This window comes from Lepus europaeus, unplaced genomic scaffold, assembly GCF_033115175.1.
Source record: "Lepus europaeus isolate LE1 unplaced genomic scaffold, mLepTim1.pri SCAFFOLD_29, whole genome shotgun sequence".
Classification (NCBI taxonomy): domain Eukaryota; kingdom Metazoa; phylum Chordata; class Mammalia; order Lagomorpha; family Leporidae; genus Lepus; species Lepus europaeus.
Window position 1 is genome coordinate 8,372,158 of NW_026909167.1, and position 72,089 is coordinate 8,444,246.

Genomic DNA, 72,089 nt, shown 5'->3' on the forward strand with positions numbered 1-72,089 from the left:
AGAAAACTTTATGGAGTGGGCTTTCCAAAGTGAAATGGAATTCTGGCCTGGACATCCTTGAGATCATGATCAGCAGAGTGGGGAAATTCTTAGCTATGTCCATTCACATGCTTTCCTTTTTGTTCAATGTATTCCTCCCTTACATAGTGCTCCGTGCTCTCCTTCTGTTGCACAACACAAGGAGCGTCTGTGATTGAGGCTGTTTGTGTACCGCTGCAGTATCTGGAGTTGCCTTTGTCTCCATCTCTAACCAGAAACTCAGATGCAGAATGAGGAGGGGACTGCCAGCCTGCCACACAGGGTTTGGGCCCCTTGCTCCTTTACTTTTCTTCAGTGCAGGAGCAGCCTTAAACAGAGCTGTACTGGGTAGTATTATTTCTTTTAGATTTGAGTGCTCGGATAGCAAAAGAAATACCTATTTTTTTTTTCTTATAGAATGGATTGAAGAGGCACTACATAAAGTCAGCAGCAACGTTCTTGGCTCTTGTTACATGTCAAGATGAGTCAGAATATATAGGGACATTTGTTAAATTTTTTTAAAAATTAAAAATATTTATTTATTTGAAAGGCAGAGTTACAAAGAGAGACATAAATCATTTATCCACTGGTTCACACCCCTATTGGCCACAACAGCTGCAGTTGGACTGGATTAAAGTCAGGAGCCAGTATCTTCCACATTTCCCATGTGGGAGTAGGAGCACAAGCACCATCTTTTTTAGCTTTCCTAGGCACATGAAGGAGCTGGATCAGAAGTAGACAGCTGGGACATAAACTCATGCACAATATGGAATACCAGCATCACAGGCAATGGCTTTCCCAGTATGCTCTACTGTCTTTTTTATTATTATTATTATTTTTATTTGAAAGGCAGAGTTAGAGAAGCAGAGGCAGAGACAGAGAGAGAGAGGGAGAAAGGCCTTCCATCTTCTGGTTTACTCCCAGATGGCTGCAAAGGCTGGAGCTACCCTGAACTGAAGCCAAGAGCCGGGAGCCTCTTCCAATTATCCCACATGGGCACAGGGGCCCAAGACTTGGGCCATCTTCTGCTGCTTCCTCAGACCTTAGAAGAGAGCTGGATCAGAAATGGAGCATCCGAGACTCAAAGCAGCGCCCACATGGGATGCCGGCAGTGCAGGCAGCAGCTTTCCCTGCTGGGACACAGTACCAGTCCCTCTACCATCTATTTTATGAAAATATATATTTAAGGGACATTAGAAGGCCATTCAGGCCCTTCCTACAAAACATTTTGAAATAATGATTGACAGTCTACAAGACTGCTTCCAAAGGGAGAGAGCTGCAGGAACAGAGAGGGCAGTGATATTGAAAGGGTATGAGGAACAAGGGAAGGTAAGAAGGCCAGAAGAAATCTTGAAAAGTATTCCAAAGGATAAAGTAATAGGACACAGGTCATTTGTGAGGATTTCTATTATAGGGTTTTCCTTTTTTTTTTAATTAAAGATAATTTCTAACATAATTTGTGATATACTTGACTCACTTTTCAGTTTTCTTCTTACAGATAAGATATGCTTATAAGATGTAGAGGGGCTGGTACTGTGGCTTTGTAGTTTAATCCTCTGCCTGTGGCACTGGCATCCTATATGGGCACCGGTTCTAGTCCCAGCTGCTCCTCTTCTGGTCCAGCTCTCAGCTATGACTATGACCTGGGAAAACAGTAGAAGATGGCTCAAGTGCTTAGGCCCCTGTACCCAAGGAGGGGACAGAGAAGAAACTCCTGGCTCCTGGCTTCAGATCAGTGCAGCTCCATCTGTTATAGCCATTTGGGGAGTGAACCAGCAGATGGAAGACCTTTATCTCTGTCTCTTCCTCTCACTGTCTATAATTCATCCTCTCAAATAAATAAAATCTTAAAAAATAAGATGTAGAGAAGTACTGGAATTAAATGCAATAGTACACTCCTAAATATGCAGTTAGCATTAAATTTTTGTTAAGAAAGGGATGAGCTTGGCTTTATGTGTCTTGCTTAGAGCAGAATTTTTATGACTGAATTTGAGATAATTAAAAATCAGTTTCATAATTGAAACATTGACCATTTTTACTACTGCAGCCTCCCCCTCACTCTGTATTCCTATGCAGATAGTCCACATGAGGGTACAACAGAAAGAGAGGCCTGCATATCTGGAGTAATGCAAATATGCCCTTTGATTAAACCAGGGGATTGATTGACTGGAGTTCTTTGTGATTCAGTTTGTGTTTTTCTGTAGAGTGAAATATAGTGATTTGGGTAAAGTATCTTGTCTTCTAGTTGATGATTCCAATTGGCTTTCTTATCCATCTACCTGGTATCACAGGTGATTCCCAAGACAGGTGTTGGACTCTATGGAAAAAAAAAAAAAGTAGCCTCTTCAGAGTTGATGTATTTCTCCTGGAAAATTGGAGAAATATTTTGTCAGAAGCAGTTCATGGAGGATGTATACTTCCCTAGAAATGAAACTGAAGTGATTCTCTTTAATTGCCCCTCCCTGAGCTAGTTCCTGAGGCTCATTGATCAGGGTAAGAATGCTAATATTTATAGGCCAATTATGAATGATCCATGTTTGTCTTACACATGAGATGTCTACAGATCTGTTTCTCAAGGCCTTTAAGATAAAATAAGAAAATTTTGTAACAAAAGAGAAGGTTGGCATTGCCTGTTGCCTTGGTCTAGGATCTGTGCATTTATTACCCACTTAGTACTCTGACTCCTATTGTGCGCATCTCCTGATGGTTCTTTTTTGGCCATTCCTGTGTCCAGATTCCTTAATGGGTGACAATCTTTGTCCAGATTTCCAGTCTGATAACTCAGCCCAAATTGAGTTGGACTAGTTTGTGTACCCACTTCAGGATTAAGGTGGTCCAAAACTGCCAGTGCCCAATGACTTGGCTGCCTTTATGCTCACTCAAGAGATAAGACTCTGGGCACAGGTTCCAAGTGGCTTTGCTTGGTCCTTTTCCCTTGATCTCCCTGGTGACCAGGCTGATTCTCAGGTAGGCAGGGAACTTGTTGGCTCACAGGAGTCTCCAGATTTCTGCTTTGCACTCATCTGCAAAATATTTGAGTTTTCTCTTGGATCTCAAAAGTCCTGAGTAGGGAGTTTTATTTTGTATTGAGATGTGTCTTTATAAAGACAGGTGTCACTGAAGACTGTGTGTCCTCATAATTAATTGAACTCACCCAGGCCTTCATGGAATTCTGGGATCCTGGCTTCAGGCTGAACATTGCCTGCTGTTAAAAAGTGCAAGAATTAAAAATTGCTATTATTTTATGCTCTTATAAAGCTGCAAAAGCATTAACATTGTGCATTTCTGGGTGATTTGAAAATTCTAAATTTGAAATCAATTGTGTTGACTGGCTTTGCAGAGTAGGAAGAAAATAATTGGTTTATTAATTATTTATAAAGAGACACTATGAAAGAAGCTATTCATTGGTACCAATTGTCTAAGCTTTAGTATTTATGAAACTATGATTTATTTATTTATTTATTTATTTGTTTATTTATGTTTGACAGGTAGAGTTATAGACATTGAGAGAGATACAGAGAGAAAGGTCTTCCTTCCATTGGTTCACTCCTCTAATGGCCGCTATGGCCAGTGCTCTGCCGATCTGAAGCCTGGAGCAGAGTACTTCCTCCAGGTATCCCATGCAGGTGCAGAGACCCAAGCACTTGGGCCATCCTCCACTGCCCTCCTGGGCCCAGAAGAGAGCTGGATTGGAAGGGGAACAAATGGGACTAGTACCCGGCACCCCAACTGGGACTAGAACCCAGGGTGCTGGTGCCACAGGCAGAGGATTAGCCAAGTGAGCCATGGCATCAGCCTATGATTTATTTTATTTTATGAGCTATGTCCACTTGAAGTTGTGAAAGAAAACATACAATGGTGGTTGTAATTCACTTTAACAGACTTTTTGAAAGATTTTATTTATTTCTTTGAGAGGCAGAGTTACAGACAGTGAGAGGTAGAGACAGAGAGAAAGGTCTTCCAACCATTGGTTCACTCCCAAAATGGCCACAACAGCCGGAGCTACTTGATCCAAAGCCAGGAGCCAGGTGCCTCTTTCCAGTTGCCCATGGGTGCAGGGGACCAAGCACTTGGGCCATATTTTACTGCTTTCCCAGGCCATAGCAGAGAGCTGTAGTGAAAGAGGAGTAGCTGGGACTAGAACCAGTGCCCATATGGGATGCCAGTGCCACATGTGGAAGATTAACCTACTGCGCCATGGCACCGGCCCCACAATTCTCTTGAAAACAGAAACATTTATTCCTGAGTCTTTTGATGAGTTAGGCCAATGAAGTCCTGACAGGGCACATATGTCTCTAGAATTAGAGGAGTGCTCATCATTCTCATACTGTGTTCTGTTGCTGTTCAGCCTGTGACAGTGAGACATATAAATAAAAAAACAGATATTCAGCATGTGGTTACCCCACAAGGAGGCTTATCTTGTCTGCATCTGAATAATTTTGATAGCCAGGTGTTTTTAAGTTGCTAAATATTCTCCTAATTTGTGTTTATTTAAAGACTATTAACTTAGTACCACAATTTTTGTTATAATAATTTGATTGCTAATAAGGAATTTACAAAATCATACCTTGACTAGAAGTTTTACTTTGTAACAATCACAGACTAGCAGAAGTCATAAACTATTAACCCTCATTTTTCTAAAATAAGAGGTTGTAATTAATATGAATATATAAAGAATATATTTTTTGGCCGGCGCTGTGGCTTAACAGGCTAATCCTCTGCCTTGCGGCGCTGGCACACCGGGTTCTAGTCCCGGTTGGGGTGCCAGATTCTATTCCGGTTGCCCCTCTTCCAGGCCAGCTCTCTGCTATGGCCCAAGTCCTTGGGCCCTGCACCCGCATGGGAGACCAGGAGAAGCACCTGGCTCCTGGCTTCAGATCAGCGAGATTCGCTGGCCACAGCGGCCATTGGAGGGTGAACCAACGGCAAAAAGAAAGACCTTTCTCTCTGTCTCTCTCTCACTATCCACTCTGCCTGTCAAAAAAAAAAAGAATATATTTTTTAAGATTTTATTTATTTATTTGAGAGGTAGAATTACAGACAGAGGGAGAGACAGAGAGAAAGGTCTTCCTTCCATTGGTTCACTCCCCAGGTGGCTGCAATGGCCAGAGCTGCACAGATCTAAAGCCAGGAGCCAGCTGCTTCTTCCTGGTCTCCCATGCGGGTGCAGGGGCCCAAGCACTTGGGCCATCTTCCACTGCTTTTCCAGGCCATAGCAGAGAACTGGACTGGAAGAGGGGCAACTGGGACTAGAACTGGCACCCATAAAGGATGCTAGCACCTCAGGCAGAGGATTAGCCTTTGCACCACATCACCAGCCCCAAGTACATGAAGAATTTAGAACAAAAAATCTACCAACCTCATGGAGTTTATCTCCCTTTCAAAACTTTTAATAACCTTTGGGATGGAGAATACTAATTTAAGGTACTGTAATTAAATTCACACAAACAAAAGATGTTTTAGGATGTTTTACTTCATTATTTAAGTTAGATACTATTAGGAAATTCTAGATTATTTTGTGGATAAATTGTAATTTCTTTTCACAAGTGTATTTGAGTAGAAACACAAGCTTTTATAATCAATTATTTATGTTTAAAACATATGCTTATGTATGTTTTGTATTAAAATAACAGCATTTTATGAAGTTTAGATACATCTTGTTCAATACAAGCCTATACTTTTTTTAAGTTTTATTTAAAAAGAATCTTTGTATTTATTTTTTTAACACAGCAAATTTGGGTGACACAGTAAGTCCATAATTTACAACAAAATTCATAAACTTAACAACTGAGTATCTTAAGTCTTATAAATCTTCTGAATCATCCATAGTTATGCACTCAATGGAATGAACTCCTCAGCAGTTGAGAAGAATCTTAACTTAAAAGCACCAACTCTTCAGGCATCTCTACAGGCCTCTATTTTTCATTCTCTAAGACATGCAGTCAGACTGCTGATGCAGCAAATACCAAGTTACCTTAAGCTTAATGGATAAGAAAAAGCATTTGGGAAACCAACATTATTAATACTAAGTCTGAAAGCATTTCTACCTCTTTACTGAATAACTTTCCTTTCTGTCAATGTTAAACTCTAATGAATAAAAATTGTGTTTTGAACATAATTTTTTCAGGTTAATCTAGCACTTTAGGACATTTGTATTTGTTTTATAAGCCTTAAGGAAAACAAAAAGATAATCTCTAATCTAGACAATTCTGGAATCTTTCATTAGATTTAGAATTTTAAAGCAAAGTAATATGATCTGTTTGTCCAAATAGTATGCCTTTTAAAAAATTCTCTTCATGTATGTAAATTAATAAAGCTTATTTCCAATATATATTTTCTGTGTTTTCATTTGCTGGAGCAGGGTTCAAAGGGTGTTTTTAGGATCTTGCCAACATCAGCCCTCTGTACCCATAAATTACCAAAGCCATTAAATGGACAATAAAAACTGGTTGAGGCTACTGATGAATGCTTCAAAAGGAATCTGATACACACAGATTTTATTGTCATATTCAACTCAACTGAAGTCTTTCTTGAAACTGTACTCTTGATAGGCTGAAGATAGTAATGGAGTTAATTCTTTATGCCAAAGAGACATGGATCTGTTGTACAAAGGCTTCATTCTCTGTCAGTCATCAGTAACTTGAGGTCTTTCTGTATATTCTGAATGGCAGTGTTTACATCTTCATATTGTAAAGCACTGCTAGCATATTTGCAGTATTTCTGAGCTCTCACAAAGTCCTCAGGTTTGAGGTGGATATGGCCTTGGGAAACCATACTGAAAAGTGCAGGATCAATGGCTGCAATAGTCTATAGAGTAGGTTGGATAGTATTCTTTGTTACACCCATGCTATGGGGCACTTTTGCTGGTGTATTGGCTGGGGCATGTGCACCCAGAGGACTCTGTATTAAATTATAGCTGTTTGATGGCATGCTGCCTGGGTCAAATGCTGAAGATGATAATGGCAGAGGTGTGTTGAATGGGCAGAGATGCTACTACAGCATCTTCATTTTCTTCACCATCAGTATCTTCCTCAATTGCAATAGGGCCTGCTTGAGTAGTCTCCTCATTCTTTAAGCAATTATGGATATATGTTGCCTTCCACCTTGCATACTTTGTGTGTTTCACATTTTCATCAGTGTTATGTCAAGCAAAGTTATGACATCTGTTAAAAGACTTGCAGTATAGAAGAACATGATCAGGTTTTTTGTGAAATCTCCAGCACAATGTTCATTGTCTGCATATATAAACATTTTCCAAGAATAATTCCCCAAATGGGCATAACCAACTACTCCTTGGGTAATAGCTTCATTATCACCCCCACTGTTTCTTTTTGTTGTTTTTGTGAAGAATCTGAGCCTGGATCAAGGCACAGCTATTTTAGGCTAGGCCTCCATCTTGTAACTCAGGCCTGACCAGACCCTGAACCCTTTGGCAAAATCTCCCGAAAGAAGAAAAATAAACTCCCCTTGTGATAAACTCCCCTAGCAACAGCCAATCAGCAGATAGCAGGGAAATACCTGCTATCCAGCTGTCTTTTCCAGGTGTCTATTTAGGCCATTAAGGTGATTGATAACATCCCCAAACCCTGCAGTTTGGAATATACACCCTCATGGCTTGGACCCTACACTTTAGCCAATCATTTTAAAAAGCATCAACCCCAAAGCCATCTAACCACCTTTACTAGGTCTATTCCCACCACTGGATTTACTAATCAATTTTAAGAGATGTTCTTTAAATTCTCACAGCATGAGATGATTTGCTGAATGGTGCTATAATGTATAGAATGTCTCTGAAAACCCTATATAAACCTCACAAAGGAAATGGGATGGGTCCTCATCAGATGACCGTTGTGATGATTGGAGGAGTGGACCCTAGATTGAGCTAGAACAATAAACCTCTTTGCTTTTGCATCATTGAAGTCTCTCATTGGGATAATTGAGTCCCATCCAAGTCTGGTCTAACAGTTGTTGTTAAGATTTATTTATTTATTATTATGGCAGAATTACAGAAAGACAGAGAGAAAGAGAGTCAGCCTCTGCCATCCACTCCCCAAATGGCCGCAATGGCCAGAGCTGTGCTGATCTGAAGCCAGGAGCCAGGAAATTCTTCCAGGTCTCCCACATGTGTGCAGGGGCCCAAGGACTTGGGCCATCTTTCTACTTCTTTCCCAGGCCAGAGCAGAGAGCTGAGTCAGAAGTGGAGCAGCTGGGACTTGAACTGGAGCACATATGGGATGCCAGCACTGTAGGCCAGGGTTTTAACCTGCTGTACCAGTGTCAACCCCCCAACTCTTTATTAAGAGCTCCTAACTGACCTGTTAATTTTGATAAAAATTTATGACACTCAGGAGTTTTATTATCAATCTTCATTCTAGTTTGCATGGCATATAAATGACCCCCTTGGTGAAATACATAATGATCAAACGATGGCTGCCAACAAACACCCCTCAGATCATTTCTTGAGCAACTATTCAGTAATAGGCCACCACAGGGTCCTACTTGTCATGCTCCTGAACCATCAGGTGATGCTGTATGTTCTTTTATTTTTTAGTTTTTTATTTTATTTTTTTTTTATTTTGACAGGTAGAGTTATAGACAGTGAGAGAATGAGAGAAGGTCTTCCTTCCGAATGTTCTTGGTATTTTGATTGAGATCACATTGAATCTGTGAATTGCTTTTGAGGGGCTGGCACTGTGGAATAGTAATTTGAGTCTCTGTGGCATTGGCATCTGATATGGATGCCAGTTTGGGTCCCAGCTGGTACTCTGATCCAGCTCTCTGCTTATGGCCTAGGAAGGCAGTGGAAGATGGCCCAAGTGCTTGGGCTCCTGTATCCACATAGGAGATGAGGAGGAAGCTCCTAGCTCATGGGTTCAGATCAGCCCAGCACCAGCCATTACAGCTATTTGGAGAATTAACCAACAGTTAGAAGGCATCGGTTTTTTTCTCTCTGTCTCTCTATAACTTCCTCTCAAATAAATAAATGATTGTGAAAGTAAAATTAAAAATAATTTTTATTGGTAGAATGGGAATTTTGATGATATTAGTTCTTCCAATTTATGAATATCAAAGATTTTTCCTTTTTTTGTGTTTTCTTTTTTTTCTTTAATGTTTTGTAATTTTTCTTATAGAGATCTTTCACACCCTTGACTAAATTTATTCCAAGGTAATAAAAAATTTTATGGTTATTGAGAATGGCACTGATCTGATAAGTTATTTTTCAGCTATGGCATTTTTGTGTATATAATGGTTATTGATTTTTGTGTGTTGATTTCATATTTTACAACTTTACCAAACTTTCTTGTGAGTTTCAATAATCTCTTGGTGGAGTCTTTTGGTTTTCCAATAATTAGAATCATGATACCTGCAAACAGGTTATTAGGCTTTCTCCTTTCTAATTTGTTTTCCTTTGATTTCTTTTTCTTGCATTATTGCCATGGCTAAAACTGTCAGTAGTGTATTGAACAGCAGTAGTGATGGAGAGCAACTTTGGTTTCAGATCTTAGTGGAAATGCTTCCACGATTTCCCATTCAATATGATGTTGGTTGAAGATTTGTCATATATTGCCTTGATTGTGATAAGGAATGTTCCTTCTATTCCCAACTTGCTTAAGGTTTTTATAATGAAAGGTTGCTTTTTATCAAATACTTTCTCTTCATTTATTGATCATCATGTGGTTTTTATTCTTTAGTTTGCTAGTGTCACATATCACATTTATTGATTTGCATATGTTGAACTATCCCTGCATACCATAGGTACATTCCACTTGGTCCAGGTAAATTATCTTTATGATCTGTTGTTGGATTTTATTAGCTAGTATTTTGTTGAAAATTTTTGGGATCTGTGGTTATCAGAGATATTGTTCTTTAATTCTCTTTCTCTATTGTATCATTTTCTGGTTTAGAAAATAAGGTGACACTGGCCAAATAGGAGTTTGGGAATACTCTTCTCTTTCAATTGCTTTGAATAGTTTAAGAAGAATTGGAATTAGTTCTATTTTTAAAAGTCTGGTAGACTTTAGCAGTGAAGCTTTCTGGTCTTGGGCTTTTCTTTGGAGGGCTTTTGTTACTGATTCAATATCTGTCTTGGTTTTTGGTTTGTTTAGGTTTTCTATATGTCTTCATGGCTCAATGTTTTTACCTAGCATGTGTCTTGATTTCTTCCAGGTTTTCGAATTTGTTGATCATTGCATGTGGTGCCTACATTCTATATTGCAGTGCTAATCTAAGTCTTCAGTGTTTCACTTCCAAACTAGTTTCCTGCTTAATATCTCTGGGAAACATGAGGTAGGGGCTCAAATTCTTCAGTTCCTTTCACCTAAGTGCAAGATCTACTACTTATTAGGGGATGTGAGAGCCTGGTACAGCCACAGCTGTTGCAGACATTTAGAGAGTGAACCAACATATTGAAGACCTCTCTTCCTCTCTCTCTTCACCCACTTTCTGTGTGTTTCTCTGCCCTTTCTAAAATCATTTTAAAAGTTATTTATTTCTTTATTTGAAAGTCACAGTTACAGAGAGAGAAAGAGAGACAGAGAGATCTTCCATCATCTGTTTCATGCCCCTGGTGTCTCCAATGGCCAGTGTAGGGCCAGGTTGAAACCAGGAGCTTTTTTTGAGTCACCCATGGGGGTGGCAGGAGCCCGAGTACTTGGGCCATCATCCACTCTATCAGGCCATTAGCATGAAGCTAAATCAGAAGTGGAACAAGTGTGACTTGAACTGGTGCCTATATGGGATGCCAGTATAACAGATGGCAGCTTTGCATACTGCAGCACACCAGCCCCCTCTCTGCCTTTCATATAAACAAATCTTTAAAAAAGAAATGAAAATGTCCTTAAGATAGTAAAAGTCATCATGATTGAGCACTGAAGAATCTATTGAAATTATTACATTTAAAAGATTTATTTATATATTTGAAAGGCAGTGTTAGAGTGAGAAAGGGAGAGACTGATCTTCCTTCTGGTTTGTTCTCCAAAATGGCTGCAATGACTGGGGCTAGACCAGGCTGATCTCATGAGATAGGAGCTTCTTCCAGATATCACATGGGTTCAGGGGCCCAAGCATTTGGACAATCATTTGCTACTTTCCCAGACACATAAGCAGGGAGATGGATAAGTTTGGAGCATCAATATCTGTGACATCATCCTTGCAGTACAAGGATATAGAGCCCATCTGGCACAATTAACATCCTATTTATGGGTGGGCCAAGTATAACAGCTTTCAACTCTCAAGGTTTGGACTAGATGGGTTCTAAGGAATTGTGTTATAACAGAGATAAATCCATAACTCTTGGTTTAAGCTTTTGTTAGCAGATAATGGCTGTGACTAATTTGGGTCTCTGGATTGTCACCAGTGAAGGCATCCAGATTAACAGGAATGAGATCAACAGTCAGCAGAATGGTGTCCAGCTGAACTTAAATGGTTTTTCTTTTTTATTGTTAGAATAGTGACCTCCTGCAGTACCCTGGCATCTGGGCATAGACAGTAGACATTGGAAGCCATCCCCTTTGCCAAATGGAGTATGCCAAGTTTGGGTCCATCATTTATTAAGGAGGCCTTAGTAGCCATTCTCACATTTTACTGTTATATATCCATGGCCAAAGTCCTACTAGACATCAAGGTTTGTAGAATCACAGGCTCAAGGTGTGTAGGTGACTGTTTTTCCAGTATAGAACAGTTAATAGCCATCTAATTTAATTTTACTGGCACATAGCAAGGTTCCAAGAGAGGTTATTTCTTGCATCACACCCTTGAGAAGTAATGGATATCGTAGATGATGCAAAGAATTTAGAAGGTGTATGAGCTCCACAAGTGAAGAAGTCACTGAGAGCACTAATGATAGTGCCTACAGAATTTAATTTGACTGAATTTTAGCACTTTTCATTGGAAGGGGGGCCATTTAAGCTGGGCTGATTTGTAGCACCCATGACAATTAATTTTTTAAATGAGGCATGCATTGCACTAAAACCCAGGAAGGACTAAAACGTATTAGCGTTGTATGTTCTTTGCAAGTATGTCAAATAGTCTCATTCAGGGAGGAAGTCATCAATGTGATGTATTCTTGTGCTCCTGATAAAAGGTGAGTACAGTTAAATTCTTTGCAAAAATTGTGTTTGATGGCAAAGTCAATGAGATGCTCATGTATACCCTAGAAGTGTCTTTTCAAAGTGAAGGCAAACTAGACTAAGGGGCTGTTGGAAAAGCTTTGAGCAAAACACATTTGCCACTTTTGTAGTAGTTAAGATGGGTCATTTATCTATAAGAGGCATCAAATATGTTAATATTAGATATAAAGTATGATGAACATAATTGATTGCATATAGCATTAAGATTTTAGTAATCTACCATGAGATGGCATTTACTTTTTTCCAGATTCAACAGATAAAATTGGGCTGCCAAGTGGGAAAGAGCTGGAATAATCACCTTTTTGTTAATTAAGTCTAATGTAATAAATTTTAATGCATGAAGACATTGAGTTTCCTTTTATTATGTCATCTTAATTATTTTAGTTTGGGACCTGTGGATTGTTATTTTCCCTAGTTAAGTTGTAGCTTAAAATTTTTATTTTAATAATTACTTGCTGTATTAGGCCATCTCTCCCACCTGTGGGATTTTTTTTGAGTACATCTGACTATTGGAAACTTAGGTAATACTATAATTAAAATGAGATGTACCAAATAAATTATTTTTTTCTTCTGATACATATTTTGGAACTTTTCTAAAATGGTATTGAGTACCCTGTTTAAATTTCGGATCCCCTGGGTAAGACTTATTTGAGCCACATTACTGATTACACCTAAGAAACTCTGTGAATAAGTGCATCTAGAACCTGGAAAAGTTGATATCTTATGCTGAAGAGACATAAGAATCAATGTCTCTTTATCTTTTAATTATATAATTTACAAATAAATTTTAGATGTTGAAAAGGATGAAATTATGTACTTTTCAGAAATTTATACCTATGTATAACTGTAATTTATACATTTTACATTTTCCTCCTTTAGGTTTTTAATAGGATTTATTAGGGCTGGCACTGTGGTGTGGGTAGAGGCCCACACATTTGGGCCATCTTTTGCTGCTATTTTCCCAGGTTCAATAACAGGGGGCTGGATCAGGAGTGGAGAGATTGGGACACAAACTGGCACAAATATGGGATGCCATTCCCATCTAGTAAAACTTGGTCAGATAACACTGGTTGTTTCTATTAGTGACATTTCTATTAGTGATAAGTAGCTCAAGCTTGACCTCAAATTTAGTCCTTGTAGGATGCTGAATTAGTTTCACTCTGTGATCATCACTCTTTTTATATCTTAGGGACTATATTTTTCATTATTGATTCAGTAAAATCAAGTGTTAGAGCTCCTATTTCTAAGTGCTTGAAATTATAAATGCTGGTCATTACTCAGAAGCTGTATGTAGGGCTTGATGCCGTGGCTCACTTGGTTAATCCTCCACCTGTGGCACTGGCATCCCATATGGACACCAGGTTCTTTTTTTTTTTTTCTTATTAAACTTTTATTTAATGAATATACATTTCCAAAGTACAGCTTATGGGTTACAATGGCTTCCCCCTCCCAAAACTTCCCTCCCACCCACAACCCTCCCCTTTCCCGCTCCCTCTCCCCTTCCAATCACATCATGATTCATTTTCAATTCTCTTTATATACAGAAGATCAGTTTAGTATATATTATGTAAAGATTTCAACAATTTGCCCCCATATAGCAACACAAAGTGAAAAAAAAATGCTGTTGGAGTACTAGTTATAGCATTAAATAACAGTGTACAGCACATTAAAGACAGAGATCCTACATAATTTTTAAAAAAAATAATTAATTTTCTATGCCATTGCCAATTTGACACCAGGTTTTTTTTTTTTTTCATTTCCAATTATATTTATATACAGAAGATCGATTCGGTATATAATTAGTAAAGATCTCATCAGTTTGTACCCACGCAGAAACACAAAGTGTAAAAATACTGCTTCAGTACTAGTTATAGCATCACTGCACATTAGACAACACATTAAGGACAGATCCCACATGGGATGTAAGTACACAGTGACTCCTGCTGCTGACTTAACAATTTGACACTCCTGTTCATGGCGTCAGTAATCTCCCTAGGCTCTAGTCATGAGTTGCCAGGGTTATGGAAGCCTTTAGAGTTCGCTGACTTTGATCTTATTCCGATAGGGTCATAATCAAAGTGGAAGTTCTCTCCTCCCTTCAGAGAAAGGTACCTCCTTCTTTGATGGCCCCGTTCTTTCCACTGGGATCTCACTCACAGAGATCTTTCATTTAGGTCTTCTTCTTCTTTTTTTTTTCTTTTCTTTTCCATGGTGTCTTGGCTTTCCATGCCTACAATACTCTCATGGGCTCTTCAGCCAGATCCGAATGCCTTAAGGGCTGATTCTGAGGCCAGAGTGTTGTTTAGGACGTCTGCCATTCTATGAGTCTGCTGTGTATCCCGCTTCCCATGTTGGATCCTTCTCTCCCTTTTTGATTCTATCAGTTAGTATTAGCAGACACTTGTCTTGTTTGTGTGATCCCTTTGACTCTTAGACCTATCAGAGCCATCAATTGTGAACTGAGATTGATCACTTGGACTAGTGAGATGGCATTGGTACATGCCACCTTGATGGGATTGTATTGGAATCCCCTGGCACATTTCTAACTCTGTCATTTGGGGCAAGTCCGATTGAGCATGTCCCCAATTGTACATCTCCTCCCTCTCTTTTTCCACTCTTAAATTTAACAGGGATCACTTTTCAGTTAAAATTAAACACCTAAGAATAATTGTGTGTTAATTACAGAGTTCAACCACTAGTACTAGAACAACAACAGCAACAACAACAGATACTAAAAAGGATAAAGTATTACATTCTACATCTAGAGTCAGGACAAGAGCTGATCAGGTCATTGTTTCTTATAGTGGACACCAGGTTCTTTTTTTTTTAATTTTTTTTTAACTTTTTTTTTTTGAAAGGTAGAATGGATAGTGAGAGAGAGAGAGAGAGAGACAGAAAGGTCTTCCCTTTTGCCGTTGGTTCACCCTCCAATGGCCGCTGCGGTCGGCACATCTTGCCGATCCGAAGCCAGAAGCCAGGTGCTTCTCCTGGTCTCCCATGCGGGTGCAGGGCCCAAGCACTTGGGCAATCCTCCACTGCACTCCTGGGCCATAGCAGAGAGCTGGCCTTGAAGAGGAGCAACCAGGATAGAATCCGGCACCCAAACCAGGACTAGAACCCGGTGTGCCGGCGCCACAAGGGGGAGGATTAGCCTGTTAAGCCACGGTGCCAGCCAGAAACCAGGTTCTTATCCCGGGTGCCCCTCTTGCAGTCCAGTTCTCTGCTGTGGCCAGGGAGGGCAGTGGAGGATGGCCCAAGTGCTTGGGTCCCTGCATCCACATGGGAGACCAGAAAGAAGCGACTGGCTCCTGGCTTCAGATCGGCACAGTGCCATCCATAGTGGCCATTTTGGGAGTGAACCAACAGAAGAAAGACCTTTCTCTCTGTCTCTCTCATTGTCTATTACTCTGCCTGTTAAATAATAATAATAGGCCGGCGCCATGGCTCAACAGGCTAATCCTCCTCCTTGCCGCGCCGGCACACCGGGTTGTAGTCCCGGTTGGGGCACCGATCCTGTCCCAGTTGCCCCTCTTCCAGGCCAGCTCTCTGCTGTGGCCAGGGAGTGCAGTGGAGGATGGCCCAAGTGTTTGGGCTCTGCACCCCATGGGAGACCAGGATAAGCACCTGGCTCCTGCCATCAGAACAGCGCGGTGCGCCGGCCACAGCGCGCTACCGCGGCGGCCATTAGAGGGTGAACCAACGGCAAAGGAAGACCTTTCTCTCTGTCTCTCTCTCTCTCTCACTGTCCACTCTGCCTGTCAAAAATAAAAAATAATAATAATAATAATAAAAAGATGTATTTAAAACCAGTGAGAGGAAATGAGTTGTAGAAGATCAATCAACAACAATTGAGTGTTGCCTGCTGCCTGTCCACTTTCTTCTCAGGAATCCCCACAGAATTTACAACCGTAATTCCAAAATCATCAACTCCTGCTGTCAGAAGTGTGTGGCTACCACTATAGGGAGCAATAATTTTTAGAAAGGGCAAGGCAATCCACTATATCATGATACTATTCTTGTTTGATGCCTAAAACTTCATTTTCTGTTTGCAGTGTATGATGCTGGGAACTAAATAATAATTTTCTTCTGGATCTGAGATGAAGTTATTGAAGATAGAAGTTCAAAACTGACATCCGTCAATTTGTAGAATGAAGTCACTGAAAGGCACTTACCAGATCAGTGATGATAGAGGCATTTGAATAGCACAATTCATACACATCCATAGAACAAATGACTAATAGCTGTGGGCCAACAGTCAATGGCTCATGAGACCATCACTCAAATCCTCAAGAGTTTGACTATAATTTCACGCCAATTCTCATTTAGACAAGAAGAGGAGTAAAAGCAGGAGCTCCATGATACCTTAATATTTGTCTCTTGCCTAATTTTTTGGCAGAAACCTCAACTTAAGTGCAGTTTTTTTTTATATGTAGCTTTGTTAAAAATATACAGATAACTGGTTTGATGGACAGATGAATTTCAGGAAGTTTTGGGTAAAGAATTACTAGATAGTTTTTTTTTTACTGCTTTATAGTATTCTATAGAGTACATGTCCCATAATTTCTTTATCCAGTCTACTGTGGATGGGCATTTAGGTTGATTCCATGTTGTAGCTATTGTGAATTGAGCTTCAATAAACATTAAGGTTCAGACAGCTTTATTATGTACCAATTTAATTTCCTTTGGGTAAATTCCAAGGAGTGGAATGGCTGGGTTGTATGGTAGGGTTATATTCAGGTTTCTGAGGAATCTCCAGACTGACTTCCATAGTGGCTTTACCAGTTTGCTTTCCCACCAACAGGGGTTGGTGTCCCTTTTTCCCCACATCCTCACCAGCATCTGTTGTTGGTAGATTTTTGTATGTGAGCCATTCTAACCTTGGTGAGGTGAAACCTCATTGTGGCTTTGATTTGCATTTCCTTGATTGCTAGTGATCCTGAACATTTTTTCATGTGTCTTGGCCATTTGGATTTCCTCTTTTGAAAAATGTCTATTGAGGTCCTTGGCCCATCTCTTAAGTGGGTTGTTTTGTTGTTTTGGGGTTTCATGATCTCTTTGCAGATTCTGGTTATTAGCCCTTTATCTGTTGCATAGTTTGCAAATATTTTTTCCCATTCTGTCAGTTGCCTCTTCACTTTGCTGACTGATTATTTTGCAGTACAGAAACTTCTCAATTTGATGCAATCCCAATTGTTAATTTTGGCTTTGATTGCCTGTGCCTCTGGAGTCTTTTCCAAGAAGTCCTTGTCTATGCTTATATCTTGCATGGTTTCTCCAATGTTCTCAGAATTTGATGGTCATAGATTTAAGTCTTTAATCCATGTTGAGTGGATTTTTGTGTAAGGTGTAAAGTAGGGGCCTTTCTTCATGCTTCTGCAAGTAAAAGTCCAGTTTTCCTAGCACCATTTATTGAATAGACTGTTCTTACTCCAGGAATTGGTTTTAGATCCTTGATCAAATATAAGTTGGCTGTAGATGTTTGGATTGATTTCTGGTGTTTCTATTCTGTTCCATTGGTCTACCCATCTGTTTCTGTACCAGTACCATGCTGTTTTGATTATAACTGCCCTGTAGTATGTCCTGAAAAATCTGGTATTGTGATGTCTCCGGCTTTGTTTTTGTTGTACAAGATTGATTTAGCTATTTGAGGTCTCCTGTGTCTTCATATGAATTTCAGCATCATTTTTTGCAGATCTGAGAAGAATGTCTTTGGTATTTTGATTGATATTGCAATGAACCTATAAATTGCTTTTGCGAGAATGGACATTTTGATGATGTTGATTCTTCCAATCCATGAGAATGGAAGATTTTTCCATTTTTTGGTATCCTCTTCTATTTCTTTCTTTAAGATTCTGTAATTTTCATTGTAGAGATCTTTACCATCCTTGGTTAAGTTTATTCCAAGGTATTTGATTATTTTTGTAGCTATTGTGAAGGGGATTGATCTTAACAGTTCTTTCTCAGCCATGGCATTGCCTGTGTATACAAATGCTATTGATTTTTGTGCATTGATTTTATATTGTGCTACTTTGCCAAACTCCTCTATGCGTTCCAATAGTCTCTTAGTAGAGTCCTTTGGATTCCCTAAATAAAGAATCATATTGTCTGCAAAGATGGAAAGTTTGACTTCTTCCTTCCCAATGTGTGTTCCTTACTTTCTTTTTCTTGCCTAATGGCTCTGGCTAAAACTTCGAGAACTATATTGAATAGCAGTGGTGAGAGTGGGCAGCCCTATCTGGTACCTGATCTCAGTGGAAATGCTTCCAACATTTCCCATTCAATAGGATGCTGGTCATGGGTTTTTCATTAATTGCTTTGATTGTATTGAGGAATGTTCCTTCTATACCCAGTTTGCTTAGAGTTTTCATCATGAAAGGGTGTTGTATTTTATCAAATGCTTTGTCTGCATCTATTGAGATAATCATGGTTTTTCCTCTGCAGTTTGTTAATGTGGTGTATCACATTAATTGATTTGCAAACATTGAACCATCCCTGCATACCAGGGATAAATCCCACTTGGTCTGGGTGGATGATTTTTCTGATGTGTTGTTGCATTCTATTAGCCAGAATTTTATTGAGGATTTTTGCGTCTGCCCATCAGGGATATTGGTCTGTAATTTTCTTTCAATGATGCATGTTGTTCAATCTCCATGTGTTTGCATATGCTTTAGGGATTCCTGAGTTGCTAATTTTCCACTTCATTCCACTGTGGTCTGAGAAGCTGCATGGTATGATTCTAATTCTTTTGAATTTGCTGAGACTTGTTGTATGGCCTAGCATGTGGTCAATCCTGGAGCAGGTTCCATGTACTGCTGAGAAGAATGTAAATTCTTCATGTGTAGGATGAAAAGTTCTGTAGATATCTGTTAGATCCATTTCAGCTATAGTGTTGATTAAATCTGCTGTTTCCTTGTTGATCTTCTGTCTGGTTGATCTTTCTATTTCTGAGAGTGGAGTATTGAAGTCCCCCACTACTATTGTATTGGAGTCTATGTCTCCCTTTTAAGTCCCTTAACATACATTTTAAATAAACCAGTGCCCTTTAATTCGGTGCATAAACATTTATAATAGTTACATCTTCCTGTTGAATTGATCCCTTAATCATTATATAGTGCCCCTCTTTGTCTCTCCTAACAGTTTTTGTGTTAAAGTTTATTTTGTCTGATATTAAGATGGCTACACCAGCTCTTTTTTCATTTCTGTTGGCATGGTATATCTTTTTCCAGCCTTTCACTTTCAGTCTGCATGCATCTTTGTTGGAAAGATGTGTTTCTTGTAAGCAGCAAATAGATGGGTTTTTTTTTGTTAATCCATTCAGCCAGTCTGTGTCTTTTAACTGGAGAGGTGTGGCCCTTAACATTCAATGTGACTGTCGATAAGTAGTAACTTTGCCCTGCCATTTTCCCAAAGATATTTCTAATATATGCTTTGAAATTCGTGTGATCTTTTACTGTGAGGTTTCCTTCCTTTACCTTCTTTCATATTGATGGCTGTGTTTCTATGTGTAACACATCTTTAAGCATCTTTTGCAGGGCTGGATGAGTGGAGACAAATTCTTTCAATTTCTGTTTGCTATGAAAGGTCTCTATTTCACCTTCATTCACAAATGAGAGCTTTGCAGGATATAATATTCTGGGCTGTCAGTTTTTCTCTCTTAGTACCTGGGCTATATCTCGCCATTCCTTCCTAGCCTGTAGGGTTTCTGATGAGAAGTTTGCTGTGAGTCTAATTGGAGATCCTCTGAGAGTAATCTGGCATTTCTCCCTTGCACATTTTAGGATCTTTTCTTCGTGTTTCAGTGTAGTGAGTTTGATTACAACATGTCGTGGTGAGGATTTCTTTTGGTCATGTTTATTAGGGGTTCCATGAGCTTCCTGTACTTGGATGTCTCTGTCCTTCTCCAAACCTGGGAAGTTTTCTTCTAGTATCTCACTAAAAAGGCCTTCTAATCCTTTCTTCCTCTCCATGCCTTCAGGAACTCCTATTACCTGAATGTGGGTTTTTTTAATAATATCCTGTAGATTCCCAACAATATTTTTTGGATTTCTAATTTCCTCTTCATTTCTTTGGTTTGACTGTATACTTTCCTGTGCTCTGTCTTCTAAGTCCGATATTCTCTCTTCTGCTTCACTGATTCTTTTTTTAAGGCTCTCAAATGCATTTGTCATTTGATCTATTGAATTCTTCATTTCATTTTGATTTCTCTTCACTATCACAATTTCATGTTATACTAATTGCTTCACTTTATTTTGATTTCTCCTTAAGATTTCATTTTCATGAGAGAGATTTTCTACCCTGCCCAGTAAGGATTTCTGTAGTTCAAGAATTTGTTTTTGAGAACTTCTAAGTGTTCTTATCATAAATTTTTTGAGATCTGCTTCTTGCATTTCTTCTATCTCATCACCTTTATAATCTTGAATTGGGGTGTCTTATTCATTTGGGGGCATCATAATGTCTTGTTCTTGTTTCCTCAGTTTCTGCATTTGTTGCTTGGCATTGTGGAGATATTCTTTGGTTTCTTTCTTTTTTTTTTTTTTTTTGATGTGGTGGTTTTTCTCGTGATACTATGACTCGATTAAGTGGACTGTCTGCTTTTGATGGATCCTTAGAGGCTTGTGATGGGTGTGGCCAGAGAGCTCTGTTTGGTTCTTCAGGGTTAAGGGTGAAACACCCAGGTAAGGCATGGTAAATTTTCTCTCTTTCTCTCTCTCTCTCTCTTTTTTTTTTTATTCAGAAGGGATTAATTCTGCCCAGCTGAGCAGAATTGAAGGCAGTCAGTGTCTGTGCTCTGCCCCCTGTGGGTATTATATTCATCTGCTCTACCCCAAGGACAACACAAATGATCTGTACAGTCCTCAGTGTAAGCTCAGTTTCTACTGAAATCTCCCACCAGCTTGCTAAGGTTATCAAGTTTGTGGCATTTCCTGAGAGTACTCACTCTCAGGCACTCCATGAATTCTCTCACACACCTTCAGGTTTTTTTTTTTTTTTTTCAGTCACAGTTCATAAGCTCCACTTTTCACTAGGTCCTAACCTCCTGTTATTTCTCCCCACCAGAGTCAGGTTTTTTTGCTTAGCTGAGGGCGGGTGCAGCCCTGAGGTGGTGCAGCTTTTACATATGTCCAAAATGGTGCCTGCTCGCTTGCCTTTGTAAGGTGAGTGGAGAGAGAGAATCGTATCCATATGAGTCCCTTTTATTTTTTATTCTATTCTATTCTATTCTATTCTATTCTATTCTATTCTATTCCCTCTTCTAGTTAGCCCATTGGACTTTTCCCCACAGGGCTTCAAACCTCATTCCCTGTAGGCTCTTACTGCCACTTCCCTGCCTTTGTCTTGGGCTGCTGAGGCTTTGCCTCACCTCCCTTTCCAGCGCTGCTGTGTGGACTCAGCAGCTGGGGTCCTGATATGTGAGCACCCGTACCCTCCACATAGGTCCACCATGTCCCACTAGTTCCAGAAGAGTTTCCTCTGCAGTTTTTTTCCCTAACTCTTCCCTGAAACTACAGTATTTCCACTTTTATTAAACTGTCTTTTCCCAGACTATCAGTGTGCTCCCTTCCTATTCCACCATCTTGGAGGACTCCTGCCCCCTGTATTCTAATAGTCCTTCCTGGTAGCTCAAGGAAGTTTTGCCAGTATCTCTGTAAAAAAGATGAAACAAATTGTTTTTCAGGAGAAAAGTGCTTTGTGTAGTGTCACATGATTTGTAAATACCTGGCACCCTAACTTCTGTCTAATGTTCTCTATCTTGCCACACTTAATTAAAAAACATTTATTTTTCAGATCCATTTCAGAAATTGTCACCAGTTCAAATAGTACTGCTTTAGAAAACTCATGAGCATGTCTTCCCTTTTGCTACTAATGCTATGTTTGGAGTGTGTGACTTCAAAAAGCATATCATGAGGCTGGTGCTGTGGCACAGTGGATTAATGCCCTGGCCTGAAGTGCCCACATCCCATATTGGCTCGGGTTCAAGACTTGGCTGCTCCACTTCTGATCCAGCTCTCTGCTATGGCCTGGGAAAGCAGTAGAAGATGGTCAAAGTCCTTGGGTCCCTGCACCCATGTGGGAGACCTGGAAGAAGCTCCTGGGCCCTGGCTTCAGTTGGTGCAGCTCTGGCCATTGCAGTCATTTGCAGAGTGAGCCATCAGATGGAAGACCTCTCTCTCTCTGTCTCTCTCTCTCTCTCTCTGCCTCTCCTCTCTCTGTGTAACTTTGACTTTCAAATAAATAAATCTTTAAGAAAAACAAAAAGCATATCATAAAAATTTTCCCCCTTTCAGTCATTCTTCTTGAACAATATGCAATATACATGCAGCTACAAAAAAATTACTGTAAACCTTTATCCTGCTTTCTGAGATAGTAAAATTATATTAAATTAGATTTTATGTGATAATAAGCTTCTAAAATATAAAACAAAAGAACACAATGACCATATATAAGCCAAAATGTGAAGAGCAATCTTATGGTCTCCAGGTAATTTATTTGTGTGAATCTCAGGACTTTTTTTTTTTTTGTATTAGCAGCTTTTCTAAGGTCCAATTGATAGGCAAAGATTGTGTTTATAGGAGCTTTTTTTCTAAGTTTTTAAAAGTTTATTTGAAAATATTGTATATAGAGGAGAGACCCAGAGAGATCTTCCTTCTGCTTGTTCACATCACAGATGGCTGCATGGAGCAGGGCCGGGACAGAATGAGGCCAGGAACCAAGATCTTCATCTGGGTCTCTCACATTGGTAGCATTTGCCCAAGTATTTGGATCATCTTTCATTGCTTTTCTCAGGCCATCAGCAGGAAGCTGGATCAAAAGCAGAACAGCCAGAACATGAACCAGCGCTCATATGGGGTGCTTGTATTGCAGATGGCAGATTTAATTGCTATGTGACAATGCTGACCCTGTTTTATGGGAACTTCTAAATTTAGAAATTTTGAAGTTGTATGCATTGTAGTTTGCATGTAATTCAACTTTTTGCCATACTTACTGATATATATCAGCATTTGATGTAGGACAAATCAGAAAACACAGTGGATTAACAAATAGCCATTTGATTTGCATTTCTGACTCTGAGTTATAGGCTGCACTCAGCTGGGCAGTTCCTATGATCAGTCCAGGAGCAGAAATGAGAGTTTAGTCATTTGAGGAACTGATTGAGGCTTCACTTAAGTGTCTGGGGTTTGTGGTGAATCTTGGCTACATATTCTCTCTTTTTTTTTTTTTTTTGACAGGCAGAGTTAGTGAGAGAGAGAGACAGACAGAGAGAAAGGTCTTCCTTCCATTGGTTTACCCCCCAAGTGGCCGCTAAGGCTGGCATGCTGTGCCGATCCAAAGCTAGGAGCCAGGTGCTTTCTCCTGGTCTCCCATGTGGGTGCAGGACCCAAGCACTTGGGCCATCCTCCACTGCCTTCTCAGGCCACAGCCGAGAGCTGGACTGGAAAAGGAGCAACTGGGACAGAACCAGTGCCCCAACCTGGAGTACCAGTGTTGCAGGTGGAGGATTAGCCTAGTGAGCTGCGGCACCAGCCTACATACTATCTCTTCAACACGCAGGCCTCAGGGTTTTTCAGAAGATAACTGTCAGAAAAAGAAAATCTGAGAAGGCAAATACTTTACAAATTATCTATTTCTGGCTGATTCTGTGGCATAGCAGGTAAAGCCACCACCTACAGTGCCAGCATCTCATATGGGTGTCAGTTTGAGACTCGGATGCTCCACTTCTGATCTAGCTCTTTGCTATGGCCTGGGAAAACAGTAGAAGATGGCCCAAGTCCTTTGGTCCCTGCTCCCTTGTGGGAGACCTGGAAGAAGCTCCTGGCTAATACCTTTGGATCTACACAGCTCCAGCCATTGCAGCCATCTGGAGAGTGAACCTGCAGTTCAAAGACCTCTCTTTCTCCTTTCCTCCCTCCCTTCCTCTCTCTCTCTCTCTCTCTTTTTCTCTGCCTCTCCTTCTCTCTTTGTGTAACTCTTTCAAATAAATAAATCTTTTAACAAATTGTCTATTTCTATCACATTTACTGGTATCTCATGGGGTAAGTCAAGTGAAATTCAGGGTCTTTTTTTAAAAGATTTATTTTTTTTAAAGAGTTACACACAGAGAGAGGGAGAGGCAGAGAGAGAGAGAGAGAGAGAGAGAGAGAGAGAGAGAGATCTTCCATCTGCTGGTTCACAACTCAGTTGGCTGCAATGGCAGAGTTGTGCCAATCCAAAGCCAGGATCTAGGAGCTTCTTCTGGATCTCCCACATGGGTACAGGGGCCCAAGGACTTGGGCCATTTTCTACTGCTTTCCCAGGCCATAGCAGAAAGCTGGATCAGAAGCGGAGCAGCTGGGAATCGAACCAGTGCCTATATGGGATGCCAGTTTGCAGGCGGCAGCTTTACCCACTAGGCCACATTGCCAGCCCCAATCCAACGATTTGTGAAGGGAAAAGGTCTATTTAGAATCACTACTGGTAAAGTGCACTGCATTAAATATACATTATGTGTATTTGTTAACTTTCTTTAGTATAAACTTTAATAACAATGTAATGTTTATCTCTGATAACTTCATTTATTTGAACACTCTTAACATTTCTTTTTATTTTTACACTATTATTTAAAAAAAATTGTAGATAATGCTTTCGTTAAACCAATGATAACTTCTGTTTAATCTCTGCCACTTAATATAGGTGGGTGCATTTTCCTATGTATTTCTATTTTTACAGGTTTATTCCTCCACAGTAAAGCTGATGTTTTCTTGGTTAATGTATTTATGGTTATTTATTCATTCTATCATATTCTTTTTTTCCCACTGTTCAGTGCAGAAGGAAAGCACAGGTTTTTTTTTTTTTTAAGATTTCATTTATTTATTGAAAGAGTTGCAGAGAGAGAGAGAGAGAGAGAGAGAGAGAAAATCTTCTATCTGCTGGCTCACCCTCCAAATTACTGCAAAGGCTGGAGCTGAGCTGATCCAAAGCCAAGACCCAAGAGCTTCTGGGTCTCCCATGCAGGTGTAGGGGCCCAAGGACTTGGACCATGTTCCACTGCTTTCTCAGGACATAGCAGAGAGCTAGATTGTACGTTGAGCAGGCAGGACTCAAACCAGCACCCATATGGAATGCTGGCACTGCAGGCTGCAGCTTTACTCATTATGCCACAGCGTTGGCCTCCAGAGTTTTCTTTGAACTCTTGCCATTCACCTTCTCTCCCAGGTATGATTCTGGGTCCTCCACATGTTTCTAAGAGGAAAGAAAATGAATGTATCACCTGTAAGTGTTTTTTTTTTTAATTATTCCCCAGCTTGTCAGTACTTATTTTAGGTGTTTAATACTAGTTTATTTATTTATTTTTTTTTTAGATTTTTTTTTATTTATTTGAAAGCCAGAGTTACAGAGAGGCAGAGGGAGAGAGAGAGAGTCTTCCATCTGCTGGTTCACTCCCCAGTTTGCCACAATGGCCAGAGTTGCACTGATCTAGAGCTAGAAGTGAAAAGCTCCTTCTGGGACTCCCACATGGGTTCAGGGGCCCAAGGACTTAGGCCATCTTCTACTGATTTCCTAGGCCGTAGCGGAGAGCTGGATTGGAAGGAAAGCCACCGGGACTTGAACTGGCACAAATATGGGATGCCAGTACTGAAGGCAGTGGCTTTACCTGCTATGCCACAGTGCTGGTCCCAGTATACTAGTTAATTAAAATGGAAAATATGGGGCTGGCTCTGTGGCTCAGTGGGTTAATGCCCTGGTCTAAAGCATTGGCATCCCATATGGGCACTGGTTTGAGACCCTGCTGTTCCGCTTCTGCTCCAGCTCTCTACTATGGCCTGGGAAAGCAGCAGATGATGGCCCAGGTCCTTGGGCCCCTTCACCCATGTGGGAGGCCCAGAAGAAGCTCCTGGTTCCTGGCTTCAGATTGGTGCAGGTCCAGCCATTGCAGCCAATTGGGGACTGAACCAGCAGATGGAAGACCTCTCTCTCTCTCTGCCTCTCCTCTCTCTGTGTAACTCTGACTTTCAAATAAATAAATAAATCTTTAAAAATTTTAAAATAGAAAAATAGACATAAAATTTGTTCTCATGGTATATACAGAAATGAATGATGAATCTGGCATGATTATGAAACATTACTGTCATCTATAATAATGCAGTTTGGTCTCTTGTCTTTCTGTTGCTATAGCAAAATATATATTTGTTACATGAATTGAGTTGAAACTAAGCACAATATGCTACATTTTTGGAGTCATGTTGTCTGAAACAGTCTAAATGTAGATGATGTACTGAGCAGTGTTTTAGTGCTACCTATGAAGTAAACACTTAGCATTCTGCAAGAGGAAGAGTTACCTAGTGCTAAAACACAAATCAGTTAAGTTTGTTTTTGAATTGTTAGAGTAATAGAGTCCTTAATACCTTTGAGAAGCTGAATTGGATTCTGGAATAGAATAAGGAATGTGTGAAGAATCTACTGGAGGCTTATTTATTTATTTATTTATTTGACAGGCAGAGTGGATAGTGAGAGAGAGAGAGAGACAGAGAGAAAGGTCTTCCTTTGCTGTTGGTTCACCCTTCAATGGCCGCCGTGGCTGGCGCGCTGTGGCTGGCGCATCACGCTCATCTGAAGCCAGGAGCCAGGTGCTTCTCCTGGTCTCCCTTGCGGGTGCAGGGCCCAAGGACTTGGGCCATCCTCCACTGCACTCCTGGGCCATAGCAGAGAGCTGGCCTGGAAGAGGGGCAACTGGGACAGAATCCGGTGCCCTGACCGGGACTAGAACCTGGTGTGCCAGCGCCGCAAGGCAGAGAATTAGCCTATTGAGCCATGGCGCTGGCCTATTTTTTAAGATTATTTATTTGAAAGGCAAACTTACAGAGATTGGGAGAGACAGGGAGACAAAAGGATATATCTTCTATCTACTGTTCATTTCCCAAATGCCCACAATGGCTGGGACTGGGCCAGGTCAAAGCCAGGAGCCTGGGACTCCGTGGGTCTCCCATATTGATGGAAGGGTCCAAATACTCAAGTCATTTTCACTGCTCTTTCAATCAGATTAGCAGGGAACTAGGTTAGAAGTGGAGCAGCAAGGACTCAAATCTTCTGTTTACATGGGATGCCAGCATTGATAGTGGAGGCTTAGCCTGCTGGATCACAATTTTGGTGACTATTGCAGGTTCTTAAACAAATCTCTAAGCATTTTTCTCAGTGAGTCACAAATGCAGATTGTACTGCAGACATTCCCAGGTTCTCTTTTTGGGCAAATAATTCCATTGCTTTCACTTTAATTATGTATAATGTTATTTCAAATGTTTATCATTTGAATTTTTGGGGCAGTATTTCCATTGCTTTCACTGTAATTAGGTATAATGTTATTTCAATTGTTTATCAGTAGAATAATCATAGACAAGGGCAAAAGCTAATTTGTATTCTTTGTCTTACCTGTATTTTCTCTCTTACTTAAAAATATTTATTAGCTTGATAGAGAAAAAAGTTGATGGACTGAGAGAGACACATTAATTCACTTCCTAGATAACCATACCAAACAGAGGTGGGGCAGGACTGAAGCCAGGATTGAGGAATGGAATCTAGGCCTCCTTCATTAGTGACATCACCATTGCTTCCCCAGGTCTGCATTATCTGGGAGCTAAAAACTAGAGCCGGCATTGGAAATCAAACATAGACACTCTGAGGTGGCATCATAAACACTAAGCTAAATGTCTGCCCTGTCTTTTAATATATTTTTTTGCTGACATATTGGAAATGATATGCATGGTGTTTTCCTGGAAATTATTTTCTGTTCATTCCCATTGTAGTTTCACTGATGGTTTCTTGCCTTTTTTTCTCAATGCTTCTACATACTTCTCCTTAACATTGCCCATTCAAGAGTCAGTATTGCAGACCGGCGCCGTGGCTCAACAGGCTAATCCTCCACCTAGCGGTGCCAGCACACCAGGTTCTAGTCCCAGTCGGGGTGCCGGATTCTGTCCTGGTTGGCCCTCTTCCAGGCCAGCTCTCTGCTGTGGCCCGGGAGTGCAGTGGAGGATGGCCCAGGTCCTTGGGCCCTGCACCCACAAGGGAGACCAGGAGAAGCACCTGGCTCCTACCTTCAGATCAGTGTGGTGCACTGGCTGCAGCGCACCGGCCGTGGCAGCCATTGGATGGTGAACCAATGGTAAAGGAAGACCTTTCTCTGTCTCTCTCACTCTGTCCACTCTGCCTGTCAAAAAATTAAAAAAAAAAAAAAGAGTCAGTATTGCCCCTCTTTTAGCCTGCTGTGCAATTCCCCTTGACAGATGTGGCCTTTGTGATTTGAACCTCCTGTTTCCCTCCAGCTTGGGCATTTCTCACAGCCTGTAGATAATGTGTTTGACTCTGTTGAATGCTCTGTGTGGCTTTCTAAACACTCAACAAGTCTAATGTGAAACCATATCCTTCCTTTTTCCTTCATATCCATACACAACTGTCAGTGTTTGTTTTGTGACAGAGTTAACATGTTGATTGGAAGTGTAATGTTATAGGTGATGATAGCATTTGAAGACCTGGCCGTGTACTTTAGCTGGGAGGAATGGCAGAACATGAACAATGCTCAGAAAATCCTATACAGAGATGTGATGTTGGAGACCTACAGCAGCCTCTTCTCCTTGGGTGAGTGACCCCCATCATATTCCCAGTGATAACATTTTCTTGCTATTTGACAAGCAAGGGAACACTTTATAATGTTTAATATTGGGCAGGATTAGAATTTGAGTCCATGAATAATCTGAATATCTACCATCTACAAAAGATTCAAATTGGAACATTTGTTGCATAGCTCCTTAACCAAGCTGTAGTCCTTTAAATAATCCAAGATAGTGATTTTACAAAGTCTTACTTTTTTTCCATTAATAGGGCACTGCATTACCAAACCTGACTTAATCTTCAAGTTGGAGCAAGGAGAAGAGCCATGGATGGTGGACAAATGCTTGAATCAGAGCCTTTCAGGTCAGTCTGCAAATAAGAGACAGGAGGCCAAAGCAGAAAGTGTGCATATGTTGACTGGTAGTCTTTCCATGAATTTTTCTCAAGCCTTACTCCTGATGACAGCTGGTTTTGTGGATCAGACACAGGCATATAGAGATACCAGTATCTTTTCTAACTTTTGTTCTTAGTGAAGATGTTCTTTGATTAAAAAAAAAATCCAGTCATTTCCTGATGTTACTAAGACTTTTATTTAGGTTTGATACATTCCCCAAATTCTAACTTGTCCTTCTCTATACTTTTTTTTTTTAATTTTTAAGTAATTTATTTTTTGACAGGCAGAGTGGACAGTGAGAGAGAGAGAGTGACAGAGAGAAAGGTCTTCCTTTTGCCATTGGTTCACCCTCCAATGGCCGCCGTGGCTGGTGTGCTGCAGCTGGCGCACCACACTGATCTTATAATTTTTATAACTTTCTTTGTATTATTCCCTGCTCCTGCAGGTGGCCCTCATTTTTATTGAAAAATGTGTGTTTTTATTTCTTCCGATTTACAAAATCCTTTCTGGATATATATAAATCTGATTTACATTCAGTTAATTCCTCAGGATACTCTCAGGAGGAACACTTTTCCTAAGTTGCATGGCTATCCCATGATAACAGGGCTACAAATGCTATGATGCATCTAGCTGCAGTAGCTCTTTTACTTCCCATCTAGATAATAGCTGTGCAACTAATCAATTCCACCTCCATTACTACCCATGAGAAATAGCTCTTCATCCCTGTTTAAGTCCCCACAGCTTCTTACAAGTGTTCATCAAATTAAATCTTCTTATAAACATATTTAATAGAAAATGAATGATGTAGCTGCTGGTAGTTTCAGTGAGGTTGAATGATTTGCTGGACTGCTATTTTGTCTGGGTTATCTTTCATATTACTTAGAACCAATTTTTCACATTATTTTTCTTGCCTGAGCACTTTTTCTAGGCTCCCAGCTAAACAGGTGTTTGAAGGCTAGATTTACTGTTAATTCTCATTAAAAACAGAGGTCCCACATGGAGAACACAGATCCTTATGTGGTCCTTGGGACATAGAGAATATTGTACCCACTTGATTTAGTACTCAGGCACTGGTCTGCATTGAACAGAAGAACTCAGCTGAACAGAATATAACTCCCTTCCGATTAAAAAAAGAGAGATTTACCATGCCAAACCTGGGTGTGTCACCTTAGACATACCCTTTACCCTTGAAAACTGAACAGAGCTCTCTGGCCACACCCACTACAAGCCTCTAGAGATTCACTGAAAGCAGAAAGTCCATTTACCTACAGTCATAATACAATGATAAAAACTGACAGAAAAAAAAAAAAGATGAGTATCTCCACAAATGCCAAACAAATGCAAGAATCCAAGAAGCAAGAATAAGGAAAACATCATCATGCTCCCAAAAGAACATGACACTTCAATACTAGATCATGAAGATGATGAGGTAGAAGAAATGCAAGAAATAGAACTCAAAAATTTGGTCATAAGATTACATAGAAGTAATCAAAAGCAAATGCACAAACTACTGAAATCCATGAAGGACATGAAAGAAAATCTCTCCCATGAAATAAAAATTATCAGGAGGAATCAAGATGAAATGAAGAATTCAACAGAACATGAAACTGAGATATTAAAAAGAAATCAAAACAAAATGAAGAATTCAATAGAACAAATAAAAAATGCAGTGGAGAGCCTTAAGAATAGAATCAGTGAGGCAGAAGAGAGAATATCAGACTAAGTAGACAGAGTACAGGAAAGTATACAGTCAAACCAAACACAAGAACAGGAGATTAAAAATCTAAAAAAGACTGTTGGGAATCTACAGGATACTATAAAAAAAAATAAAACCAACATTCTGATTTGAGGAGTTCCTGCAGGCATGGAGAGAGAGAAAGGGTTAGAAGGCATTTTTAGTGAAATACTAGCAGAAAACTTTCTGGGTTTGGAAAAAGAAAGAGACATCCAAGTACAGGAAGCACACAGAATTTTGAATAGGCATGATCAGAAAACATCCTTGCCATGACACGTTGTAATCAAACTGCCACAGTGAAACAAAAAGAGAAGATTCTAAAATGCGTAAGAGAGAAACACCAGATTACTTTCAGAGGATCTCCAATTAGACTCACAGCAGACTTCTCATCAGAAACCCTGCAGGCTAAGAGAAAATGGCAAAATCTAGCCCAAGTCTTAAGAATAAAACTGTCATCCCAGATTATTATACCTTGCAAAGCTCTCATTTGTGAATGAAGGTGAAATAAATACCTTTCATAACAAACAGAAATTGAAAGAATTTGCCACCACTTGTCCAGACCAACAAGATTTCTTCTTTTTATTTTTTTTCCACTGTGGTGGATTTTATCTTTGTACTATGACTCTATAGATAAATGGACTTTCTGCTTTCACTGAATCTCTGGAGGCTTGTAGTGGGTGTGGCCAGAGAGCTCTGTTCAGTCTCCAGGGTTAAGGGTGTGCCTCAGGTGACACACCCAAGTTTGGCATGTTAAGTCTTATCTCCCCTTTTTTTAATCAGAAGGGTAGTATATTCTGCTCAGTTGGGCTCTTCTCAATGCAGACCAGTGCCTGAGTAATAGCCCCAGTGGGTATGTTTGTCTGCTCTGTCCAAAGAACCACACAAAGGATCTGTGTAGTCCTCAGTATAAGTTCAGATTCTCCAGAAATGTCTCTCATCAGGTAACCAGGAATCCCCAAGCTTGTGGCCTCTCCCACTGAAAGTGCTCAAAGTCCCAGCCACACCATGAGTCTTCCCACATACCCTCAGTTTTTTTATTTTTTCACAGTCCTGCTTCAGAAGTTTCACACAGTCACAAGTTCCTAGTTTCCTGTTATTTCTCCCCACCAGAGTCAGGAGTCTCCACTCGGCTGCTTGCCTGGTGCAGACACAAGCTGGCACAGATGTTATGTATGTCCAAAATGGCTCCTGCTCTATCAGTTTGCATGCCTTTGTGAGGAGATTGGAGAGAGAGAAACGTGTCTGCACTGTCCCTTTGTTTTCTCTCCTCTAGTTTGGCTGGCACACTTTCCCTCAGATATTTAAGCCTCATTTCCTCTAGGTTCCTGCCACATTTTTGCCGGTGGCTCGGGCTACTGTGGTCTTGTCTCACCTCACTTTCCAATTCTGGTGCATAGGCTCTCAGCTGTTGGAGTCATGATCCGTGGGCACCATGCCATCCATGTGGGTCCACCAAGTCCCTCTAATGTCAGTAGAGTTTCCTCTGCCATTTTTTCCCTAACTCTTCCCTGAGACTACTCTATCTCCACTTTTTTAAAACTATCTTCTCCTGGGCTAGAGCAGTAAGCTCCCTCCCTACTCCACCATCCAATTATTAGCCCATCTGTATATGATTATGACTGTTTCTGCCAAATTACTAATTTATACACCATATAATCAAAATTAAATGCCTTCCATGGAGTGCATATTTATTTTGTCATTTACTACTGTCACCTGCATGTGTAATGAGTAACCTGATTTGTGACATTCCTAATACAGGGAAATGATGGGCACCATGGTTTGATTTATAATTGTGTGGTCATCTACTCACTCTAAATGCTGAAAGTTTTCCCAGCAACTGTCATGTGTATAGGATTTGAGTACATTGCAGTGTCAGCACCATCATGTTCATCAGCATAGGATACATTATTAATGTTTCTAGATGCTCCTGGAACTTTAAATTATTTTCTGATTGTGGAAATTTTCCAAACTACAAGTCTGTATCATACTGTAATTTTTCCAGTTTATTCCAGACTGTTTTTTCACCAAGTATTCATCCACATATTTGTTTTTTAATTATGGCTCACATTAAAATGACATTGTTACTAAGGGCAAGGCAAAGTTTTAACTTCCATGTACATCAGGTTTCTATATTTTGTCTTTCATTTTATTAATTTCATCTGAGTATGTCAATATCCACATGGAAAGCAATCTTAGCACTGCCAATGTATGATGATTCTTTTGGGAACTTATATTTTCATGTCATGAATGCACTAAATAATGTTCAAGTTGTCTTAGCAATCTCCATCTTTATGGCCTATCAAATAATTTTAGAACATTACATTCTTTTACACTTTCAAAGACACTTTTTTTTTGACAGGCAGAGTGGACAGTGAGAGAGAGACAGAAAGGTCTTCGTTTTGCCATTGGTTCACCCTCCAATGGCCGCCGCGGTAGGCGCACTGCAGCCGGCGCACCGCGCCGATCTGATGGCAGGAGCCAGGTGCTTATCCTGGTCTCCCATGGGGTGCAGGGCCCAAGCACTTGGGCCATCCTCCACTGCACTCCCTGGCCACAGCAGAGAGCTGGCCTGGAAGAGGGGCAACTGGGAAAGAATCTGGCACCCCAACTGGGACTAGAACCCAGTGCGCCGGCGCCAACAAGGTGGAGGATTAGCCTAGTGAGCCGCAGCACCAGCCCTCTATACTTTTATACCTTTCCCTTCATGCACTTATTAGTTCCTTCAGTGCTTGTTAATTAGGCAACATACAGAAACTTATTTTTTTTAATCTTAATGTTTCTGTCTTTTTTTTTTTTTTGACAGGCAGAGTGGACAGTGAGAGAGAGAGACAGAGAGAAAGGTCTTCCTTTACTATTGGTTCACCCTCCAATGGCCGCCATGGCCAGCACACTGTGGCTGGCAGACCACACTGATCTGAAGTCAGGAGCCTTCTCCTGGTCTCCCATGTGGGTGTAGGGCCCAAGCATTTGGGCCATCCTCCACTGCACTCCTGGGCCACAGCAGAGAGCTCGCCTGGAAGAGGGGCAACTGGGACAGAATCTGGTGCCCCAACTGGGACTAGAACCATGTGTGCCAGTGCCACAGGCAGAGGATTAGCCTATTGAGGCACGGTGCTGCTCTGTTTCTGTTTTTTTTTTTTTAAAGATTTATTTATTTATTTGAAAGTCAGAGAGAGAGAAGGAGAGGCAGAGAGAGAGAGAGGTCTTACATCCACTGGTTCACTTCCCAATTGGCTGTCATGGCTGGAGCTGCACTGATCTGAAGCCAGGAGCCAGGAGCTTCTTCCAGGTCTCCCACATGGGTACAGGGGTCCAAGGACTGGGACCATCTTCTACTGCTTTCCCAGGCCATAGCAGAGTGCTGGATCAGAAGTGGAGCAGCTAGGACTTTAACTGGTGCCCATAAGTGATGTTGGCACTACAGGTGGTGGCTTTACCTGCTATGCCACAACGCCAGCCCCCAGAAACTTATTTCTAACTCATTGCTCAGATTGAGTTCCCACTCATGATTTTGCCCAGGCATAGAACTTGCTCAGGAATGAATCAATAAATGTGAACTCTCTTTTTTAGTCTCTTTCTTTTTTTTTTTTTCCTCTGTGCCTCTCAAATAAATAAGAAAATTATAGTCTGTTAGAAACATTTGAGGAGTGGGCCTATAGTTGGCAAAACTCTGTTTCAGTCTGTCTTTATTTTTAATTCTGTCTCTCTGACTCTCAAGTAAGTAAATAATTAAATGCTAAAAGATGGTCATGTGGCCGGTGCTGTGGTGCAGTGAATTAACACCCTAGTCTGAAGCACCAGCATCCCATATGGGCACCAGTTCGAGACCCAGTTGCTCCACGTCCAATCCAGATCTCGGCTATGGCCTGGGAAAGCAGTAGAAGATGGTCCAAGTCCTTGGGCCCCTGCACCTGAGGGAGACCCAGAAGAAGCTCCTGGCTCTTGGCTTCAGATCAGCACAGTTCTGGCCACTGTGGCCAACTGGGGAGTGAACCATTGGATGGAAGACCTTACTCTCTCTTTGCCTCTCCTCTCTCTTGTAACTCTGACTTTCAAATAAATAAATAAATCTTTTAAAAAAAAAGATGGTCATGAGTAAGCCTCTGTGCTGTGACATCATAAATTATGAACCTAGTAATGACACTGTGTTGCAGTGTGTTAAAGCTCCAGCCTGCAGCACTAGCATTGCATATGGGTGCCATTTCAAGTCCCAGCTGGTCCTCTTCTAATCCAGCTCTCTGCTAATGCACCTGAGAAAAGAGAAGAGGTTGGCCCAAGTCCTTGGCCACCTGTACCCATGTGCGAGACTGGAAAGACACTCCTGGCTCCTAACTTCATTTTGGCCCAGCATTGGTTGTTGTGCCCATATGGGAAGTGAACCAGCAGATGGAAGACTTCTCTCTGTCTATCTCTTTCTATAATTCTAGCTTTCAAGTAAATAAAGTAAATCTTTGAAGAAAAGAAATCATAAACTAAGCATGAACTTATATAAAACATGAAAATAAGTGATCCTAGACTCACCAAGAAAGTAATGAGATTTTGAGACCCAGGGTCAAGTAGCCTTTGGGTTTATGTTGAGTGGCTCAGATTTCATTAAGGGTGGAGTTTGAAGTATGATTTCTCTCTTATTTTTCAGTATCATTGAAAAATAAGCTAATAAAAAGATAAGAAAAGCACAGGAAATGAAGCTTTCAGTGAAAATAGGAGGCAACTGATCAAAAGCATCTAGAAATTCAAATTATCACACAGGAATGTTTACAGAAAGAATCGAGAGGAGGTAACCAGCACTGATGATTTCAGAATGAGCTAGAAAACACTTTTCAAAGAAGATGAGCACATCCCGGTTTGCAGAAACAAATTCTTCAAACTGATTGGGAGTGTTTAACTAAAGTGGTATATTGGGACTTTTCTCTACCTGTTGTACTTCTGAGAAGCTGAAGGTATTGGGTGTCCTTAGGAATTTGGGGATGCTGTGATAGAGTAGAGACAAAGTAGTTTTTCATTTGAAAAATCCCACAAATGATGTTTACCTAGGAAGACTGAACATGAGACAATCTTAGGTTCAAATCATACTCCTTAAATGTTGTCCTGCTTAAAGTACAGGCACATTTCACTCTTCTCCACCTGCAAGTAAATGATCAGTAAAACTTTTCCATGTTTATGGTTGAAATATCAGAGAAGCAAAAAGCACACAATTTTTATAAAAATAAACTGGAGAAAAAGGACAGGGAAAAAATGGTTGCTAGGTAGTGGGTGAATATTTTTATTAAATATTTGTCCATTCTTTAAAATATTTTATAGTTATTTCATCTTTGTGAAAGGCAGAGTGATAGTGAGAGAGAAAGAGGTCCTCTAATAGCTCACTTCCTAGATGGCTGCAACACTTAGGTCTAACTAGTCTGAAGCCAGAACTCTAGAATTCCTCTAGTCTTCCCTGGTGTCTCACAGGTTCCCAGGCACGTGAACCATTATCTGCTTCCTTCCAGTTTACAGAGGCAAGAGAGCTGTACTGAAAGCAGAGCAGCCAGGGCAGGCATCCCACACATCATAGCACAAATGTCTTTCTCCCATCCTTTTCAAATTCCCATAGTAAAAAGGATCATGTTTGAACATTGGGAAACCTCATGGTATATTAGTGTATTAAGGAGAAAAACCATATAATGGTCACAAATAAGTACCTCATACTGATTTTGTGAAAATCTTATGCCACTTGGATAACAAGTAACTTCATTCTCTTTACATGAGTATGCCAGGAGAAACAGTTACATGTGATTCAGTGACATGATTGCTTTTTTCTCATTTCAGTGGTCATGAAAAGGGATGACCTGGTTAGGATCAACCAGGAAAGTCAGGACACAAATCTGAATCAGGATTTTATGAAAAATAACAAGACATCAGCTCACAAGAGAATTGAATTAAGAAAAACCCTTAGTTTAAATTCAAGCCATATTCCAACACTGATTATTAAAAAGGGAATCTATTCAGGATTGAAGCCTGAGGAATGCAATAAATGTCACACTATGTATCCTCCCAGTGGGCCTGATCAACTACAGGCTGGAGAGAAATTTGATACCACTACAATACCTGAAAAATCTCTCCAGTTCTGTGAGCCTCTTAATCAGCATGACAATATTCACATCATGAAGCAGCCATTTGGACCCACTGGACAAGCAAAAGTCTTCACAAGAAAGATGTTCTGGAAATCTGAGAGGGTTCATATGGCAGAAAACTGTAATAAATCAACTGTCACTTTTGGAAAAGCAACTCAAATAGAAAAAGCTATCCATGAAAATTATAGCCTCAATATGCATCAACAAACTCACACAAGAAAGAAATTTTATAAGTACATTAGCTATGTTGAACCTGTCATTCACCAATCACATCTTGCAATAAATCAGAGACTAAATACAAGGGAAAAACTTTACACATGTAACCCTTTTGGAAAATCACTCAGTATTAATTCACCTTATGAATGTAAAGACTGTGGAAAAGCCTTTGGACAAAAGTCAGTCCTCAGGAAATGTGAACAAATTCACACAGCAGAGAAACCTCATGAATCTAGTGACTGTGGAAAAGCCTTTACACAAAGGTCATACCTCATAAACCATCAGCGAATTCACACAGGGGAAAAACTTTATAAATGCCTTCATTGTGGAAGAGGCTTTCTATGGAAGTCAGTCCTCATCGTACACCAGAGAATTCACACAGGGGAGAAACCCTATGAATGTAATGACTGTGGAAAAGCCTTTGGACACAAGTCACACTTCATCATACATCAGCGAATTCACAGAGAGGAGAAACTTCATAAATGTAATGACTGTGGAAAAGCATTTGGAAGAAAGTCATACCTCATATTACACCAGAGAATTCATACAGGGGAGAAACCTCATGAATGTAATGACTGTGGAAAAGCCTTTGGAAGAAAGTCACAGCTCCTCATACATCAGCGAATTCACACAGGGGAGAAACCTCATAAATGTTATGACTGTGGAAAAGCCTTTGCACGAAAGTCAGACCTCATCGTACACCAGCGAATTCACACAGGGCAGAAACCTCATGAATGTTATGACTGTGGAAAAGCCTTTGGACGCAAGTCAAACCTCATGAAACATCAGCGAATTCACACAGGGCAGAAACCTCATAAATGTAATGACTGTGGAAAAGCATTTGGACACAAGTCACACCTCATCATACACCAGCAAATTCACACAGGGGAGAAACCTCATGAATGTAATGACTGTGGAAAAGCCTTTGGACAAAAGTCAAACCTCATGAAACATCAGCGAATTCACACAGGGGAGAAAGCTCATGAATGTAATGACTGTGGAAAAGCATTTGGAAGAAAGTCACACCTCATCATACACCAGAGAATTCACACAGGGGAGAAACCTCATGAATGTAATGACTGTGGAAAAGCCTTTGGAAGAAAGTCACAGCTCCTCATACATCAGCGAATTCACACAGGGGAGAAACCTCATAAATGTAATGACTGTGGAAAAGCCTTTGCACGAAAGTCAGACCTCATTGTACACCAGCGAATTCACACAGGGCAGAAACCTCATGAATGTTATGACTGTGGAAAAGCCTTTGGACGCAAGTCAAACCTCATGAAACATCAGCGAATTCACACAGGGCAGAAACCTCATAAATGTAATGACTGTGGAAAAGCATTTGGACACAAGTCACACCTCATCATACACCAGCAAATTCACACAGGGGAGAAACCTCATGAATGTAATGACTGTGGAAAAGCATTTGGAAGAAAGTCACACCTCATCATACACCAGAGAATTCACACAGGGGAGAAACCTCATGAATGTAATGACTGTGGAAAAGCCTTTGGAAGAAAGTCACAGCTCCTCATACATCAGCGAATTCACACAGGGGAGAAACCTCATGAATATAATGACTGTGGAAAAGCCTTTGCACGAAAGTCAGACCTCATCGTACACCAGCGAATTCACACAGGGCAGAAACCTCATGAATGTAATGACTGTGGAAAAGCCTTTGGACACAAGTCACACCTCATCATACACCAGCAAATTCACACAGGGGAGAAACCTCATGAATGTAATGACTGTGGAAAAGCATTTGGACACAAGTCAAACCTCATGAAACATCAGCGAATTCACACAGGGGAGAAAGCTCATGGATGTAATGACTGTGGAAAAGCATTTGGAAGAAAGTCACACCTCATCATACACCAGAGAATTCACACAGGGGAGAAACCTCATGAATGTAATGACTGTGGAAAAGCCTTTGGACAAAAATCAGACCTCATAAAACATCAGTGAATTCACACAGGGCAGAAACCTCATGAATGTAATGACTGTGGAAAAGCTTTTGGACAAAAATCAGACCTCATAAAACATCAGCGAATTCACACAGGGGAGAAACCTCATAAATGTAATGACTGTGGAAAAGCATTTGGACAAAAGTCACACCTCATCATACACTAGAGAATTCACACAGGGCAGAAACCTCATGAATGTAATGACTGTGGAAAAGCCTTTGGACAAAAGTCAGGCCTCATCGTACAACAGAGAATTCACACAGGGCAGAAACCTCATAAATGTAATGACTGTGGAAAAGCCTTTGGACAAAAGTCAGACCTCATAAACCATCAGCGAATTCACACAGGGGAGAAACCTCATAAATGTAATGACTGTGGAAAAGCAAGTCAGGCCTCATCGTACACCAGCGAATTCACACAGGGCAGAAACCTCATGAATGTAATGACTGTGGAAAAGCCTTTGGAAGAAAGTCAGGCCTCATCGTACACCAGAGAATTCACACAGGGCAGAAACCTCATGAATGTAATGACTGTGGAAAAGCCTTTGGACAAATGTCAGACCTCATAAACCATCAGCGAATTCACACAGGGCAGAAACCTCATAAATGTAATGACTGTGGAAAAGCATTTGGAAGAAAGTCAGACCTCATAAACCATCAGCGAATTCACACAGGTGAGAAACCTCATGAATGTAATGACTGTGGAAAAGCCTTTGGAAGAAAGTCACAGCTCCTCATACATCAGCGAATTCACACAGGGGAGAAAGCTCATGAATGTAATGACTGTGGAAAAGCATTTGGAAGAAAGTCACAGCTCCTCATACATCAGCGAATTCACACAGGGGAGAAACCTCATGAATGTAATGACTGTGGAAAAGCCTTTGGAAGAAAGTCACAGCTCCTCATACATCAGCGAATTCATACAGGGGAGAAACCTCATGAATGTAATGACTGTGGAAAAGCTTTTGGAAGAAAGTCACAGCTCCTCATACATCAGCGAATTCACACAGGGCAGAAACCTCATAAATGTAATACTGTGGATAAGCATTTGGAAGAAACTCACACCTCATATCATACTGGAGAATTCACACAGGGGAGAAACCCCATGAAAGTAATGACCAAGGGAAAGCCTCTGGATAAAAGTCAATCCTTTAGAAACATCAGAGAATTCACACAGGGCAGAAACCTCATGAATGTAATGACTGTGGAAAAGCCTTTGGACAAAAGTCAGACCTCATCATACACCAGCAAATTCACACAGGGTGGAAACCTCATGAATGTAATGACTGTGGAAAACTTTTATAAATCATATGTTGTAAATCATAGCTCATATCACACCAGAGAATTCACACAGGGGAGAAACTTCATGAATGCAATGACTGTAGAAAAGCCCTTGGCAATAAGTCACATCTCAGAATGCATCAGAAAATTCACATGAAGAGAAACCTTTTGGACATAATGACTTGGAAGGTTTTTCTCATAGTTCAGCTCTCATTGTGCATCATCTAATTCATATGGGGGAAAACACTTTGGCTATAATGCTTATGGAAAAGCCTTTATCCATAAGTAACACCTCATAAAACATCAGAATTCACATGGTGGAGAAACCATATGAATGGAATGAGTGTTGGAAAACTATGCCAAAATCACACAATAAAACATCAAGAATTTATTACATGGTGGAAATCTTGTAATGAATGTGGAAAAGTCTTTTGTCAGAAGGAATACCTCATAACACATGTAGTTCAAACAAGGGAGAGAACTTAAGAATATAATGAATGTGAAGGACTTTTTCCAAAATCAACATAACCATGTGACAGAGCCTTTTGCTGGAAATTACATCCCATACAATAGGCACTCCCATAAGGAAGAAAGGTTGGGACCAGCGCTGTGGCACAGTAAGTTAAAGCCCTGGCCTGAAATGCCGGCATACCATGTGGGCACCGGTTCTAGTCCCGGTTGCTCCTCTTCTGATCCAGCTCTCTGCTATAGCCTGGGAAAGCAGTAGAAGATGGCCCTGCACCCACATGGGAGACCCAGAAGAAGCTCCTGACTCCTGGCTTTGGATCGCTGCAGCTCCAGCCATTGCATCCATCTAGGGAGTGAACCAGTGGATGGAAGACCTCTTTCTGCTTCTCTGTATCTCTGTAACTCTGTCTTTCAAATAAATAAAGTAAATTGTTAAAAAAATGAAGAAGTTCAGAAATATTATTAGTGTGACAAAAAGCTATTTGTCAGAAATTGATCATTATACATCAGAAAATTCACACAAGGGGTTTCTTAGGAGTGTAATGAATGTGGAAGTATATTTTCATGGAATTCAGGCTTGCATAAATATGCAACTCAAAAAAGGTGATATCCTTCAAGTGCAATAGGCCTCAAAAAACCATAACCAGAAATTAAACATCAGGCTGGTGCCATGGAGCAGTAGGTTAATCCTCCACCTACTATGCTGGCATCTCATATGGGTGCCAGTTCTAGTCCCAGATGCCCCTCTTCAATCCAGCTCTCTTCTGTGGCCTGGGAAAGCAGTAGAAGACAGCCCAAGTGCTTGGGCCTCTGCACCCACATGGAAGACCAGGAAGAAGCACCTGGCTCCTGGCTTCAGATCAGTGCAGCTCTGGCCATTGTGGCCATTTGAGGAGTGAACCAACAGAAGGAAGACCTTTATCTCTGTCTCTCTCACTGTCTGTAACTCTACCTGTCAAATAAAAATCATAAAAAACAAGAAATTAAACATCAACACCAGATAATTCATAAAGTAAAATGTCAATTTAATGAATGTGAAAAAATTCTTCTGCCATTAATCAATTCACATGAAGAGACTCAGAAATGAGAAAACATACATGCATTGAAAAGTCATGTACCATATGTCACCTCTCAATGGTTACCTGACAACTCACAGAAAGAAAAAATCCTATGACTGTATTATAATGGGAAGTACCTTTATTATTAGACAAACTTCTACAAAACATAACAAGATTACAGAGAGAAGTCTCTGAAATATAATTTGCTTGGAAGAATTCTTTGGTGGAATCACACCTTAATGAGTATTGGGCAGTTTTCATGATGAATTGTGAGAGAGAGTGGTTAAGCATTCTTCAGAAATTTTTCTCTTATACAACCTGAACTTTTGGTTTCTCGTTATTGTGAGTGGGATCAAGTATATGAACTGAACTCTGCTCTCTTGTGTAAATTTTGTTAATAAATATTTGAAAGTTGAGTAACAATTATTTCAATAGTTATTTGGAATACCATCTTCATCAATTACAAAGTTATTTGTTTTATAGCTGCTTTGTTGGCCACCCAGGATTCTTTGCCCACATTATTGCAGTGCAAACCAGTGATGTGACCATAGGCATATCAAGTGACACATGTTCCAGCCATAATAGTGTACCCTGGCTTTGGATAATAAGTGTTGTGTGCAATACAAGGGAATGAGTTTGTGGTGACCTATATACCCATGAGAAATTTCAACTTATCTGTGTGTACATCTGGATTAGACTCCACTACATAAGGTCTATTTGAATATGGAAGTAGATGTTGTCGCACACATTACCCTCATTCTTTAAAGGGACAACTTCAAACCCTATAAGTTGCAACACTCATCTGAATTTTCCTGTATTACTGAGTGCATAATGCCTTTTTCATTCATGATGCCCCTTTTCTACACTTTTTCATTCTATTCCTAATTGCCTTGAGACAAGAACATGGGATGAAGTCTATCCAGGTGGTACGCATTGCAACAGAGAAGCAGAAGCATAAATGTATACTTTTACAAAAAGATTTATTTGAAAGTCAGAGTTACACAGAAAGAGCAAAGGCAGAGAGAGAGAATCTTCCGTCCAATGGTTCACTTCCCAGTTGGCCACAATGGCCAGAACTGTGCTGATCCAAAGCCAAGAGCTTCCTCCAGATCTCCCATGTAGGTGCAGGGGCCCAAGCACTTGGGCCTTCTACTATGTCCCAGGCCATAGCAGAGAGCTAGATTGGAAGTGGAGCAGCTGGGTCTCAAACAAGCACCCATATGGGATGATGGCACTTCAGGTCAGGGCATTAACCTGCTGTGACACAGTGCTGGCCCCTGTAGTACACTTTTGTATTAATTTAACTTATAATTTTTATAACTTTCTTTGTATTATTCCCTGCTCCTGCAGGTGGCCCTCATTTTTATTGAAAAATGTGTGTTTTTATTCCTTCCGATTTACAAAATCCTTTCTGGATATATATAAATCTGATTTACATTCAGTTAATTCCTCAGGATACTCTCAGGAGGAACACTTTTCCTAAGTTGCATGGCTATCCCATGATAACAGGGCTACAAATGCTATGATGCATCTAGCTGCAGTAGCTCTTTTACTTCCCATCTAGATAATAGCTGTGCAACTAATCAATTCCACCTCCATTACTACCCATGAGAAATAGCTCTTCATCCCTGTTTAAGTCCCCACAGCTTCTTACAAGTGTTCATCAAATTAAATCTTCTTATAAACATATTTAATAGAAAATGAATGATGTAGCTGCTGGTAGTTTCAGTGAGGTTGAATGATTTGCTGGACTGCTATTTTGTCTGGGTTATCTTTCATATTACTTAGAACCAATTTTTCACATTATTTTTCTTGCCTGAGCACTTTTTCTAGGCTCCCAGCTAAACAGGTGTTTGAAGGCTAGATTTACTGTTAATTCTCATTAAAAACAGAGGTCCCACATGGAGAACACAGATCCTTATGTGGTCCTTGGGACATAGAGAATATTGTACCCACTTGATTTAGTACTCAGGCACTGGTCTGCATTGAACAGAAGAACTCAGCTGAACAGAATATAACTCCCTTCCGATTAAAAAAAGAGAGATTTACCATGCCAAACCTGGGTGTGTCACCTTAGACATACCCTTTACCCTTGAAAACTGAACAGAGCTCTCTGGCCACACCCACTACAAGCCTCTAGAGATTCACTGAAAGCAGAAAGTCCATTTACCTACAGTCATAATACAATGATAAAAACTGACAGAAAAAAAAAAAAGATGAGTATCTCCACAAATGCCAAACAAATGCAAGAATCCAAGAAGCAAGAATAAGGAAAACATCATCATGCTCCCAAAAGAACATGACACTTCAATACTAGATCATGAAGATGATGAGGTAGAAGAAATGCAAGAAATAGAACTCAAAAATTTGGTCATAAGATTACATAGAAGTAATCAAAAGCAAATGCACAAACTACTGAAATCCATGAAGGACATGAAAGAAAATCTCTCCCATGAAATAAAAATTATCAGGAGGAATCAAGATGAAATGAAGAATTCAACAGAACATGAAACTGAGATATTAAAAAGAAATCAAAACAAAATGAAGAATTCAATAGAACAAATAAAAAATGCAGTGGAGAGCCTTAAGAATAGAATCAGTGAGGCAGAAGAGAGAATATCAGACTAAGTAGACAGAGTACAGGAAAGTATACAGTCAAACCAAACACAAGAACAGGAGATTAAAAATCTAAAAAAGACTGTTGGGAATCTACAGGATACTATAAAAAAAAAATAAAACCAACATTCTGATTTGAGGAGTTCCTGCAGGCATGGAGAGAGAGAAAGGGTTAGAAGGCATTTTTAGTGAAATACTAGCAGAAAACTTTCTGGGTTTGGAAAAAGAAAGAGACATCCAAGTACAGGAAGCACACAGAACTTTGAATAGGCATGATCAGAAAACATCCTTGCCATGACACATTGTAATCAAACTGCCACAGTGAAACAAAAAGAGAAGATTCTAAAATGCGTAAGAGAGAAACACCAGATTACTTTCAGAGGATCTCCAATTAGACTCACAGCAGACTTCTCATCAGAAACCCTGCAGGCTAAGAGAAAATGGCAAAATCTAGCCCAAGTCTTAAGAATAAAACTGTCATCCCAGATTATTATACCTTGCAAAGCTCTCATTTGTGAATGAAGGTGAAATAAATACCTTTCATAACAAACAGAAATTGAAAGAATTTGCCACCACTTGTCCAGACCAACAAGATTTCTTCTTTTTATTTTTTTTCCACTGTGGTGGATTTTATCTTTGTACTATGACTCTATAGATAAATGGACTTTCTGCTTTCACTGAATCTCTGGAGGCTTGTAGTGGGTGTGGCCAGAGAGCTCTGTTCAGTCTCCAGGGTTAAGGGTGTGCCTCAGGTGACACACCCAAGTTTGGCATGTTAAGTCTTATCTCCCCTTTTTTTAATCAGAAGGGTAGTATATTCTGCTCAGTTGGGCTCTTCTCAATGCAGACCAGTGCCTGAGTAATAGCCCCAGTGGGTATGTTTGTCTGCTCTGTCCAAAGAACCACACAAAGGATCTGTGTAGTCCTCAGTATAAGTTCAGATTCTCCAGAAATGTCTCTCATCAGGTAACCAGGAATCCCCAAGCTTGTGGCCTCTCCCACTGAAAGTGCTCAAAGTCCCAGCCACACCATGAGTCTTCCCACATACCCTCAGTTTTTTTATTTTTTCACAGTCCTGCTTCAGAAGTTTCACACAGTCACAAGTTCCTAGTTTCCTGTTATTTCTCCCCACCAGAGTCAGGAGTCTCCACTCGGCTGCTTGCCTGGTGCAGACACAAGCTGGCACAGATGTTATGTATGTCCAAAATGGCTCCTGCTCTATCAGTTTGCATGCCTTTGTGAGGAGATTGGAGAGAGAGAAACGTGTCTGCACTGTCCCTTTGTTTTCTCTCCTCTAGTTTGGCTGGCACACTTTCCCTCAGATATTTAAGCCTCATTTCCTCTAGGTTCCTGCCACATTTTTGCCGGTGGCTCGGGCTACTGTGGTCTTGTCTCACCTCACTTTCCAATTCTGGTGCATAGGCTCTCAGCTGTTGGAGTCATGATCCGTGGGCACCATGCCATCCATGTGGGTCCACCAAGTCCCTCTAATGTCAGTAGAGTTTCCTCTGCCATTTTTTCCCTAACTCTTCCCTGAGACTACTCTATCTCCACTTTTTTAAAACTATCTTCTCCTGGGCTAGAGCAGTAAGCTCCCTCCCTACTCCACCATCCAATTATTAGCCCATCTGTATATGATTATGACTGTTTCTGCCAAATTACTAATTTATACACCATATAATCAAAATTAAATGCCTTCCATGGAGTGCATATTTATTTTGTCATTTACTACTGTCACCTGCATGTGTAATGAGTAACCTGATTTGTGACATTCCTAACACAGGGAAATGATGGGCACCATGGTTTGATTTATAATTGTGTGGTCATCTACTCACTCTAAATGCTGAAAGTTTTCCCAGCAACTGTCATGTGTATAGGATTTGAGTACATTGCAGTGTCAGCACCATCATGTTCATCAGCATAGGATACATTATTAATGTTTCTAGATGCTCCTGGAACTTTAAATTATTTTCTGATTGTGGAAATTTTCCAAACTACAAGTCTGTATCATACTGTAATTTTTCCAGTTTATTCCAGACTGTTTTTTCACCAAGTATTCATCCACATATTTGTTTTTTAATTATGGCTCACATTAAAATGACATTGTTACTAAGGGCAAGGCAAAGTTTTAACTTCCATGTACATCAGGTTTCTATATTTTGTCTTTCATTTTATTAATTTCATCTGAGTATGTCAATATCCACATGGAAAGCAATCTTAGCACTGCCAATGTATGATGATTCTTTTGGGAACTTATATTTTCATGTCATGAATGCACTAAATAATGTTCAAGTTGTCTTAGCAATCTCCATCTTTATGGCCTATCAAATAATTTTAGAACATTACATTCTTTTACACTTTCAAGGACACTTTTTTTTTTTGACAGGCAGAGTGGACAGTGAGAGAGAGACAGAAAGGTCTTCGTTTTGCCATTGGTTCACCCTCCAATGGCCGCCGCGGTAGGCGCACTGCAGCCGGCGCACCGCGCCGATCTGATGGCAGGAGCCAGGTGCTTATCCTGGTCTCCCATGGGGTGCAGGGCCCAAGCACTTGGGCCATCCTCCACTGCACTCCCTGGCCACAGCAGAGAGCTGGCCTGGAAGAGGGGCAACCGGGACAGGTCAGTGCCCCGACCGGGACTAGAACCCAGTGTGCCGGCACCGCAAGGTGGAGGATTAGCCTAGTGAGCCATGGCGCCGTCCTCAAGGACACTTTTTTATAGCTTCTTTATATTTCGAGAATCAAAATTGTCATTCTCTTTAAAATTTCCATTCACTAGATCAAGACAATATTATCTTGGTTTTAAAATTACTGAATTTAATGGCATAAACTTTCTTTGATTTAAGAGAGGACACATTTTTTGTATTTAAATGTGTATTTAGGGCTATTTTTATTAATATCTGTTACATCTCCTTGTAACCTTATTCCTGTTTCTACTAAATTTACCATTTGTACACATAACTATCAATATAAAACATATATTGAAATGAATACATTTCTCTATTTTTCATGTTGATTCAAATTTATTATTACCACCTCAATAAATAATAACCTAATTTGTGCCAATTCTAGTGCAGGGCACTTCAGGCTACCATGATTTACTTTATCATTGTAAGGCCATCAAATTCTGGAAGATGTCCAAATTTTATTTTCACAGTATATGAGAACAATTTAGGGCCAGTTCCATCACTCATTAACAGGAGATTTCATTCTTAGCCTTACAGACATTCGTGGAACTTGAAATTAACCTTTAATTATGAAAATTTGTTGATTTTTAAATTCATTGGAGTTACTCTTTTGCACAAATACTTTAGACCAATCCTAACCCTGTGAATCTGTGGCCATGGAGATTTAACTTTTATTATAAGATCATCATCACCCCCAACATTCTGTAAGTTGCCCTGGAAACTGTCAGGTACACAGTGTCTCAGGGCCATTTTAGCCAAGGGTAATAATTCTTTCTCTTCAATGTAGTATATATATGAATATATGTAACATATATAACATACATATATTTTATACATAGATAAATTTGCCACTGTGTGTCTAGATACTAGTATATTTCCTGAAAATTATGTGAGAAAATAGTGGGATCTTAATGTTATTTTTATCCCAGAATTATGTATGTTTATTTAATTTTAGAGGCTGGTAGACTTGGAGAAACAGAGAAACAGACTTTATGAGCTACAACTTGGTGGCTTACTCTTCATTCTTGTAATTTTCAGAAACTGGATTATTACAGAAATCTGAGCTATTCTTTTCTGATGATAAATACATTATACAAATTTCAAAATGTTGCTCTCTATATATTTATATTACAAATTATATATATGTACATTTACATTGTAATGTCATAAACACACACACATATATTATATATAAGCACCTTTAAAATTCTCCTTGTTATTGGTATACATTTTTTGAATTTTAAATATTTACTTCCTTTTAAAATTTTAAGTAATATAACTTTGATATATTTCATATATACACACTAATGAATGTAAGTGACACTTCTGTCAATACCATCCCTCCTACACACACTCCAACCCTTTCTCCTCTTCCCTCTCACATTCCCACTTAACTTTTACAAAATCTGTTTTCAGTTTACTTAATGATTGTATAGTTAACCCTACACTAAGTAAGAGTTCAACAAGTCAGCAAATAGTATGAAGGAAAAAAATTTTAAAAAAAATCACTGTTCCTCAATGGAAAAGACAAGTGCTCTAAACAATCATCAAATCTCAAAATGTGTATCTAACTCCAATACGTTACATTTTAGGTACTCTATTAGCTACCTCAGATCAGGGAAAATATATGATATCTGTCTTTTGGGGACTGGTTTATTTCACTAAGTATAATGATTTCCAGTTTCATCTATCTTGTTGCAAAGGACAGGGTTTCTTTTTCTTTTTCTTTTTATAACTGAGTAGTACGCCATAGTGTGTATACACCATAATTTTCTTATCAAGTCAACAATTGATTGATATCTGGATTGTTCACAGACCTCAGCTATTGTGAATTATGCTGCAGAAAACATGGGGTTATAGATAACTCTTGCATATGCTAATTTCTTTTGGTTTGGGTAAATTCCAAAGAGTGGGATGGCTGGATCATATGGTAGGTCTATAATCAGATTTATAGGATATCTCCATATGGTCTTTCACAGTGGCTTGCACCAGTTTACATTCACACCAACAGTGGACCAGGGTAACTTTTTCCACACCCTCATCAGTTTTGTAATTTGTTGATTTTTTTTTTGACAGGCAGAGTTAGGCAGTGAGAGAGAGAGACAGAGAGAAAGTTCTTCCTTCCATTGGTTCATCTCCCAAATGGCCACTATGGCTGGTGCGATGCAGCCAGCGTGCTGCAATGATCCAAAGCCAGGAGCCAGGTGCTTCCTCCTGGTCTCCCTTGTGGGTACTATTCTTTCTTCCCTAGTTCTGACTCTTAAAACTGTTCCAAATTATGGGATTTGATTCAATGCACCAGGTATTAAATTTAAGGTTTTATTTCTGACTTTTGAACACCCAAAGAGACAGATTTTGTGTTATTTTAAAGTAATCTATTATGTTCTCTTAATGCCTCTTAAGTTCTAATTGTTTAAAACAACTGAGTTTTAAAGAAGTTATGATTTGATCAAATCTGGTCTATACTTTGTCATGATGTTAAGGGATCTTATTTCAACCAGATATTTTAAGCCTTCTTGTCATCTTTTATAGGCATTCAAAAAAATCAATGTTCCAAAGAATTTGGTCTTTGATATTTCCAGTTGGGTTCCTGGAAATGTCAAAGGATATATGTCTCTCATCTTGGAGAGACACCAGCTAATCAATCAGGCTATTTGGGTTATATTACAGATACTGTTAAAATGTGAAGTCGTGCTAAATTTAAGTTTTGATAAAATGCCACTGATACAAATGTCTGAAAGTTAAAAAGTCTAATGATCTTGTGTTACTAGACAATCTTGTGTTACTCTTAATGCGAAAGGCCCAGAGGCCTAAAAGAATTAAATGTTGGGGGCGGAGCCAAGATGGCGGATAGTGAGGATGTGCGCCTTTAGATTGGGAGAATAAAGTTTCATAAAAGTGGAATTACTGTAGCCTCAGGAAAAGACTCAAGAAAAAAACTGCAGAGGAAACGCTTCCGGATCTTGTGGATGGGACACAGAGGACTTACAGGGAGCCCATCGCGTGGAAAACCAACCAAGTCGAGCCGAGCGGCGGGAGAGGAGCCAGAGCCACAGATTCTCGCCAGCGCGGGAACCGAGGAGGGTAAGACAAAGACCTCAGAAACCCGAAAAACTGGGGGGGGGGGACAGAGGCCTCTCCCTTCACTCACCAAGAAAAACAAAGAGCACCGCGATTTTACATATGTAAAGCGCAGCCAAACTCAGTAACTTTAGTGAAACTGGAGAACACATTGAGGGCTGCATAAACTCTGTGTGTGGTCCCAGGGGTAGATCAAACGAATACTCACAGAGGCCAGATTTCAACTACCCTCAACTCCACTCCCAACTGAGTCAAAAAAAAAAAAAAAAAAGAGAGAGAAAGCGAGCCAGCAAGGAGCAAAAGAGTGAGCAATCTGGGACGCTCTTTACACAGCCTTAAACCTGAAGAGTTTACCTGAAGCATGGCTCTCTGGCCACACCCATCACAGCCCCTAAGGTTCCAACAAAGCAGACAGCTCACTTAGAGGAATAGTATAACGAGAAAAAAAACACCACAGCAAAAAAAAAAAAAAAAACACCATAAATTATCTCCAACATGCCAAATAACAAACATAGAAGCTGAGGCAACAAGAGCAAGGAAGACACTATGACGCCCCCTAGTGAACAAGGCACGCCAATGCAAGATTATGAAGATGAAGAGATAGAGGGAATGCAAGAAGCAGATCTCAAAAAATTGATAAGAACATTAAGAAGTTCTCAAAAACAAATTCTTGAACTACAGAAATCCTTAATGGACAAGATAGAAAATCTCTCCCATGAAAATGAAATATTAAGGAGGAATCAAAATGAAATGAAACAACTAGTATAACAGGAAACTGAGATAGTGACAAAAACCACAATGAAATGAAGAACTCAATAGATCAAATGACAAACACATTAGAGAGCCTTAAAAACAGAATGGGTGAAGCAGAAGAGAGAATATCGGAATTAGAAGACAGAGAACAGGAAAGGAAACAGTCAAATCAAAGAAAAGAAGAAGAAATCAGAAATCTAAAAAATACTGTCAGGAACCTACAGGATACTATTAAAAAACCCAACATTCGGGTTCTAGGAGTTCCTGAAGGCATGGAAAGGGGAGAAAGGATTAGAACGCCTTTTTAGTGAGATACTAGCAGAAAATTTCCCAGGTTTGGAGAAGGACAGAGACATCCTAGTACAGGAAGCTCAGAGAACCCCTAATAAACATGACCAAAAGAGATCCTCACCACGACACGTCGTAATCAAACTCACCACAGTGAAACACAAAGAAAAGATCCTAAAATGTGCAAGAGAGAAACGCCAGATTACTCTCAGAGGATCTCCAATTAGACTTACAGCTGACTTCTCATCAGAAACCCTACAAGCCAGGAGAGTATGGCGAGATATAGCCCAGGTACTAAGAGAGAAAAACTGCCAGCCCAGAATGTTATATCCTGCAAAGCTCTCATTTGTGAATGAAGGTGAAATAAAGACCTTTCACAGCAAACAGAAATTGAAAGAATTTGTCGCCACTCGTCCAGCCCTGCAAAAGATGCTTAAAGATGTATTACATACAGAAACACAGAAACACGGTCACCAATATGAAAGAAGGTAAAGGAAGGAAACCCCACAGCAAAAGATCACAGGAAGCTCAAACCAGATATTAGAAAATATCTTTGGCAAATGACAGGGCAAAGTTACTCCTTCTCAATAGTTACATTGAATGTTAACGGCTTGAACTGTCCAGTTAAAAGACACCGATTGGCTGACTGGGTTAAGGAACAAAACCCATCTTTTTGCTGCTTACAAGAAACTCATCTTTCCAACAATGATCCATACAGACTGAAAGTGAAAGGCTGGAAAAAGATATACCATGCCAACAGAAATGAAAAAAGAGCGGTCGTAGCCATCTTAATATCAGACAACATAAACTTTACCACAAAAACTGTCAGGAGAGACAAAGAGGGACACTATTTAATGATTAAGGGATCCATTCAACAGGAAGATATAACGATTATCAATGTATATGCACCTAATCACAGGGCACCAGCTTATTTAAAAGACTTGTTAAGGGACTTAAAGGGAGACTTAGACCCCAATACAATAGTACTGGGGAACTTCCATAGACAGATCAACAGGACAGAAGATCAACAAGGAGACAGCAGATTTAAATGACACTATAGCCCAAATGGATCTAACAGATATCTACAGAACATTTCATCCTACATCTAAGGACTTTACATTCTTCTCAGCAGTACATGGAACCCTCTCTAGGATTGACCACATTCTAGGCCATAAAGCAAGTCTCAGCAAATTCAAGATAATTAGAATCATACCATGCAACTTCTCAGACCACAAAGGAATGAAATTGGAAATTAGCAACTCGGGAATCCCCAGAGCACGTTCAAACACATGGAGATTGAACAACAGGCTCCTGAATGAACAATGGGTGATAGAAGAAATTAAAAGAGAAATCAAAAATTTTCTGGAAGTAAATGAGGATAACAGCACAACATACCAAAACCTATGGGATACAACAAAAGCAGTGTTAAGAGGAAAGTTTATATCAATAGGTGCCTACATCAAGAAATTGGAGAGGCACCAAATAGATGAGCTTTCAAGTCATCTCAAGGATCTAGAAAATCTGCAGCAAACCAAGCGCAAACCCAGTAGAAGAAGGGAAATAATTAAAATCAAAGAAGAAATCAACAGGATTGAATCCAAAAAAAATTACAGAAAATCAGCCAAACGAGGAGCTGTTTTTTTGAAAAAAAAATAAACAAAATTGACACCCCATTGGCCCAACTAACTAAAAAAAGAAGAGAAAAGACCCAAATCAATAGGATCAGAGATGAAAAAGGAAACATAACAACAGAACCACAGAAATAAAAAGAATCATCAGAAATTACTACAAGGACTTGTATGCCAGCAAACAGGGAAATCTATCAGAAATGGACAGATTCTTGGACACATACAACCTCCCTAAATTGAGCCAGGAAGACATAGAAAACCTAAACAGACCCATAACTGACACAGAAATTGAAACAGTAATAAAGGCCCTCCCAACAAAAAAAGCCCAGGATCAGATGGATTCACTGATGAGTTCTACCAGACATTTAGAGAAGAACTAACTCCAATTCTTCTCAAACTATTCAAAACAATCGAAAAAGAGGGAATCCTCCCAAATTCTTTCTATGAAGCCACCATAACCTGAATTCCTAAGCCGGAGCAAGATGCAGCATTGAAAGAGAATTACAGACCAATATCCCTGATGAACATAGACGCAAAAATCCTCAATAAAATTCTGGCCAATAGAATGCAACAACACATCAGAAAGATCATCCACCCAGACCAAGTGAGATTTATCCCTGGTATGCAGGGATGGTTCAATGTTCGCAAAACAATCAACATGATACACCACATTAACAGACTGCAGAAGAAAAACCATATGATCCTCTCAATAGATGCAGAGAAAGCATTGATAAAATACAACACCCTTTCATGATGAAAACTCTAAGCAAACTGGGTATGGAAGGAACATTCCTCAATACAATCAAAGCAATATATGAAAAACCCACAGCCAACATCCTATTGAATGGGGAAAAGTTGGAAGCATTTCCACTGAGATCTGGTACCAGACAGGGATGCCCACTCTCACCACTGCTATTCAATATAGTTCTGGAAGTTTTAGCCAGAGCTATTAGGCAAGAAAAAGAAATTAAAGGGATACAAATTGGGAAGGAAGAACTCAAACTATCCCTCTTTGCAGATGATATGATTCTTTATTTAGGGGACCCAAAGAACTCTACTAAGAGACTACTGGAACTCATCGAAGAGTTTGGCAAAGTAGCAGGATATAAAATCAATGCACAAAAATCAACAGCCTTTGTATACACAGGCAATGCCACGGCTGAGGAAGAATTTCTAAGATCTATCCCATTCACAATAGCTACAAAAACAATCAAATACCTTGGAATAAACTTAACCAAGGACGTTAAAGATCTCTACGATGAAAACTACAAAACCTTAAAGAAAGAAATAGAAGAGGATACCAAAAAATGGAGAAATCTTCCATGCTCATGGATTGGAAGAATCAATATCATCAAAATGTCTATTCTCCCAAAAGCAATTTATACATTCAATGCAATACCAATCAAGATACCGAAGACATTCTTCTCAGATCTGGAAAAAATGATACTGAAATTCATATGGAGACACAGAAGACCTCGAATAGCCAAAGCTATCTTGTACAACAAAAACAAAGCCGGAGGCATCACAATCCCAGATTTCAGGGCATACTACAGGGCAGTTGTTATCAAAACAGCATGGTACTGGTACAGAAACAGATGGATAGACCAATGGAACAGAATAGAAACACCAGAAATCAATCCAAACATCTACAGCCAACTGATATTTGACCAAAGATCCAAAACTAATCCCTGGAATAAGGACAGTCTATTCAATAAATGGTGCTGGGAAAACTGGATTTCCATGTGCAGAAGCTTGAAGCAAGACCCATACCTTTCACCTTACACAAAAATTCACTCAACATGGATTAAATACTTAAATCTATGACCCGAAACCATCAAATTATTAGAGAGCATTGGAGAAACCCTGCAAGATATAGGTACAGGCAAAGACTTCTTGGAAAAGACCCCAGGAGCACAGGCAGTCAAAACAAAAATTAACAATTGGGATTGCATCAAATCGAGAAGTTTCTGTACTTCGAAAGAAACAGTCAGGAAAGTGAAGAGGCAACCGACAGAATGGGAAAAAATATTTGCAAACTATACTACAGATAAAGGGTTGATAACCAGAATCTACAAAGAAATCAAGAAATCCACAACAACAGAACAAACAACCCACTTAAGAGATGGGCCAAGGACCTCAACAGACACTTTTCAAAAGAAGAAATCCAAATGGCCAACAGACACATGAAAAAATGTTCAAGATCACTAGCAATCAGAGAAATGCAAATCAAAACCACAATGAGGTTTCACCTCACCCCGGTGAGAATGGCTCACATACAGAAATCTACCAACAACAGATGCTGGAGAGGATGTGGGGAAAAAGGGACACTAACCCACTGTTGGTGGGAATGCAAACTGGTTAAGCCATTATGGAAGTCAGTCTGGAGATTCCTCAGAAACCTGAACATAACCCTACCATACAACCCAGCCATCCCACTCCTTGGAATTTACCCAAAGGAAATTAATTTGGCTAATAAAAAAGCCATCTGCACATTAATGTTTATTGCAGCTCAATTCACAATAGCTAAGACCTGGAACCAACCCAAATGCCCATCAACAGTAGACTGAATAAAGAAATTATGGGACATGTACTCTATAGAATACTATACAGCAGTAAGGAACAATGAAACCCAGTCATTTGAAACAAGATGGAGGGATCTGGAAAACATCATGCTGAGTGAATTAAGCCAGTCCCAAAGAGACAAACATCATTTGTTTTCCCTGATCGGCAACAACTAACTGAGCACCAAAGGGGAAACCTGCTGAAATGAAATGGACACTATAAGAAACAATGACCTGATCAGCTTAGGTCCTGACTCTAGATATACAATGTAATACTTTATCCTTATACTTTGCGTTTCTGTATGGGCACAAACTGATGAGCTCTTTACTAATGATATACTGAAGTGATCTTCTGTATATAAAGAGAATTGGAAATGAAAAAAAAAATAACAACCTGGTGTTGAAGGGGAAATGGCATAGAAAGTTAATTAATTCGAAAAAAAAATCATGTGGGTTCTCTGTCTTTAATGTGCTGTACATTGCTATTTGATGCTATAAGTAGTAATCCAATGGTAGTTTTTTCACTTTGTATTGCTATATGGGCAAAATGTTGAAAACCTTACCTAATATATGCTAAACTGATCTTCTGTATACAAAGAGAATTGAAAATGAATCCTTACATGAATGGAAGGGGAGAGGGAGCGGGAGAGGGGAGGGTTGCGGGCGGGAGGGTAGGTACGGGAGGGGGGAAGCCATTTTGACCCATAAGCTGTACTTTGGAAATTTATATTCATTAAATAAAAGTTTAATAAAAAAAGAAAAAAAATAATTATCTATAGATAAATTATCTATAGAGTCTGTAGAAAAATGTCCTACACAGATCTTTATCTCCATTGACTGCTGGTCAGTGTTCATATGTTTGCAGTATCATTCTCTCAAATAAAGAGAGTTGAGTACAAAGTTTTGCATCATATATTAAAATTAATGTCCAGTTTCTATTACACCAGATTACATATCCTGTCCTACATGTTGCTCTGTATAAATTGTTAAGCAGGCATCTTGGTTTTAATTGTATCTTGTTGAATTCTTTGTCCCTGTGTTTTCTTTCACTCCTTATTTCTTATATGAAGCCAAATGTTCTATGTTTGGCATAATAAGAATTGCAAATGTCCTTCGGAGGAAAAGTCATTTTTATTTAGTAAATAGAAAGCATGAATAATGAACAATACAAGAAAATTGTAAAATAATTAGGAAGTTGTTCAGAGGTGCTCATTTACAACTGAGGAAATTAAAAATGCAAATGTATTATTATCACAAAAGTAGTTACCAGACAAATGAGTTAAAAAAAAAAAAGAAAAGCATTCCTTCTAATTCATCATTGTTAAAAGACACCTGCGAGTCCTAGCTAGAGAAGACAAGACTGAGAAATGCAGATGGTCATATTTTGTATTATATCCATCACATTTTTTATACTCTAATTAGAGGGGGGAATCATTCTCCATAGGAAGATGATACTGTTTATTTGAATATTTGAATAAAAGCTGGTTGATGCAGAAAAAAAAAATAAATGGTGCTGGGAAAATTGGATTTCCATGTGCAGAAGCTTGAAGCAAGACCCATACCTTTCACCTTACACAAAAATTCACTCAACGTGGATTAAATACTTAAACCTATGACCCGAAACCATCAAATTATTAGAGAGCATTGGAGAAACCCTGCAAGATATAGGTACAGGCAAAGACTTCTTGGAAAAGACCCCCAGAAACACAGGCAGTCAAAGCCAAAATTAACATTTGGGATTGCATCAAATTGAGAAGTTTCTGTACTGCAAAAGAAACAGTCAGGAAAGTGAAGAGGCAACTGACAGAATGGGAAAAAATATTTGCAAACTATACTACAGATCAAGGGTTGATAACCAGAATCTACATAGAAATCAAGAAACTCCACAACAACAGAACAAACAACCCACTTAAGAGATGGGCCAAGGACCTCAATAGTCATTTTTCAAAAGAGGAAATCCAAATGGCCAACAGACACATGAAAAAATGTTCAAGATCACTAGCAATCAGAGAAATGCAAATCAAAACCACAATGAGGTTTCACCTCACCCCGGTGAGCATGGCTCACATTCAGAAATCTACCAACAATAGATGCTGGAGAGGATGTGGGGAAAAAGGGACACTAACCCACTGTTGGTGGGAATGCAAACTGGTTAAGCCATTATGGAAGTCAGTCTGGAGATTCCTCAGAAACCTGAACATAACCCTACCATACAACCCAGCCATCCCACTCCTTGGAATTTACCCAAAGGAAATTAATTTGGCTAATAAAAAAGCCATCTGCACATTAATGTTTATTGCAGCTCAATTCACAATAGCTAAGACCTGGAACCAACCCAAATGCCCATCAACAGTAGACTGGATAAAGAAATTATGGGACATGTACTCTATAGAATACTATACAGCAGTAAGGAACAATGAAACCCAGTCATTTGAAACAAGATGGAGGGATCTGGAAAACATCATGCTGAGTGAATTAAGCCAGTCCCAAAGAGACAAACATCATTTGTTTTCCCTGATCGGCAACAACTAACTGAGCACCAAAGGGGAAACCTGCTGAAATGAAATGGACACTATAAGAAACAATGACCTGATCAGCTTAGGTCCTGACTCTAGATATACAATGTAATACTTTATCCTTATACTTTGCGTTTCTGTATGGGCACAAACTGATGAGCTCTTTACTAATGATATACTGAAGTGATCTTCTGTATATAAAGAGAATTGGAAATGAAAAAAAAAATAACAACCTGGTGTTGAAGGGGAAATGGCATAGAAAGTTAATTAATTCGAAAAAAAAATCATGTGGGTTCTCTGTCTTTAATGTGCTGTACATTGCTATTTGATGCTATAAGTAGTAATCCAATGGTAGTTTTTTCACTTTGTATTGCTATATGGGCAAAATGTTGAAAACCTTACCTAATATATGCTAAACTGATCTTCTGTATACAAAGAGAATTGAAAATGAATCCTTACATGAATGGAAGGGGAGAGGGAGCGGGAGAGGGGAGGGTTGCGGGCGGGAGGGTAGGTACGGGAGGGGGGAAGCCATTTTGACCCATAAGCTGTACTTTGGAAATTTATATTCATTAAATAAAAGTTTAATAAAAAAAGAAAAAAAATAATTATCTATAGATAAATTATCTATAGAGTCTGTAGAAAAATGTCCTACACAGATCTTTATCTCCATTGACTGCTGGTCAGTGTTCATATGTTTGCAGTATCATTCTCTCAAATAAAGAGAGTTGAGTACAAAGTTTTGCATCATATATTAAAATTAATGTCCAGTTTCTATTATACCAGATTACATATCCTGTCCTACATGTTGCTCTGTATAAATTGTTAAGCAGGCATCTTGGTTTTAATTGTATCTTGTTGAATTCTTTGTCCCTGTGTTTTCTTTCACTCCTTATTTCTTATATGAAGCCAAATGTTCTATGTTTGGCATAATAAGAATTGCAAATGTCCTTCGGAGGAAAAGTCATTTTTATTTAGTAAATAGAAAGCATGAATAATGAACAATACAAGAAAATTGTAAAATAATTAGGAAGTTGTTCAGAGGTGCTCATTTACAACTGAGGAAATTAAAAATGCAAATGTATTATTATCACAAAAGTAGTTACCAGACAAATGAGTTAAAAAAAAAAAAGAAAAGCATTCCTTCTAATTCATCATTGTTAAAAGACACCTGCGAGTCCTAGCTAGAGAAGACAAGACTGAGAAATGCAGATGGTCATATTTTGTATTATATCCATCACATTTTTTATACTCTAATTAGAGGGGGGAATCATTCTCCATAGGAAGATGATACTGTTTATTTGAATATTTGAATAAAAGCTGGTTGATGCAGAAAAAAAAAATAAATGGTGCTGGGAAAATTGGATTTCCATGTGCAGAAGCTTGAAGCAAGACCCATACCTTTCACCTTACACAAAAATTCACTCAACGTGGATTAAATACTTAAACCTATGACCCGAAACCATCAAATTATTAGAGAGCATTGGAGAAACCCTGCAAGATATAGGTACAGGCAAAGACTTCTTGGAAAAGACCCCCAGAAACACAGGCAGTCAAAGCCAAAATTAACATTTGGGATTGCATCAAATTGAGAAGTTTCTGTACTGCAAAAGAAACAGTCAGGAAAGTGAAGAGGCAACTGACAGAATGGGAAAAAATATTTGCAAACTATACTACAGATCAAGGGTTGATAACCAGAATCTACATAGAAATCAAGAAACTCCACAACAACAGAACAAACAACCCACTTAAGAGATGGGCCAAGGACCTCAATAGTCATTTTTCAAAAGAGGAAATCCAAATGGCCAACAGACACATGAAAAAATGTTCAAGATCACTAGCAATCAGAGAAATGCAAATCAAAACCACAATGAGGTTTCACCTCACCCCGGTGAGCATGGCTCACATTCAGAAATCTACCAACAATAGATGCTGGAGAGGATGTGGGGAAAAGGGACACTAACCCACTGTTGGTGGGAATGCAAACTGGTTAGGCCACTATGGAAGTCAGTCTGGAGATTCCTCAGAAACCTGAACATAACCCTACCATACAACCCAGCCATCCCACTCCTTGGAATTTACCCAAAGGAAATTAATTTGGCTAATAAAAAAGCCATCTGCACATTAATGTTTATTGCAGCCCAATTCACAATAGCTAAGACCTGGAACCAACCCAAATGCCCATCAACAGTAGACTGGATAAAGAAATTATGGGACATGTACTCCATATAATACTATACAGCAGTAAGGAACAATGAAACCCAGGCATTTGCAACAAGATGGAGGGATCTGGAAAGCATCATGCTGAGTGAATTAAGCCAGTCCCAAAGAGACAAATAGCATTTGTTTTCCCTGACCGGCGACAATTGAGCACCAAAGGGGAAACCTGTTGAAGTGAAATGGACACTATAAGAAACAATGACCTGATCTGCTTTTGTCCTGACTCTAGATGTACAATGTAATACTTTATCCTTGTTAGTATTTGTTGTTGTTGTTGTTGTTGTTCTAGTACTAGTGGTTGAACTCAGTAATTAACACACAATTATTCTTAGGTGTTTAAATTTTAACTGAAAAGTGATCCCTGTTAAATTTCAGAGTGGGAAAAGAGAGGGAGGAGATGCACAGTTTGGGACATGCACAATCAGTCTTGCCCAAAATGATGGAGTTAGTAATGTGCCAGGGGATTCCAATACAATCCCATCAAGGAGGCATGTATTAATGCCATCTCACTAGTCCAAGTGATCAATTTCAGTTCACATTCGATGGCTTGGATAGGTCTAAGAAACAAAGGGATCACACAAACAAGACTACTGTCTGCTAATACTAACTGATAACATCAAGGAGGGAGAGAAGGATCCAGCATGGGAAGTGGGATACACAGCAGACTCATAGAATGGCAGATGTCCTAGACAACACTCTGGCCTCAGAATTAGCCCTTAAGGCTTTCGGATCTGGCTGAAGAGCCCATGAGAGCATTGTAGGCATGGAAAGCTAAGATACCATGGAAAAGAAAAAAAGAAGAAGACCTAAATGAAAAATCTCTGTGAGTGAGATCCCAGTGGAAAGAATGGGGCCATCAAAGAAGGAGGTACCTTTCTCTGAAGGGAGCAGAGAACTTCCACTTTGACTGTGACCCTATCGGAATAAGATCAAAGTCAGCGAACCCTAAAGGCTTCCATAGCCCTGGCAACTCATGACTAGAGCCTAGGGAGATTACTGACGCCATGAACAAGAGTGTCAAATTGTTAAGTCAGCAACAGGAGTCACTGTGCACTTACATCCCATGTGGGATCTGTCCTTAATGTGTTGTCTAATGTGCAGTGATACTATAACTAGAACTGAAACAGTATTTTTACACTTTGTGTTTCTGCGTGGGTACAAACTGATGAGATCTTTACTAATTATATACTGAATCGATCTCCTGTATATAAAGATAATTGGAAATGAAAAAAAAAAAAAACAAACCTGGTGTTAAATTGGAAATGGCATAGAAAATTAATTAATTTTTTAAAAAAATAATATGTAGGATCTCTGCCTTTAATGTGCTGTACACTCTTATTTAATGCTATAACTAGCACTCCAACAGTATTAATTTCTTTTTTCACTTTGAGTTGCTATATGGGGGCAAACTGTCGAAATTGTTACCTAATTTATACTAAACTGATCTTTTGTATATAAAGAGAATTGAAAATGAATCATGATGTGATTGGAAGGGGAGAGGGAGCAGGAAAGGGGAGGGTTGTGGGTGGGAGGGAAGTTTTGGGAGGGGGAAGCCATTGTAACCCATGAGCTCTACTTTGGAAATTTATATTCATTAAATAAAAGTTAAAAAAAAGAAAACACACACACAAAAAAAGAATTAAATGTTTTGTAAAATCCTACAAGTGCTTTTGAAAATACTGTGTGAAGTATGCAACTGCCTCTTGTTGGTTAATGAGTTTATCATTTTAAACATAGCTATTTAAAGTCTTTACTCATCCACAGTTTTGTATATCAGATTTGCTGCTCTAAACTAAAATATTGTTGGTTCTGTGTTTAGCTGCCCTCCTATAGGTTCTGATGGACTTTTTCCAGCCACTTCTATTGAATTCAGTAGTTTTGAATTGTTCTGTAAACAGATGAAGTCAATAATGCACTACAGGTTCCAACTGGAAGAAAGTATAGTTAATCAAGTTTTCAAGAACAGAAAGTAATTTTAATTGGTTGGTAATAAAAAAAGCTAAAGATTTTAGGAAACTATTACTAAAACTGCTTTATTGTTCTATTTTGTATGTTGTGTTATGTGTGTGTTCATATTGTATGTCTACATGGGAAAATTTACTTTGAGCTCTGTCTTAATTGGTTTATCAAGGAAGGATTCCTCATAAATTTAATAGCTAAAATTAATTGAAGATACATTTGATTCATCTGACCTGAATCTCTTTGTCAGATGCTTTAAATTTGTTGATAGAAAGGAACTAAAAAATGTTTTATGTTTCTGTTTGTTGTTTAAACAAGCCACATCATGTTAGATATTTAAGATATATTTAAATACATGTATTCTTAAAATTTATAGAAGGCATTGGACCTACAGTAAATATTTTATAGGCTATTATTTAATGGTTAAAACCACTTGTTAATATTCCGTTTGACATTGTCAGTGGGCATTCAGGCAAGCCTGACTTGCTCCCACATTTCTCTATTCTCTTTAAGATGGGACACTGACTCTGTCCTGAGGGATTCCTCAGGATGTAGTTTGATTTTTAGATCTTATGAAAGGAGTGACTAACATGTTCTGTGTAACAGCATAGCCAAAATGAGAGCTTAAATCATAATTTCATGGCTAGACTTACTTCACCATGGGATCCCAAATTCCCTTGGGCTAGATGGTGAAAGTGCCATCTTAAGTTTTGACATATATATATATATATATAATTAAGTTTAAAAGTGACTGTATTTGATTGCATTAAGTTTTAAATTGGTCATATAGGAGGCACTAATTGTTAAAGTGATCATATCAATAGAATTGATAGAATTAAAGAGGAGTAAATGCTTCAACATGGGAAGCAGTCCATACAGCAGACTCATAGAATGGCAATTGCTCTAAGTAATGCTCAGTGACCTCAGAGTCATCCCTAAAGGCATTCTGGTCTGCCTAAAAAGCCCACAAGAGCATTTCAGGCATGGAAAGTCAGGACACTTGTGCAAAAAGGTGTGCCGACAGGGAGAGTCTCCCTGGGTGAGACTCCTGTGGAAAGAAGTGGTCATCAAAGAAGGCTGTACTCTCTTCAAAGGGAGAACTTTCACTTTGCTTACGTCCTTCTCTAAATATTGACAGAGTTTGTGGATTCAGAAGGCTTCCATAGCCTAGACAGCTCATGTCAAGAGACTTGGGTGATCACTGACATTACACAAAAGAGTGTGAATTGTTAAATTAACCATAGGAGTCACTGTGCACTAACTTCCCATGAAGGACCTTAAGACTATGCTTAAAAAAACAGAGGGGAGAGTATGTTACCCCCACTATGAGTGTATTAACTTTGCTCCTTTTACCATAAAGTTCTTACAGGTCTCACCCCCTGGAGAGCCACCAGCAGTGAAACACTGGAGACCTCTCACAGGTGCAACCCAATTGTCTCTGGTTTGATGGAGGGACCCAACCACCCAACAATGGAAGGGGCCTGATCCCCTCATAATGATGGGCAAAGGTTATGCTTGTGTTTTCCAGAGATCACTCTGCAGCCTGTGTGGATAGCAGCCTGAAATGCCAAACCCTGGACCCAGTCTCTGAAAGCTGACCCTCTACAAACCAACTTCAGCGCCTTTCCCTGAACAAGCCATTCATAGAAAGATCCTCTTCAGATCAGCTACAGCTTAAATGGAAGGGACCTTACCAGGTGCTACTGAACATGACTACCTCAGTAAAATTAGGATTAAATGTCTACCTCTCAAGTCCTCACAGGTGTACTCAAAAGATATGTCTGATTATTCCTGTAAGCCAGAGATCTTAAGCAAAAAGAAAAGTAAAGCCTTTGCTTTCCTCACATCAAGAGTGCTGCACCTGAAGGCAGGCATGGTGTACCTGCCTCTTTTGATTCTCTGTTATTAATAATGAAACTCCCAATTTGTTCTTCTATTATAATTCTCTATACTCAAGCTAAATGGGTTTATAATGTATTACCACCCACTATCTGGGAGTGTGTAGGATGTGGTCTTTTCATCTTAAAGGGGCACTCCACTTACAATTGGTCATGTTCCAGTTTTGCTCATACTAATTAACAAACTTACATGTTCCAGAACTCAACAACTTCTGGGAGTAACTGACCATGCAGGGGACACAGACATTGGTAGTGACCAAGATTGCTCCAGCTCACAAAGAGAATTTGTTAGATGAGATAGGCAGAGACTTGCAGACCCAGGACAGGCAGGGCCTGCACTACATCCCTCATAAACAGGAAGCAGCTATAGAAGATGTGATGATTCTACACCCTTCAACATCCCTAGGATTAAGGGAATGGAGTCTCTGAAGGGGGAATGATGCAGGCAGTCATACATCATTAGACTTGAGAGCTGAAAGGCTACGCCTTCCTCACACTTTCCCCATGCCCCCTGTGTGATCTCATGCCCCTGCTTTCTCACATCTGTGCACCCGCCTGCCAGTTACAAAGGCCTGAAACATGGTGGGCCTGGCCTCTTTCCCTTTGCCCTTCTTTTCCTCCCTGCCCTTAATTCCCATGGTAGGCATTCTTCGATTTAATTTAAAGCTTATTGTGGGTTGCAGCTTGTTGCTGTGCCACACTAAGCAGAGTCACACTTGCCCTAAAACAAAGGGAGGAGATGTGGGTGATCCTGTGAGACTTTCTGCCTAGCCCATGTGGCTAGCCTGACTGATGGTGGGAGGTGGGAGCCTCAGGCACATTTCCTCCCACCCCCACCTTCTGCCAATTAGGTAAACTGTTGCTGGGGGTGGTCCAGGCCCACCTTGAAAGCTACCCTAACTATGAGACCTTCAAGGTAATTGGAGATGCATATTGGTGCCAGTGTTGGTTCTATCCTATAGAGTTAGGGTTGCCCTGAATTAGTTACGCCCCTTCTGCCTGCCCTTTGAAAGTGTACATAGTCATTAATAAAGGTGGACATGTTCACTGAAGCCTGTCCCAGGTGCTTCCTGTGGAAGAACACCATTGCCTCACTCTCCCCGGTGGTGTGGGCCTCACAGGACAAGTCCACAGCTCTTGGCCTGCTCTCTGCTTGGTATGGACCCTACTTAATTTCCAGATTTTCCTTTCTCCTTTAGATAGAGCCCTCACTCTCCTATGTGTTTCTCTCACTGAATAAAAGCTTAAAAACTCAGTTTATCATCTGGTCTATTTGAGCCACTATTCAGAATTTGTCTCTGAATTCATGGCAAGAACCCACAAAGATTATTAATTTCAGAAATATTAATAAGTGCTGAAGTCTTATGGCCAAATTATGAAGTCTTTTATTTCTAAAAGCCTGTGGCTGCACAGGGGCCTGTGCTCTTCAAATCATACTGCCCTGGTAGAGCTCAAGGGTAAGCTTTGAAAGGCCAAAACCATATCTTGTTGAAGTTAATTACAAAGCCAAGCATTTGTTACAGGAGCTAGAGCAAGCAACATTATGCTTATCTCAGGGGCATTAACCAGTTTCCCAGTACTTAGTGTAAATAAACTTACAAAAAACCTCTCACAAGATTAGTTTTTGAGTAGCTAGCAGTTGTGGGACTGGTTACAAAAAAATAGAGGACAATCAGGGACAAAATGGAGTGACTCTGGTCAGGCCATAGCTCATTTGCACTTGAAAATCAGTAAAACGTAGCCCGAGGTTCTGCAGCACCTCCTGCATGGACCCAGAGGTCCCTCTGACTTTGACCACCTTGACCTCAGCATAACCCCAGCAGGGCTCCCCATTCTCTGTTACAGGAAACTGGGTTGCCAGCGTCACTGCAGAGAACAAGAACAGTCCCACAGTGACAGAGGTGGAGCCTGGAGCTGGAGTCTCTACAAGTGGCAAGGACCCAAGGCAGTGTGGCCAGGAGTTCCCCAGGTATCACAGAGGACAGTGAGTATGCCTCTGGTGGACTTCTTGATGCAGGCAGAGGATTGCTCACCTGCAATCCTCACTTCAGGACTGGTTACTATGTGAATCATGCTGGCAGTGAGGCCTTAGCCCCATGCAAAACTTGGCTCACCCCTTGGCTGCCTAGAATTAATCTCAGACATGGCCAAGCAGACCCCACAGCACTACTCAGTGCATGGCATGGCCTCTGTCAGCGAGGCTAGTGTCAACATAAAGAAGCCACACCACTGCCCTTGAGCCAAGCACCCAAAAAGCACTTGTCTGTCCCAATGTCTGAACACCAGCCTGTTTTCATAATCAATTTCATTGTGACAGGATGAAGAAGTCAATAAAACAGGAGAAAAAGTGGGAAAAACCAATGTGATTCTACACACTTTTCAAAAGACAAAGAGGAAGAATACATCTGGACTAATCCATAATGCAAACATTATACAACTGCAATGATTGAAGAAATCAAATTTCCACACGAGCAATAATAGAAAAATCAAACTAAATTTTGAAACAGGATATTCTTCAATAGGTGAATGTATGAGTAAACTGTGTTGTGTCTCAGAGACATGAGCCTGGATCAAGGCACAGCTATTTTAGAATGGGCCTCCATCTTGTAACTTGGGCTTGACCGAGCCCTGAACCCTGAAGCTCATGAAAGAAAAAATAAATAAATGAACTCCCCTAGCAATAAACCCTGCCTAGCAACAGCCAATCGGCAGATAGCAGGGAGATACCTAAAGTTTCAGGTGTCTTTTCAGGCACTTAAGGTAATTGATAATATCCTGAGACCCTGCAGTTTGGCACGTACACCCTAGTGGCTCCGACCCTATACTTTAGCCAATCGTTTTAAAAGGCATCAACCCCAAAAGCCATCCCACCACCTTTACTAGGTCCATTCCTGCTGTTGGATGCAGTAATCAATTTTAAGAGATGTTCTTTGAATTTCCCGTGGAATGAGATGATTTGCTGAATGGTGCTATAATGTATAGATTGTCTCTGAAAACCCTATAAAAACCCCATTAACTGAAGTTGGGGCTTTCAACCAAACCCATGGCATCAGTGATAGTTGAGCTCCCAAGCCCAGACCTGCAATAAAACCCTCATGTGTTTTACAACAGTATAGGCTCCTTGGTGGTCTTTGGGGACAATCGAACTGGGCATAACATATCATACAAAAAATTTTATTGCTAAAGGAAATGAGCTCACAAATCATGTGGGCCTTTAGCATTGAATACCACATCCTGTTTCAACAGCCTGAACATGCAGATGAATATCTGTGAGATGGGATAACTTCAGTCAGAGTAAAGTTAAGTTTCAAGATAAAGTCTGGGACCTGGCACTGTGGTGTAGTGGCCTAAGCCTCTGCCTACAGTGCCATAATCCCATATGGGCTCCAGTTCAAGTCCCTGCTGCTGCACTTCTCATCCAGCTCTCTCCTTTGGCCTGGGAAAGCAGTGGAAGATGGCCCAAGTCCTTGGGCCCCTGAACCCATGTGGGAGACCCAGAAGAAGCTCCTGGCTTTGGATTGGCCCAGCTCTGGCCATTTGGGGAGTGACCAGCAGATGGAAGATCTTTCTCTCTGTCTCTCTTTTTCTCTGTCTGTAACTCTACCTGTCAAATAAATAAATAAATAAAATCTTTAAAAAGAAAAGATAAAGTCTGCCTGATTTTTTTTTGGACAGGCAGAGTTAGACAGTGAGAGAGAGAGAGAGAGAGAGAGAGAGAGAGAGAGAGAAAGGACTTCCTTCCATTGGTTCACCCCCCAAATGACCACTACAGCCGGCCCCTGCTCCGATCCAAAGCCAGGAGCCAGGTGCTTCCTCCTGGTCTCCCATGCGGGTGCAGGGCCCAAGCACTTGGGCATCCTCCACTGCCTTCCCGGGCCACAGCAGAGAGCTGGACTGGAAGATGAGCAACTGGGACAGAACCGGCACCCCAACTGGGACTAGAACCCACTGTGCTGGTGCCACAGGTGGAGGATCAGCCCAGTGAGCCACGGCGCCAGCCTGAGTAGTAGTTTTACCATTAATTCACATAGTGCAACACACTGAGGACAGAGATCCTACATGGGAAGCAGGTGTACAATGATTCCCATTGTTGATTTAACAATTGACAGTCTTATGTATGATGTCAGTAATCACCCAAGGCTCTTATCTTGAGCTGCCGAGGCTGTGGAAGCCTCTTGAGTTCACAAATTTCAACCTTATTTAGATAAAGCCATAATCAAAGTGGAAGTTCTCTCCTCCCTTCAGAGAAAGATATCTCCTTTGATGGCCCATTCTTTCTGCTGGGATCTCACTCACAGAGATCTTTCATTTAGCAACCTGGTTATTTTTAAAGTAACAAGCTGATATAAGTGCATATGAAAATGCAAAGAATCTAGGATAGCCAAAATAACTTTGAAAAAATAATAAAATCAAAGGGATGATTTTTAAGTGTTATAAATTTATACTAATCTAAGGTGTGCTGTTGTCATACAGAAAGCCAGACAGATGAATGGAACACAAAAGAGGTTCCAGAGAAGATCCAAACACAAACAGTGAACAGGTTTTCTACAGAGGCACTATTGAAATGCAGGGGAGAAAGTACAGCCTTTTCAACACATGGTGTTAGCACAGTGAGATACTAATTTCCAATAAAATAGCTTCTATTTACAAAATTGAAAAGAAAATATGCCACAGATCTAACTGTAGTACTAAAAACTACAATACTTCCAGAAAAAAAATCATAAAAGAAATTTTTTTTCACTTTAAGTTAGGCAAAGATTTCCTAGATACAAGAAAAAATTAAAATCTATAATTGAGTACAGGGATAATTTACACTTAATCAAAGTCTAAAACTTCTTTTCTTCAAGACTTATTTATTTATTTGAAAGGCAGAATTACAGAGTGGCAGACACAGAGAGAGAGAAAGAGAGAGAGAGAGATCGTCCATCTGCTGGTTCACTCCCCAGATGGCCACAATGACCAGAGTTGGGCTGATCTGAAGTCAGGAGCCAATAGATTCTTCTGGATTTCCCATGTGGGTGCAGGAACCCAAGCACTTGGGCCATCTTCTACTGCTTTCCCTGGCTATAACAGTGAGCTTGATCAGAAGTGGAGCAGCCAGGACTCAAAGTCATACCCATATGGAATGCTAGCGCTGCAGGCAGCAGCTTTACCCACTATGCCATAGCGTGGCCCCAAAAACTTCTTTTCAAAATACTATATAAAGAATGAAAGTCAAAGCAAAAAAAATCCTTTAAAAATATACTGAGACCAGCTCTGTGGCATAGTGGGTAAATCTTCTGCCTAGAGTACCAGCATCCCATATGTGCACCGGTTTGAGTACCAGTTACTCAACTTCTGATTCAGCTCTTTGCTATAGCCTGGGAAAACAGTAGTAGACAACCCAAATCCTTGGACCCCTGCACCCTCATGGGAGATCCGGAGGAAATGCTTGGCTCCTGGCTTTGGATAGGCACAGTTCTGTCCATTGCAGCCAACTGGGGAGTGAATTAGCAGTTGGAAGACCTATCTCTCTCTGCCTCTCCTTCTCGCTCTGTGTAACTCTGACTTTCAAGTAAATAAATAAATCTTTTTTAAAAAAATAAAAAGGAAAAATATATCTGATAAATTAAATTTTATAGTGCAATACATAAGATGCCAACAAAACAATGCTTAATTCTAAAATAGTAAGCATGTTAGAAATAGTTCACCACAGAAGACAGGAGAGGGAGCTGTTGTTTAATAATGGGTTGAGCCATCTCCTACAATACTGGGATTCTATATGAGTTCTGATTTGAATTCTGGCTGCTATACTTCCAAACCAGTTATATTAATGCTCTTGGGAAAGCAGCAGTGGATTCCACACATATTCTGACCCCTGGCACATATGTGGGAGACTGATATACAGTGATCCTCACCAGGTAATCAGCAAGCCTTGAGTACATGCAACTTCCCACAGTGACTGCCCAAAGTCCCAGCCACACCGTGAGCCCTCCCACACAGCATCAGTGTTCTCACAGTCCCAGCACACAAGCCTCCCACAGTCATGAGCACCCAGCCCTCCATCAGTTCTCCCCACCAAATTCAAGTTTCTCTGCTCTGCTGTTTGCTTGGTGTGCAGACACTGGTGCATCTATTACATATGTCCAAAATGATGCCTGCTCTCTATCAGCTTATTACAGAATGCCAGTTTCAGGGCGGTCAGGGAGACAGAAACATGGCAGGTACACTGTCCTACCTAGGGCTCCTAGCTGGATTCCCACCAGGATCTTTCTGCAACTTTATCACCAGTGGCTTGGGTTGCTCCAGTCTGGTCTCACTTCCTGAGCTGCTGCTGAGGTTCTTGGCTGCCGGATTTCTGAGTTGTGCATGTCCACACCCTGCACATGGTCCACAGTGTCCCTCTAATTTGTGTGGAGTTTCCTCTGCCATTTTTTCCCTAACTCTTCCTTGAGACTGTACTCTCTCCAGATTTTTCATACTATCTTCTACAACAGTAAGCTCCCTCTATTCTTCCTTCTTAATCCAATCCTTGATTTATTTTTTCTCAAGAAATTCATCAATAGGCTTTTACTCATCTGTTCAATTGTTTATTATTGGGTTCAACAAATACTTATTGAACAACCAATGCATGTCCATGATAGTCATGATGGAAAGAAACATGGCTTTTAAATTTTAAAATTTTATAATAAAAATGATAATCTGTGATAGATTGCCAATATTTTATTTTCTAAAGTACATATACCAAGTCCTCTCATTTTCCCTAGAGTACAAACAACTATTATACAGCACCCTGAAAAATCATAGCTGTTTATGATAACAGGGTCAATGACACTGTCATATATATAATGCTAAGGAATGGCTAAATTTCATCTTTCAAATTGCTTTTATTGGATGCATGCTTGTGAGAACTCTATTAGAAAGGCTTCACCTTAAGCTCCTTTTCCCAACCACACCTCCCTCCCTACAAACTGCCCTCTCTAACTTGGATTCTGTATCATCTTCACTCTCTGAAAAAGAATGCACCTGCCAACTAATGTGAAGAGCAAATTACTTCATCTCCTGTTTAGATGCTGCTTTTTGGACACTTGGTGCTTCTACCTCCAAAAACAGCCACTCTGTCATTCAACGGTCACTGTTACATCCTTCAACAAACAGGCACTAAAAAAAGACAAGAGCAATCCCACACTTCATGGGTTTTGTGTCTTCCCAGAGCCTGTAGATTAAAATTCTCATGGCTAAGGTCACCAAGGAGTTGGATCAAGACAGACAGCATAGAGTTCCCTATTAAAAAATAAAAAGGTCAGGTCTTCCTCTAACACATTTGTGTTAGCCAATGAAAATTTGTTAGATTATTAGATCAGCTACTTACTACATTAGGACAAAGAGATAACATAGCATCATGGAACGAATAAGAAAATGAACCTAGGGTGCTGTTATTTTTTCCTTTTTTTCTTGGAGGCAGCTGGCAGTTTGAGGAAGAGAAGAGTTTGGACAAGAGTGCAAGCTCTGAACCAGCAAAAGCCAACCCTAGCTGAAAGAGTGATGGTCCACACCAAAAGTTCTTGCTTTCCAAAATTCAGAAACAAGTTTCCCAGAAACTGAGATGCCCCAGGAAGAAAATACAGCTAAAGAATCCAGTTAGGCTGACTCCAATAAGACAAGAAGAGAAACACATTTTTCAACATGATGCTTGAAGTATGTTCTTCATCTCATGAAGCATCTGTCCAGGGTCTGGTGCCCTCTTGGTAATGTCAGCCATCAAATAGAAGCCATACTTCCCCCCTAGCTGAACTGTAGCCATCATCATTCATCAGCTGGCCTCTACCCTGTTCAGCAGCACTGAAGCCTATACCCTATCCCCAAGCCCTACTTCAACATCCCCAGCTTCTGTAGCTGGATGGACCAGAGAGACTGGTAAGCCAAACTCGAGTGAAGACAAGGCACA

General features: G+C 40.0%; 1 protein-coding gene and 1 pseudogene across 1 annotated transcript; one reads left to right on the plus strand and one right to left on the minus strand.

The window, feature by feature from the left end:
* Positions 1-6,633: 6,633 nt before the first annotated feature.
* Positions 6,634-8,549, minus strand: LOC133754851 (vacuolar protein sorting-associated protein VTA1 homolog; annotated as a pseudogene).
* Positions 8,550-28,630: 20,081 nt separating this feature from the next.
* Positions 28,631-39,501, plus strand: LOC133754791 (zinc finger protein 665-like; the record flags this gene model as incomplete). Its single annotated transcript, XM_062185191.1, is given in 4 exon segments — positions 28,631-28,754; positions 28,998-29,231; positions 36,662-37,285; positions 37,349-39,501. Coding segments are annotated over 4 exon segments (3,135 nt in total), but the record flags the coding sequence as incomplete, so codon positions are not given.
* Between the last annotated feature and the right edge of the window lie 32,588 nt (positions 39,502-72,089).